The sequence below is a fragment of the Ictidomys tridecemlineatus genome, chromosome 1 (assembly GCF_052094955.1).
Source record: "Ictidomys tridecemlineatus isolate mIctTri1 chromosome 1, mIctTri1.hap1, whole genome shotgun sequence".
Taxonomy (NCBI): domain Eukaryota; kingdom Metazoa; phylum Chordata; class Mammalia; order Rodentia; family Sciuridae; genus Ictidomys; species Ictidomys tridecemlineatus.
In genome coordinates, this window is record NC_135477.1 from 130407667 (window position 1) to 130479755 (window position 72089).

Consider the following 72089-nt stretch of genomic DNA (forward strand, 5'->3'; position numbering starts at 1 on the left):
GAATCTAATGGTTTCATTCCAAGTTTTTGAGGAATCTCCATACTGCTTTCCATATGGTTGAACCAATTTGCAGTCCCACCAGCAATATATGAGTGAGGGTAGCTTTCCTCTCACATCCTCACCAACATTTATTGTTGCTTGTATTCTTCATAAATTGCCATTTTGAGTAAAATGAGATAAAATCTTTGAGTAGTTTTGATTTGAATTTGTCTAATTGCTAGATGTTGAACATTTTTTCATATATTTGCTCATCCATTATATTTCTTCTTCTGTGAAGTATCTGTTGAGTTCCTCAGCCCATTTATTGATTGGGTTATTTGTGTTTTGGATTTACATTTTTTTCCCAATGTCGCCATCTAGAGGCAATTCAAGAGTTTCCTGCAGCCAAAGCTAACCTCTTTTTTTTTTTTTTATTGTTGGTTGTTCAAAACATTACGTCGTAGTTCTTGATATATCATATTTCACACTTTGATTCAAGTGGGTTATGAACTCCCATTTTTACCCCGTATACAGGTTGCAGAATCACATCAGTTACCCTTCCATTGATTTACATATTGCCATACTCGTGTCTGTTGTATTCTGCTGCCTTTCCTATCCTCTACTATCCCCCCTCCCCTCCCCTCCCCTCTTCTCTCTCTACCCCATCTACTGTAATTCATTCCTCCCCCTTGTATTATTTTTCCCTTTCCCCTCATTTCCTCTTGTATGTAATTTTGTATAATCCTGAGGGTCTCCTTCCATTTCCATGCAATTTCCCTTCTCTCTCCCTTTCCCTCCCACCTCTCATCCCTGTTTAATGTTAATCTTCTTCTCGTGGTCTTCATCCCTACTCTGTTCTTAGTTACTCTCCTTATATCAAAGAAGACATTTGGCATTTGTTTTTTAGGGATTGGCTGGCTTCACTTAGCATAATCTGCTCTAATGCCATCCATTTCCCTCCAAATTCTATGATTTTGTCATTTTTTAATGCAGAGTAATATTCCATTGTGTATAAATGCCACATTTTTTTAATCCATTCTTCTATTGAAGGGCATCTAGGTTGGTTCCACAGTCTTGCTATTGTGAATTGTGCTGCTATGAACATCGATGTAGCAGTGTCCCTGTAGCATGCTCTTTTTAGGTCTTTAGGGAATAGACCGAGAAGGGGAATAGCTGGGTCAAATGGTGGTTCCATTCCCAGCTTTCCAAGAAATCTCTATACTGCTTTCCAAATTGGCTGCACCAATTTGCAGTCCCACCAACAATGAACAAGTGTACCCTTTTCCCTACATCCTCAACAGCACTTGTTGTTGTTTGACTTCATAGTGGCTGCCAATCTTACTGGAGTGAGATGGTATCTTAGGGTGGTTTTGATTTGCATTTCTCTGACTGCTAGCGATGGTGAGCATTTTTTCATGTACTTGTTGATTGATTGTATGTCCTCCTCTGAGAAGTGTCTGTTCAGGTCCTTGGCCCATTTGTTGATTGGGTGATTTGTTATCTTATTTTCTAATTTTTTGAGTTCTTAGTATACTCTGGATATTAGGGCTCTATCTGAAGTGTGAGGAGTAAAGATTTGTTCCCAGGATGTAGGCTCCCTATTTACCTCTCTTATTGTTTCTTTTGCTGAGAAAAAACTTTTTAGTTTGAGTAAGTCCCATTTGTTGATTCTAGTTATTAACTCTTGTCCTATGGGTGTCCTATTGAGGAATTTGGAGCCCAACCCCACAGTATGTAGATCGTAGCCAACTTTTTTTCTATCAGATGCCGTGTCTCTGATTTGACATCAAGCTCCTTGATCCATTTTGAGTTAACTTTTGTGCATGGCGAAAGATAGGGATTCAGTTTCATTTTGTTGCATATGGATTTCCAGTTTTCCCAGCGCCATTTGGTGAAGATGCTATCCTTCCTCCGTTGCATGCTTTTAGCCCCTTTATCAAATATAAGATAGTTGTAGTTTTGTGGATTGGTTTCTGTGTCCTCTATTCTGTACCATTGGTCCATCCGCCTGTTTTGGTACCAGTACCATGCTGTTTTTATTACCATTGCTCTGTAGTGTAGTTTGAAGTCTGGTATCGCTATACCACCTGATTCACACTTCCTGCTTAGCATTATTTTTGCTATTCTGGGTCTTTTATTTTTCCATATGAATTTCATGATTGCTTTATCTATTCCTACAAGAAATGCAGTTGGGATTTTGATTGGCATTGCATTAAACCTATAGAGAACTTTTGGTAATATCACCATTTTGATGATGTTAGTTCTGCCTATCCATGAACAGGGTATATTTTTCCATCTTCTAAGAACTTCTTCTATTTCTATCTTTAGGGTTCTGTAGTTTTCATTGTATAAGTCTTTCACCTCTTTCGTTAGGTTGATTCCCAAGTATTTTATTTTTTTTGAGGATATTGTGAATGGAGTGGTTGTCCTCATTTCCATTTCAGAGGATTTGTCGCTGACATACAGGAACGCCTTTGATTTATGCGTGTTGATTTTATATCCTGCCACTTTGCTGAATTCATTTATTAGCTCTAATAGTTTTTTTGTAGACCCTTTTGGGTCTGCTAGGTATAGAATCATGTCATCTGCAAATAGTGATAATTTAAGTTCTTCTTTTCCTATTTTTATGCCTTTAATTTCTTTTGTCTGTCTAATTGCTCTGGCCAGTGTTTCGAGAACTATGTTGAACAGAAGTGGTGAGAGAGGGCATCCCTGTCTTGTTCCAGATTTTAGAGGGAATGTCTTCAATTTTTCTCCATTCAGAATGATGCTAGCCTGAGGCTTAGCATAGATTGCTTTTACAATGTTGAGGTATGTTCCTGTTATCCCTAGTTTTTCTAGAGTTTTGAACATAAAGGGATGCTGTACTTTGTCGAATGCTTTTTCTGCATCTATCAAGATGATCACATGGTTCTTATTTTTAAGTCTATTGATGTAGTGAATAACATTTATTGATTTCCGTATATTGAACCAGCCTTGCATCCCAGGGATGAATCCTACTTGATCATGGTGCACAATTTTTTTGATATGTTTTTGAATCCGATTCTCCAGAATTTTATTGAGGATTTTTACATCTCTGTTCATTAGAGATATTGGTCTGTAGTTTTCTTTCGTTGAAGTGTCTTTGTCTGGTTTAGGAATCAGGGTGATGCTGGCCTTGTAGAATGAATTTGGAAGTTCTCCCTCTTTTTCTATTTCCTGAAATAGCTTGAAAAGTATTGGTATTAGTTCCTCTTCAAAGGTTTTGTAAAACTCTGCTGTATACCCATCCGGTCCTGGGCTTTTCTTAGATGGTAATCTTTTGATGGTTTCTTCTATTTACTCAATTGATATTGGTCTGTTTAGGTTGTCTATCTCCTCCTGACTCAATCTGGGCAGATCATATGACTTAAGAAATTTATCGATGCCTTCACTATCTTCTATTTTATTGGAGTATAAGGATTCAAAATAATTTCTGATTATCTTCTGTATTTCTGAAGTGTCTGTTGTGATGTTGCCTTTTTCATCCCGTATGCTAGTAATTTGAGTTCTCTCTCTTCTTCTCTTCATTAGCATGGCTAAGGGTCTGTCGATTTTATTTATTTTTTTCAAAGAACCAACTTTTAGTTCTGTCAATTTTTTCAATTGTTTCTTTTGTTTCTATTTCATTAATTTCAGCTCTGATTTTAATTATTTCTTGCCTTCTACTTCTTTTGCTGTTGTTTTGCTCTTCTTTTTCTAGGATTTTGAGATGAAGTATAAGATCATTAATTTGTTGGTTTTTTCTTTTTTTAAGGAATGAACTCCAAGCAATGAATTTTCCTCTTAGAACTGCTTTCAATGTGTCCCATAGATTTCGATATGTTGTGTCTGTATTTTCATTTATCTCTAAGAATTTTTTAATTTCCTCCTTGATGTCTTCTATAACCCATTGATCATTCAGTAACCTATTGTTCATTTTCCAAGTGATGCATGATTTTTTCTTCTTTCTTTTATTGTTGATTTTCAGTTTCATTCCATTATGATCAGATAAGATGCATGGTATTATCTCTACTCCTTTATATTGTCTAAGAGTTGCCCTGTGACATAATATATGGTCTATTTTTGAGAAGGATCCATGTGCTGCTGAGAAAAAAGTGTAACTACTTGATGTTGGGTGGTATATTCTATATATGTCAATTAAGTCTAGGTTATTAATTTTGTTATTGAGTTCTATAGTTTTCTTATTCAACTTTTGTTTGGAAGATCTGTCCAGTGGTGAGAGAGGTGTGTTGAAGTCTCCCATGATTATTGTATGGTGGTCTACTTTTTGTATTTGCTAAGAGTTGCTTTGTGGTGTAGTATATGGTCTATTTTAGAGAAGGATCCATGTGCTGCTGAGAAGAGAGTGTATCTGCTTGATGCAGGTTGAAATATTGTATATATGTCAGTTAAGTCTAAGTTATTGATTGTGTTATTGAGTCCTATAGTTTCTTTCTTCACTGTTTGATTGGAAGATCTATCCAGTGGAGAGAGAGGTGTGTTAAAGTCACCCAAGATTATTGTGCTGTGATTCTTGAACTTGAGAAGAGTTTGTTTGATGAACATAGCTGCACCATTGTTTGGGGCATATATATTTATGATTGTTATGTCTTATTGGTGTATGATTCCCTTGAGCAGTATGTATTGTCCCTCTTTATCCCTTTTGATTAACTTTGGCTTGAAATCTATTTTATTTGATATGAGTATGGACACTCCTGCTTGTTTCCGAAGTCCATATGAGTGATATGATTTTTCCAACCTTTCACCTTCAATCTATGTATATCTTTTCCTATCAAATGCGTCTCCTGTAGGCAGCATATTGTTGGGTCTTGTTTTGTGATCCATTCTACTAGCCTGTGTCTCTTAATTGGTGAGTTTAAGCCATTAACATTTAGGGTTATAATTGAGATATGGTTTGTTTTTCCAGCCATATTTGTTTATTTATGTTACTAAACATGGTTTGTTTTTCTCTTTGATTATTTCCCCCCTTTACTGTCCTACCTCTCACTGTTGGTTTTCATTGTTATTTTCCATTTCCTCTTCCTGTAATGTTTTGCCAAGGATGTTTTGAAGAGATGGTTTTCTAGCTGCAATTTCTTTTAACTTTTGTTTATCGTGGAAGGTTTTAATTTCATCTTCCATCCTGAAGCTTAATTTCGCTGGATACACGATTCTTGGTTGGAACCCATTTTCTTTCAGGGTTTGAAATATGTTATTCCAGGATCTTCTAGCTTTCAGAGTCTGTGTTGAAAGATCAGCTGTTATCCTGATTGGTTTATCCCTAAATGTAATCTGCTTCCTTTCTCTTGTAGCTTTTAAAATTCTCTCTTTATTCTGTATGTTGGGCATCTTCATTATAATGTGTATAGGTGTGGATCTCTTATGATTTTGCACATTCGGCATCCTGTAGGCTTCTAAGATTTGGGATTCTGTCTCATTCTGTCTGGGAAGTTTTCTTGTATTATTTCATTGAATAGATTGCTCATTCCTTTGGTTTGGACCTCTGTGCCTTCTTGTATCCCAATGACTCTTAAGTTTGGTCTCTTTATGTTATCCCATATTTCTTGGATGTTCTGCTCATGGTTTCTTAGCAGTCTTGCTGAGCTGTCTATTCTTTTCAAGTTGAAATACTTTGTCTTCATTGTCTGATGTTCTATCTTCTAAGTGTTCTACTCTGCTGGTAGTATTCTCAAATGAGTTTTTAAGTTGGTTTATTGCTTCCTGCATTTCTAGGATTTCTGTTTGTTTGTTTTTTATTACCTCTATCTCCCTGTATAGTTAATCTTTTGCTTCTTGGATTTGTTTATGTAATTCCTTGTCAAAGTGATCTTTCATTGTCCGATTTTGCTGTCTAATGTCTTCCTTGAGACTCCAGATCATCTGAAGCATGTATATCCTGAATTCTTTATCTGACATTCCATCTGCTGCAGCTATTACCTCTTCTAAAGTTGAGTTGACCTGCATTGCTTGTGGTCCTTTCTTTCCTTGTCTTTTCATACTGCTCGCATTGCTTTCTGCTTGGTGAAACTGTTGTGTTTTTGAAATTTTCCCCATATATTTATAATGCTCTTGTATAGTTGAAAAGTCTCCCTTGCAGGGCGGGCAGCGGCTGTGCTCCTCTCCAATTGGGGTGATCTGTCTACCATGCTGGCGGGCCGCTGGGTCTGTTCTGCCGGTCGGTCGCAGGTCTGCCTACCTTGCAGGTGCAGGCGACTGCTCTGCTTTGCCCCTACTCCAATTGGGGTGACGTGACTACCACGCCGGCCGGCCTCTGGGCCTGTTCTGGGCGCGGACGGCGGTTCTGCTCTGCCCCTACTCCAATTGGGGTGATGTGACTACCACGCTGTCGGGCTGCTGGGCCTGTTCTGCCGGTCGGTTGCAGGTCTGCCTACCTTGCAGGCGCAGGCTGCTGCTCTGTTCTGCCCTTACTGCAATTGGGGTGATGTGTCTACCACACCGGCAGGTCGCTGGGCCTGTTCCGGGCATGGGAGTCGGCTCTGCTCTGCACCTACTCCAATTGGGGTGATGTGAGTTCCATGCCTGAGGGTCGCTGGGCCTGTTCTGGGTGTGGGCAGCGGCTCTGCTCTACCCCTACTCCAATTGGGGTGACGTGACTACCACGCTGTCGGGCCGCTGGGCCTGTTACTCAGGTCGGTCGCAGGTCTGGCTACCTTGTGGGCACGGGCGGCGGCTCTGCTCTGCCCCTACTCCAAATGGGGTGACGTGTCTGCCGCGTTGGCACTCCACTGGGCCTGTTCTGCGGGTCGGTCACAAGCCTGCCTAACTTGCGGGTGCAGGTGGTGGCTCTGCTCTGACCCTACTCCAATTGGGGTGACGTGACTACCACGCCAGCGGGCCTCTGGGCCTGTTCTGGGCGCGGACGGCGGTTCTGCTCTGCCCCTACTCCAATTGGGGTGATGTGACTACCACGCTGTCGGGCCGCTGGGCCTGTTCTGCCAGTCGGTTGCAGGTCTGCCTACCTTGCGGGCGAGGGTTGCGGCTCTGCTCTGCCCCCACTCCAATTGGGGTGACGTGACTACCATGCCGGCAGGCCGCTGGGCCTGTTCCGCCGGTCGGTTGCAGGTCTGCCTACCTGCGGGCTCGGAAGGCGGCTCTGCTCGGCCCCTACTCCAAATGGCGTGACGTGACTGGATTTACATTTTTGATTCTTTATATGCTATAGAGATTAGGGCTGTCTCTGAGGTGTGTATGGTAAAGATTTTCTCCCATTCTGTAGGCTCTCTCTTCAAGTTATTGATTGTTTTCTTTCCGGAAAAGAAGCTTTTTCATTTAAATCCGTCCCATTTATTAATTCTTGATTTTACTTTTTACATTTTAGGTGTCTTGTTAAGGAAGTCAGATCCTATGCCAACATGGTGAAGATTTGGACCTACTTTTTCTTCTATTAGGCACAGGGTCTCTGTTCTAGTTCCTATGTTTTTGGTCTAAATTTGAGTTTTGTGTAGGATGAGAGATAGGGTTTTAATTTCATTTTGTTACAAGTGGATTTCCAATTTTGCTAGCATTATTTGTTGAATAGGCTATCTATTGTCCAGTGAATGTTTTGGGTGCCTTTGTCTAGTAAGAGATAACTGCATTTATGTGGGTTTGTCTCTGTGTCTTCTATTCTGTACCACTGCGCTATGTGTCTATTTTGGTGCCAATACCATGCTGTTTTTGTTAAGGTCTGGTATTTTGATACTTCCTGCTTTACTCTTCTTGCTAAGATTTGCTTTGGCTATTCTAAGTCTCTATTTTTTTCCAAATAAATTTTATGATTGCTTTTTAAATTTCTATAAAGAATGTCGTTGTGGTTTCAATAGGAATTGCATTAAATCTGTATAACAATTCTGGTAGTATGGCCATTTTGACCTATTAATTCTGTCTATTCAAGAGCAAGGGAGGTACTTATATCTTCTAAGGTCTTCTTTAATTTCTTTCTTTAGTGTTCTGTAGTTTTCATTGTAGAAGTCTTACACCTCTTTTTTAGATTGAGTCCCAATATTTTTTTTTGAGGCTATTGTGAATAGGGTAATTTTCCTTGCAGTAGATTCATTACTGATATAAAAGAATGCATTTGATTTATGGGTATTGATTTTTATGTCCTACAGCTTTGTCAAATTCATTTATTAGTTCTAGAAGTTTTTGGTGAAGATTTTTGGATTTGTTTTTAAATATGTTCTTTAGTTGTAGATGGACACAATACCTTTGTTTTATTTTTTATGTGGTGCTGAGGATTGAACCCAGTGCTTTCCACATTCAAGGTGAGCACTCTACCACTGAGCTACAACCCTAGCCTGATTTTTTGATCTTCTAAATATAGAATCATGTAATTGGCAAATAGTGATAGTTTGAGTTCTTCTTTTCCTATTCATATTCTTTTAATTTCTTTCTCCCATCTACTTGCTCTAACTTTCAAGGGTGATGTTCAATAGAAGTGGTAAAAGAGGGCATCCTAGTCTTGTTTCAGTTTTTAGAGGGAATTCTTTCAATTTTTATCCATTTAGAATGATGCTGGCCTTGAGTTTAGCATACATAGCTTTTACACTGTTGAGGTATGTTCATACTAACCTGAGTTTTTCTAGTGTTATGAAAATGAAGAGGTGCGATATTTTTTTTCAAATGCTTTTACTGCATGTTTTGAGATGATCATATATTTCTTGTTTTTAAGTCTATTGATGTGATAAATTATATTTATTGATTTCTCTCCTTTTCTATTTCAGGTACATTTGAGGAGTATTGGTGTTAATTCTTCTTTGAATATCTTGAAGAACTTGGCTGAGAATCTTTCTGGTCCTGGGCTTTTCTTGATTGGTAGAATTTTGATGGCATCTTCTATTCCATTGCTTGAAATTAATCTGTTTAAATCTTGTATGTCCTCCTGGTTCAGATTGGGTAGGTCATATGTCTCTAGAAATTTGTCTATGTCTTCAAGATTTTCTATTTTATTATAGTATAAATTTTCTGTTTTTTTAGTTTTAAAAATGTCTTCATTAATTATTATTTTAAAGTACATATTTATGGTGTAGAGTATGATAATTCAATACATGAATACAATAGGTAATGATCAAATCAGGGTAGTTAGCACTTCCATTTCCTTAAAAAAATTTTAAAAATTTATTTTGATTAGTGTATAATAGTTACATTATTTATGAGGCATATAAATATGTAACCCAATTACATATTGAGTTACAAATATATAACTCAATTACATATGTGATGTTTCAATACATGTTTACAATGTATACTGATCCAATCAGGGCAATTAACATTCCCATTTTTTATCATTACACTGTGTTTGGAGCCTTCAAGCTCCTCTCTTCTGGTTATTCACAAAATATGTAATAGGTTATCACGAGTTTTAGTCATCCCATTATGATGTAGAACACTAGAATTTATGACTTCTAATTGTGTTTAGGTACCCATTAACCAGCCTCCCTCTATTATCACTCCCTTTTCTCTTTTCTAACCTCTAGTAATCACTATCTAATGTTCAGCTAAACATTTTTTAGCATCTACATATGAGAGAGAACATGCAGCATTTGTCTTTTTGTGTCTTGCTTATTTCATTTAACATAATGTCCTTTAGTTTCCATCCGTTGTGCTGCAAAATGATATTAATCATTCTTGGAGTATAAATTTTCAAAAATAGTTTCTAATTTACTTCTGCATTTCAGTACTATCTGTTGTGATATTTCATTTTTCATCACAAATTTTAGTAATTTAAATTTTCTTTCTCTTCATTTGCCTGGCTAGGGATTTATCAATTTTTTTTATTTTTTTAAGGAACCAACTTTTTAAAAAAATCAGCTTTTTGAATTGTTTCTTTTGTCTTAATTTTATTGATTTCAGCTCTGATTTTAATTATTTCCTGTCTTCTACTGCTTTTGCTATTGATTTGCTATTCTTTTTCTAGGGCTTTGAGATGTAATGTTAGGTCATTTCTATTCTTTTAATGAATGAGCTCATTATAATGAATGAGCAATGAACTTTCCTCTTAGAAGTGCCTTCATAGCATCCTAGAGGTCTGGATATGGTGTATCAGTGTTCTCATTTACCTCTAAGTATTTTTAAATTTCACCCAGATTTCTTCTGCCCTCCATTCATCATTCAATAGTGTACTATATAGTTTTCAAATGTTGGAGTTTCATCAATTTTTTATTTTATGGTTGATTTCTAAATCCATTTCATTATGATCTGATAGAGTGCAGGATATTATCTCCATTTATTTTTGAATTTACTAAGAGTGAGGTGAGTCTCTTGGAGACAGCATATTGTTGGGTCTTGTTTTTAATCTGATCTGCCAGTCCACATCTTTTGATTGATGAGGTTAGGCCATTAACATTCAAGATTATTATTGAGATGTTATTTGTATTCCAGACATTTTTGTTAATTTATTTTTTTAATTTGACTTATTTTTTCTTAAATTGACTATTCTTTTAGTGTACTTTCTCTCTTTGCTGGTGTCCACGTTTTTTTTTTTTTTTTTTTTTTTTTTTTTTAAATTTTATCTTCATGGAATATTTTGTTGAGAATGTTCTTCAGTGCAGGCTTTGTAGTTGTGAATTCTTTTAACTTTTAATTATTATGAAAAATTTTTATTTATTCTTCAAATATGAAGCTTAATTTTGCTGGATATAAGATTCTTGGCTGGTAGCTATTTCTTCCAGAGCTTTATTCCATGACCTCCTAGCTTTGAGGGTCTGTGTTGAGAAATCAGCTGAGATCCAAATTGATTTTCTTGTATACATAATTTGATTTTTTCTCAAGTGGCATTTATGATTCTATTGTTATATTAGTCATTCTCATTATAATGTGCTTTGATATGGGTCTGCTGTAATTTTGTAGATTTGAGGCCCTGTAAGCCTCTTGTATTTGATTTTCCATTTCATTCTTTAGGCTTGGGATTTTAAAAAAATATTATGCCATTAAAATATTGTGCAGGACTGTGGTTGTGGCTCATTGGTAGAGCTCTTGTCTAGCATGTGCGAGGCACTAGGTTTAATCTTTAACACCAGATGAAAATAAATAAATAAATGTCCAAATACAACTGAAAAAAAAAAAGAGATTGTACATTCCTTTGGTTTGTATCTCTGTTTCTTCGTCTATCCCAATAAATCTTAAATTTGGTATTTTTATGTTATCTTCCAATTTTGGGAAGTTCTGTTCATGGATTTTTTACTATCTTCTCTGTATGATCAATATTATTTTAAAAGATTATATATTTTGTTTTCATTGCTTGAGGTTTCAAGGGGTCTAGTTTGTTGATGCTTTCCATTGACTTTTTAATTTAGTGTATTAATTCCTTCATTTTGAGGATTTCTACTTGTTTTTGTTTTCTTCTAAATTTCTGCCTCTTTATTGTAGTGGTCTTTCATTTCCTGCATTTTCTCTCTGACTTCCCTCCTTATACCATTCTTTACTTTGCAGATAAATTTTCTTATGTACATTAAAAACTTCTTCTTTGACATTTTTTTTTCTATTGTTGTTGATGGCTTCTATTATTGGAGCATCTTTTTGCTTGGGGACTTTTGTTCTCTTGTTTTTTCATGTTGTTTCTGTGTTTTCCCATCTAGCCATATGGGTCTGAGGCAGTACATGTTTTTCCCTTAGTGTATAAATTCTCTGAATGTTTCCAGTACCTCACCTTAAAGGAAGTGATAAGGGGAGATCAATATTAATATCACCCAATATAAACAATATACAACATTAACCCTTATATCTCCTATTAAGACATCTACCATTTTGTTTTAATAAACAGAAATAAAGTGTTCAATTATTGTCTACAATATCAATAGGTATGCAAAAGGGTTTAAAATTTCAAATGGTGGACAAAGAGAACAGAAATGGTGTCAAATGTGATGTTTATGAAGGAGGACAGAAGATAGAAGTAAAAATTTATAGAAAGAGTGAAAAAGAAATTGATAGAGATTGGGTGTTAGCAGGAGAAAAGAGAGAAAGAGAATCCAGGGAAATAGATAAGAGAGAGGAAAAATATATACAAAGTTTATATATATTTATATTTATATTTATGTATATGTATATTATGTATATCACACACATATATATATATATATACATATATATATATATATATACGTATATCACAACAAAACTATAAAATACTATTCATATATCCTAGTTCTCAATAAACTGATGCATAAAAAATACTTAATTTCAAATACGGTAGAGATATTAGGGAAAAAAAAAGAATGTTGATGGAAAATTGAATGACTGTTTCCTTTGGCATCCAAAGGTTTCTCAGCTTCCCTTCTCTGCTGATAGGTGGGGTTGTCTGGAGTTTGATGGTAGCTCCCATCCATTGGTGCTGAGCTGGCTGGCTAGGTGAGCTGATAGCAAGATGCTGTCTCACCTTCTTCCAACTTTTGGACCCAATGTAGTCATATCCATTCATCCCCATATCAGGGACTCATGGAGCTGGGGATAGCATGAGTCTTCAGCCTCTACAACTTGTGCTTTTCCAATCCTTGGAAAAATGCCCCCAGTCTCCAAGTTTTCATGGGACTTCTAGGCCCAGACCAACCCATGTAGACCCATTTACTATCAGATGGCTCTGTGCTTCAGATACACCAGGCTCAGGTATGTTGCAGTCCTAAGATCTCAACACCATTCCAACTTGCCAAGAGACAACCATGGATGTGCACACATAGAGGAGTGACCTTGTGAAGAAGCAGAGGATGGCAGCCACCAGCATTTCCAGCAGGAAGATTCAGGTAAAGCAAAATTCACAGGCACTCTGACAATGGACCTCTAGGACCTGGATGGAAGTGGTCATGTGTAATTAAACCTGCAGGCATATGTGCAGCAAGCCTCTGGGTGGCAGCCTTATCATTGACTCTATTTATATGCTGTATTACATTTATTGATTTTTATATGTGGAGCCACCTTTGCAACCCTGGAATGAAATCAAATTGTTCATGGAGTATGATCTTTTAAATATGCTGTTGAACTTGATTTTCAAATTTTTATTGAGAAATTTTGCATCTGTGTCTCTCAAGGATATTGATATCTAGCTTTCTTTTCTTTCCTCCTACTACTCTTTCTCCTCCTCCTCCTCTTTCTCCTCCTCCTCCTCTTTCTCTTCCTCCTCCTCTTTCTCCTCCACCTCCTCCTCCTCCTCCTCCTCCTCCTCCTCCTCCTCCTCCTCCTCCTCCTCCTCCTCCTTCTTCTTCCTTTTTATGGGGAGGCCTTACCTGGTTTTACTAGCCATCTAATACTAGCTTTGTAGAATGAGTTTGGAAGGATTCCTTCCCTTTCTATTTTATGGAATAGTTTGAGGAGCATTGGTATATGATTTTCTTTAAAAGTCTGGTAAAATTCAGCAATTAATCCATGCAGTCCTGGACTTTTCTTTGTTGGAAAGATTTTAGGTTAAAATATTACATTGTAAACCATTAATATATATAATTGTCAATTAAGATAAATTTTCAATATTTGTCAATCCATCAATATACTTATTTGTCAATTAAGAAAAATTAATAAAAAAGAAAACTGGAAATATTCTACTCCAGTATTATTACAAATTGTTATGTTTCATTGTTAGGGTCTTTATCTCTTGACTCAGTTGGATAAAAATTTAAGTATTTTCTAATTTTAATCCACCTTATAGGTATGTAATAGCTCATTGTCATCCTTTATGATCCCGTGTATTACTGTGTTATCAATTATAATGTCTCTCCCTTTATTTCTGATTTTATTTACATTGTCTGCATTTTTCTTTGTTAATCTTGCTGAAATTTTGTTGCTTATTTTTTCAAAAAGTGAACTTCAATTTTGTTGATCTTGTGTATTATTCCTCTGTTTTCTATTTTCGTCATTCTAATGTTTGTTATTTTCTTTCTTTTGTTATGTTCATGACTTGGTTTCTTATTTTTCTGTTTTTCTTTTTGAGGCATGATGTTAGGTTGTTTATTTAGAATCTTTCTTTTTTAACACATAGATATTAATATAAATGTCCCTTTGATAATGTTGCAGTCCGGCCGCAGCAAAATAACTGGGGGGTGACAAGCAACTTGTGTACTTTGATACAGCAGGAGTGGGAGCTGTTTATTGTAGGACAGGAGGGGTATATACACATTCCACACAGCTTATCTTAATTAACATAAACTAGATATAGCAGTCAACCAATAAGGAATCTCCACACTTAATGGCTCGCTGGCGTTACTTCACAAACCACTCCCTCTGGAAAATGCCAGGTGCCATCTTGATTTGTTTACAGACTCTAACAGATAACAGTTTTGTTGTGTTATAGTTAAAGCTTTATCCTAGGGTTTCATAAACTGACTTCCAGACCACTCACATATAATCGAATCAAGCCTTTATTGAAGCACACCAGTGGCGACTGACCAGAACATAAAGCTATTCCCCTGATCAGCCCTGAACAATTGCAAAGGTGCTCCTTATAAGCCTGAAAACCACAAAAGGGATGTTTGGTGGCGGGGGGGTCTAGCCAATGCAAGCAAGCCAGGTTACAGAAGCGGGACAGGGCCGTCAAGTGGAGGGAAACCTAACCAATCACAGTTAGCCAAGTCACCTCAGTTACAGAAACAGAGCCCCATTACCCTAGTTATAGAAACAATACCCCATAAATAACACAAAAACATAAATACCCCTTTAAGAACACAAAACTACCATTAGGTAGTTTTGTGTTCTTAAAGGTTTCTATAGCAAAAGGAAAAGAACATTTTGCCCCAGTCATGACTCTTCTACTTGGCAGGGTTGTTATGATGAAGTCATAAAACAAAATGGAGTCACATTTGCTCCTACTATGACAGTTGTATCCCACAACCTTAGTTATATTGTTCTTCCAATTTTGCCAGTCTCAATATATTTTTTGACTCTTTTCCCCATCTTTTTGCTTGAGTTCAGTTGTTGCTCAGGAATATTGCTTAATGTTCGCATATTTCTGACTGTTCCAAATTTACTTCTGTTTCATTTCTAGTTTCTTTTCACTGTAGTCAGGAAAGTACTTGATATGATTCTCTTCTTCTTAAATTACCTAAGATATATTCTCTCATCTAATGTATGATCCTGGAGAATGTTCTTCATGCACTTGAGAAGAAAGTGTGTTTCTGTGCCTATTAGAGAGAATATTATGGATGTCTGTTAGGTCCATTTGGTCTAAGTGTTCTTTAAGCTCAGTGCTTCTTTGTCGATTTTCTATCTAGATGAACTACCCATTGCTGAAAGTAGAGTATTGATATCTATTTGTTCCTTCAGATATTTTATTATTTTCTTTATATATTTTGGTGCTCTGATGTTAAATGCCTATATGTTTATAATTATTATTTTATTAATTAATTAAGCATTTTGTCATTATATTATGACCCTGTTTGTTTTAACTGCTTTTGACTTAATAGCCATTCTTTTTCTGATATAAATATAATTACCTTTGCTCTCTTTTGGTTTGATGTGTGTGGAATTTCTTTTTCCTCCCTTTGTTTTCAGTGTCCATACGCTGAAAATATCTTTCAATGTGAAGCAAGTCACTTGTAGGGAACATAATATTGGGTCTTTTAAAAATACTCATTCAGACACTGTGTGGTTTTGATTGAAGAACTTAATCTGTTTTAAAGTGATTATTAATAACTATGCATTTACTACTGTCATATAAGAAAATTGTTCTAGAGGCTGAGGCAGGAGGATTACAAGTTTGAGACTGGCCTCAGCAATTTAGCAAGGCCTAAGCAACTTGGCAAGTCTGTCTCAAAATAAAAATAAAAAGGGCTGGGGATGTGGCTCAGTGGTAAAGCCTGGGTTCAAATCTCCGTACCAAAAAAAAAAAAAAAAAAAGAAAAGAAAATTCATTTTCCTGCTGATTCATAAGTCCTTCATTCCTTGTTTCCTTTCTAGCAGTCTTCCTTTTAATGATTTTCTGCAGTGATATGCTTTGAATTCTTTCTTTTAATCTTCTGTGTGTCTGTCAAGGATCTCTTTTTTGTGGTTATCTTTAGGCATCTTATCATAGCGCCTATTAATTATCTTCATATCTTTTATTACCCCCCCCCCATTTCATGTCACATTGTTGGAATAACTTTCAGTTTACAGCTAGCAGCTATGAGCAACTCGGAGTGCTGGAAGAATCTACGCTCATTCAGGCCTGACAGGAACTCCTGCAGGATGGGGTGCTCCACTCTAGCAAGCCGTTTGTGAAACCACATCCTCAGCACTTGTGGTTAGCATTGCCAAACTACCAGGCCAGGAAACTGATAGCCAGGAGCTTCAGGGAATGAAACCCCTGACTTAAGAAGGCCTCTTCTCCTAGGAACAAAGACCCTTCCAGACTTCTTTCTACCACAACAGCAATATTTAGAGCTTCCTCATAGTGTGGTTACATTAGGCATAAGATGATTGACTTATGGATATTATCTTGTTTGTGTATGATTGGCAGGCATGCCCCACCCAAACTCTATAATAGTTGTATGCATTCCAAAAATAAATGGGCTGCTGGACATCAACTGCTGTTGTCACCAGCCAGCTTCTCACCAGCTCCTAGTGTCTGTGTGTTGACTCCGCATCTCTACCACCCACAACTAACCAAGTAACTAATTGACCACATCAGTAACCAGAATGACCACATCACATTTTACATGTTTTAATAATTTATATTCCTTAACACATTATTTGAGCTGTAGTTGTTTTAAATATTTTTTCTTTTAACCTTCAAATTCAAGATAAATTGGATTTTCATATCATGAGTAATAGATTATTTCTCCTGTTGAGTGTCCTTTGAGTTTTCCAGACCACAATTTCAGTTTTCCTCCCCAGACTTACCAGGAAGTTTTCTATTATTTCTTTGAAACTACTTTTGGTCCCTTTCTGTGTCTCTTAGGCTAGAACTCCAGTCAGACATCTTTTCTTCTTCTTGATGATATTCCACAAGTCCCTTTTTCTTTTTCATTTTCTTTTCTTCTTTTCCTCAGATTTTTGACTTTCAATGAACCATCTTCAAGTTCCCTAATCCCATCTTCTGTTGATCTCACCTGTTGTTGATCCCTTCTGGTGAATATTTGAGTTCTTCAGCTCTTTGATTTGTATTTGGTACTTTTAAATATTTCTATCTCCTTGGTAAAAATCTTGGTTTGTGTTTACATTGCTCTCCTTTTGGGAAACATCTTTATGATTGTATTACTTTTCATCACTAAAACAAAATGCCTGAAGTGGGCCATTTTAAATAGTTGTCTAATAAATAGACATCCTCGATAAGCTATAGACTAGATGACAGTGATTTGAAAGTCTGAGAAGTCTTCGAGAAGGTTTAATTTAAAATGTTTGAGAAGTCTTCCATCTCTTTTCTGTCTGATTTTGGGCAAATAACTTAATTAGTTATTAGAGTGTCTCAATTGCTTTAACTGCAAATGTGTGGAAAAGCACTATGCCCTCCTGGAGTTACTGAGAACCAAAGGTCATTGTTAGGAATGAGGGTTTGCATGTGCACTATGGGCTGAGCTGTATGCTTTAATCAATACTGATTTCCCTGTCAATTTTAGTCAGCTTCTTCATTCCTTCATTACTGTAACCAAAAGACTAGATGAAAATAATGTAGGGGAGGGAAAGTTTATTTTGGTTCATAGTTTCAGAGGCTCAGTCCATGATCAGTAGAGTTCTTTGCTTTGGATCCAAGACGAGGCAGAACATCATGGAGGAGAGGAGAAAAACAGCTCAGGCCATGGCAACCAGGAAACAGAGATAGCTCCACTCATCCAGGACAAAATACAAACCCTAAAGGTACATCTCCAGTGACTTACTCCTCCAGCCACACCCTACATGCCTACAGCTACCATCCAGTTAATGCATATCAGTGGAATAATACTGATTAGGTTCAAACTCTCATAATATAATCCTTATATCTCTGAGCATTTTTGCACTCTCACCCAAGAGCTCTTGGGAGATACCTCACATCCAAACCACAATACCATCCTTTCTATCTTCTGACTGCCTCACCCCAAACTCTCACATCCATTTTACAGCACTCCCTAATGTTTATAAAATAGGGATGAGGTCTGAGTGAAATAAACTCACATTAATCAGGAACAGGGTTACTGTCACAGAGGCTGGGAGTGGGGGGTGTCTCTGGTGAGACAGCTGATGTGACTCTCAGTTCAGGCTGCATTTGTGGAGTCAGGGATCAGAAAAAATGATCAGGGACCATGGAAGGTATTCTAGCCTTGTTATTAAGTTGCTTCTCTGTGCTCTCCTCTCTTGTCAAGCCTTAAATTTCTGACAGCCTACTTGTGATCTCAAGACCGTTCAACTTTCTCTTCCCAGAACTGACTGAATTTCTGGAAAGACAAATTTTGGTTTCACTTTTGTGTTCTGGGAAATACGGTTGATTCAGAAATGGGACTTTCCCAACTTCCTCCATGATTGGTCAGCATCACACAGAAAGGAGGGAGAGAAGCCAAGTGAGTATATAAGCCCTGTTCAGCCACCTTGTGTGTGTTACTTTGCACAGACTGAGAAGAGGTAGATTTCAGAAGAAGAGCCTATCAGAGCTACAGAGCCTTAAACAACAGTAAGCCATCAACCAGACACAGGATTTTCTACTAATCCAGCAAGGCCATTCAGGTGACTTCCGACCCAAAAGATTTCTTTTCTCTAAGAAAATTTTGGTTACCAAAACATTTAGGAGCACGGGCTGGAGGAATGAGATGCTCAACTTGGAAGCTAAGGAGCCTTGATGGAAGGGAGGTAGGATGGGCTAATGAACAGTCATAGTTAATCACTGAAGTTCAGGCAAATTTAAAGCAAATGTTTCAGATATTTTTTTACTTGGTGAAATGTTTTTTTTTTTTCTTTAGTCTTGTTCTGTCTCTAGCACCTCCCTCTAGAATAGTTGAAAATATATGTGTCAGAATATATTAGGGAATATCACCACAGAATATGTGAGGTTGGTTCTGTCTCAGTTCTTTTATTCCCTGTTCTTATATCATTAACTCTAATTCAGCACTTTTTATTCCTCCCATTGCAGCATAAGCTAGACTTGAAGCAGGGGCAACTCTGCATGCCACCTCTGCTATAACTAACTGTAGAACATTTATGACTGGGGAGTCTTTCATTTTTAAAATGTAGAGTAGGAAATCTAATGATCTCTTGTGAAGAAAAGTCAGGCAAGTCAGGAAAAAAAAATGGCAAAATAATGTCATTGCGACATGTATCCTTTAAAATGATTGATAGTGCAAATCCTTGTCCCTTGTGTTCATAGTGGACAAGACATTTAAAGCAGACTATGGAGTGTCATTGAAACAGGGAATTGGTAGAGGATAAAAGAGAGGAAGACTGAAAAAATAATGAAGTCTGCTCATAACACAATGTGCTCTTAGTGACTTTCTGGACATGCCAGAGGATTCTTATTTCCTTCCTTAGTGAATCTGGCTATGGTTCTTTTTTTTTTTCTCTGTTACTTGCTGGTTTATCATTTCTTCTATTCTATTCTCTTTATCCCCATCTTTCTGGTCAACAGTCAGAATGACCTCACCCTGGGGCTTTGTTCATGAGTCAGCAACTGATTCTTCCCACTCCAGTTTGGCTATTTCTAGATGCTCTGAGACTGCTCCCATGGCCTCCAGGGTGGCTGTGGGCCCATCCACCCTGAGTTGCAGAGCTCACTGGATACTTTTCAGTGGGCTTCACAAACACCACTCAGGGGCCATGTTGCAAGGCTGCTTGCTTGATGCACCTGCGGTTCATCATGTTCTTTATTATCCTCCTTTTCTTCCAATCTTCTCTGGGGATTAGTATGAGGAGAAAATTCATGATTGGCCATGTGAGGTCTGCACAGTTCCCAGTAGATCCTTGCATCACTGTCCAGCCCCACAGTCCAACAGATTGGATAGATTCCTTCACATTTCTGGGTGTTTTCCTTGGTTTCAAGAAAAAAAATTGGCACCACTATTAAGGAGTTCCCTGACTAGACTTCATATAAATGTGAAAGTAATTTCTTCCTAAATCATGACTCTACCCTGCACAGCCCACCCCAGGACTGTGCTATGCTATAAGGTCCCTGAAGGAGGAAAGGAAGGATTTCCACTCATCCCAATATGGAAATCTGGGGCCTGATAATACTTCAGAGTATGTTGTGGGACAGTAAGCTACATCCCTGATCTCTGCACAAGAGATGTCAGTAGCATCTCACCTTCCAGCTGTGACAACCAGAGATTTCTATAGATTGCCAAGCGTCTCCAGGGGTTCAAGATTATCCTGACAGGGAACCATTGCCAGAGGCACATTCCTGTCTTTATCTTGACCATGTTCTTTAACATTGGTTCTGTCATGGTGTCCTGGTACCTTCTCCTGAAGATCTGTTGTCTCATTCTGTATTGAAGAGTTCCCAGGGAGCATCTTCCTTGTTTATTCATGTTCCCAATATCCAGGCCTCAATGTCCTAATTTAACTGTAAGGCTGACCCAGTGAGCACTTATTCTTCCTCTTGTAATATTTTGCATATGCTCTCCTGATGTTTATGTACTTGTGGGCCTCTGGCCACTGGAAAGTTTTTTTTTTAGACATCATTTAAGATTTCACAGAAGTCATTGAGATGCATGTGGATGCCACCAACCAAACTTAATTTGGTTCAAAACATCCACAGAGGTTTTGCATATCATGTATCTGCTTTTTTCCCCATTTTGTCTCATTTTGGTTTTTAAGCAAACATTTAGTGTTGATTTTGGGCAGGTGTGTGGCAGCCCTTCCTTTGAAACACAAGCACCTTGTGTCTGCCATCAGAATGAAGTGTTCTGTGGCTTTCATTTCCTGTATAGCTTTATCCATTTCCCACTGTAGAACAGAGAGGGTAAAGGGGGTGCCTGTGGACTGAATCTCTTTGTCTGTGTGTTGGCTCATTTGCATGGTACTTGTTGATTCTAAGGAGAGGCCCTGTTTTGTAGTAGGATGTTGTTTGTTTCTCCTAAGAAGCCTGGCACTCACTCTCTATAGGAACTTCATGGCCATGGACCAGTTAGAGCCAGAGAATAGGCCTAACAGTTCATGAGAGCATTTTAGTGATTTCCTCATTTAGTCTATTAATTCAATAAATAGTAAGTCATCATATTTCTGTGGATATTGGCGATGGAGGAGTGAGAAAAGCAAAAACACATCTTGCCACCCTGATGTTTAATTGTACTGTAATTAAGTAAGTACATAAAAATATCAAGTCATTTGGTGATGTGTGTTATGGAGAAAAGGGATATATAAAAAAGAATGATGAATGATGGGGACAGGTGCAAGGTCAGATCTCAATAAGAATATAAAATTCAACAAACCTCATATAAGTCAAAAAGAGCTTAGAGGATGGTGAAGGATTAATGACCCATGGGACAGACAATGGAAGGGCATTCTAGGAAATGGGAACAGTAAATCACTGCAAAAGTCCTGGGATAGAAACATGGGCCAGGAAAGACAGGGTGGCTGGAATGCAGCAAACAAGGGGCCCAGATGTCCTACCACTATTCAAAGCTATGGTGTGTACGGCAGGTGTGCTATGTATGTGAAATGAGAATCCCTGTGGTGGCTTTAAGGAGAGGAGTGATATGATCTAACTTATACATTTAATGAATAACTCTGGCTATGTTTGAAAATAAATGTTGCTGGTAAGAACAAGGGGATAAAAAATAGTAAAGTGTCAAATGACGTATTCCAAGCTGGAAATGATAGTGCCTTGGACCAGGTCGCGTGGCTGCTTTATGATAAATGATCTAAGTGAATAAACTTGGAGAAATAATCAAAAAGGTTGTTTACAAATTTAATGGAGGATTAGATAGGAATATGAGGATGAAAATTTACTGAAGGGTTTCAATGTGTTTCCCTAATTAATGATGGGGGTCCATGTGCTGACATGGAAAGTCTTAGAAGATTCAGTTTTAGGGAGAAGAGAATGTAAAGATACCAAACCTAAGCTAGCTAAATATTGTTTAGAAAACCACCTTGCTTTCTTCTTTTTCTAAAATGTCACACTAATATCAGTAGACTATATATGTATTTCTACTGGACTTACATGTATGTATAATATGTATACATGTACGTATGTATCTTTCAGGTAGCTAGTGCTATTATTTAGAAAGATTTTTCAGAAAAAATTAGAGGCAATATGATCTATTATTTTCTTTTATTTATTCAATTTAACCCTCAGTGTTATATCAGATTTAAAATGAATTAAGTAGCATCGTTCTTAGATTTTTTCCTTTCTTTTAAATCTATACACACACACACACACACTGACACATACACACACTGACACATACACACACACATTTACAATTTATATCCTCTGATGTTAATTTCTTATGAAACTTTTAAAAGCATTTGGATCTGACCTTTTACTTTTCAATGGGAATTTGAAAAAAATTTAAACTTCTATCATGGTAATTTTTTTAGTTTTACTGATTTTTAAAAAACACACGAAAGCAGAATGCATTACAATTCTTATTACACATATAGTGTACAATTTTTCATGTCTTTGTATATACAGTATATTCACATCAATTCATGCCTTTATACATGTACTTTGATTTTTTTTGCATTACAACTCTTATTACACATATATACCACAATTTTTCATTTCTCTGTTTCTATATAAAGTGTGTTACACCCAAATCAAGTCTTCATACATGTACTTTGGATAATGATGTCCATCACATTCCACTGCCATTGCTAATCTCCTGCTCTCTTCCTTTCCCTCCTACCCCTCTTCCCTATCTAGAACTCATCTAATCCTCCCATGCTCCCCCCTCTGTACCCCATTATGAGTCATCCTCCTTATATCAGAGAAAACAATTGGCATTTGTTTTTTGGGGATTGGCTAACTTCGCTTAGCATTATCTTCTCCAACACAATCATGTATCTGCAAATGCCATGATTTTGTTCTCTTTTAATGCTGTGTAAAATTCCATCATGTCTATATGCCACATTTTTTAATCCATTCATCCACTGAAGGTCATCTAGGTTGGCTCCACAGTTTAGCTATTGTGAATTGTGCTGCTATAAACATTGATGTGGCTGTGTTCCTGTAGTATGCTGTTTTTAAGTCCTTTGTGTATAGTCTGAGAAGAGGGATAGCTGGGTGAAATGGTGGTTCCATTCCCAGATTTCCAAGGAATCTCCATAAAGCTTTCCATATTGGCTGTACCAATTTTCAGTCCCAGGACCAATGTCTGAGTGTACCTTTTCCCCCACATCCTCTCCAACACTTATTGATGTTTGTCTTCATAATAGCTGCCATTCTGACTGGAGTGAGATGATAGCTTAGAGTAGTCTTGATGTTCATTTCTCTGATTGCTAGAGATGATGAGCATTTTTTTCATATATTTGTTGATTGATTGTATATCCTCTTCTGAGAAGTGTCTGTTCAGATCCTTGGCCCATTTGTTGATTGCATTATTATTATTATTATTATTATTTAGTGCTTAACTTTTTGAGTTCCTTATGTATCCTAGAGAATAATGCTCTATCTGATGTGTGAGGGGTAAAAGTTTGCTCCCAGGATGAGGGCTCTCTGTTCACCTCACAGATTGTTTCTTTTGCTGAGAAGAAACCTTTTAGTTTTATTCCATCTCATGAATTGATTCTTGGTTTTAATTCTTGTGCTCTAGGAGTCTTATTAAGGAATTTGGGTCCTACTCCCACATGATGAAGATTAGGGCCTACTTTTTCTTCTATTAGATGCAGAGTCTCTGGTCTAATTCCTAGGTTCTTGATCCATTTTGAGTTAAGTTTTGTGCATGGTGAGAGATAGGTGCTTAATTTCATTCTGTTGCATATGGATTTCCAGTTTTCCCAGCACCATTTGTTGAAGAGGCTATCTTTTCTCCAGTGCATGTTTTTGACACCTTTGTCTAGTATAAGATGAGTGTAATTTTTGTGGGTTAGTCTCTGTGTCCTCTATTCTGTATCATTAATCTACCAGTCTGTTTTGGTTCTAATACCATGCTGCTTTTGTTCCTATTGCTCTGGAGTATAGTTCAAGGTCTGGTGTAGCGATGCCACCTGCTTCACTCTTCCTGCTTAGAAATGCTTTAGCTATTCTGGGTCTCTTATTTTTCCAGATGAATTTTATAATTGCTTTTTCTATTTCTATGAGGAATGCCATTGGTATTTTGACTGGAGTTGCATTAAATCTGTATAGTGAGTTTGGAAGTATGGTCATTTTGATAATATTAATTCTGCCTATCCAAGAGCAAGGTAGATCTTTCCATCTTCTAAGGTCTTGTTAGATTTCTCTCTTTAGGGTTCTGTAGTTTTCATTGTATAGATCTTTCACCTCTTTTGTTAAGTTGATTCCCAAGTATCTTTTTTTTTGAGGCTATTGTGAATGGGGTAGTTCTCCTCATTTCCTTCTCAGAGGCTTTGTCACTGATATACAGAAATGCCTTTGATTTATGGGTGTTGATTTTATATCCTGCTATTTTGCTGAATTCATTTACTAGTTCTTGAAATTTTGTGATGGGGTTTTTTGGGTCTTCTAGGTGTAGAATCATATCATCAGCAAATAGTGCTAATTTAAGTTCTTCTTTTCCTATATATATCCCATTGATTTCTTTAATCTGTCTAATTGCTCTGGCCAGTGTTTCATGAACTGTGTTGAACAGAAGTGGTGAAAGAGGGCATCCCTGTCTTGTTCCAGTTTTTTCTTGCTTCAATATTTTCTCCATTTAAAATGATGTTGGCCTGAGGCTTAGCATAGATAGCTTTTATGATGTTGAGATTTGTTCCTGTTATCCCTAGTTTTTCTAGTGTTTTGAACATAAAGGAGTGCTGTATTTTGTCAAATGCTTTTACTGCATCTATTGAGATGATCATATGATTCTTATCTTTAAGTCTATTGATGTGTTGAATTACATTTATTGATTTCCATATGTTGAACCAACCTTGCATCCCTGGGATGAATCCCACTTGATCATGGTGCACAATCTTTTTGATATGTTTTTGTGTTTGATTTGCCAGAATTTTATTGAGAATTTTTGCATCTGTGTTCATTAGAGATATTGGCCTGAAATTTTCTTTCTTTGATGAGTCTCTGTCTGGTTTTGGGATCAGGGTGATATTGGTCTCATAAAATGATTTTGGAATTACTGTCTCTTATTCTATTTCCTGAAATAAATTGAAGAGTACTGGTAATAGTTCTTCTTTAAAGGATTTGTAGAACTCAGCTGTGTATCCATCCAGTCCTGAACTTTTCTTGGTTGGTAAGCTTTTCATGGCTTCTTCTATTTCCCCACTTGATATTGATGTGTTTAAATTGTGTATATCTTCCTGACTCAATCTGGGCAAATCGTATGACTTAAGAAATTTGTCAATGCCTTCAATGTCTTGTATTTTATTGGAGTATAAGATTTCAAAATAATTTCTAATTATCCTCTGTATTTCTGTAGTGTCTGTTGTGATATTACCTTTTCCATCATGTATGCTGGTTATTTGAGTTCTCTCTCTCCTTCTTTTTGTTAGCATGGCTAGGGGTCTGTCAATTTCATTTATTTTTTCAAAGAACCAACTTTTAGTTTGTCAATATTTTCAATTGTTTCTTTTGTTTTGATTTTTTTGATTTCAGCTCTGATTTTAATTAGTTCTTGCCTTCTACTGCTTTTGCTGCTGATTTGTTCTTCTTTTTCTAGAGCTTTGAGATGTAGTGTGAGTTCATTTATTTGTTGACTTTTGCTTCTTTTAAGGTATGAACTCCATGCAATGAATTTTCTTCTTAGTACTGCCTTCATAGTGTCCCAGAGATTTCCATATGTTGTGTCTATGTTCTCAGTTACCTCTAAGAATTTTTTAATCTCCTCCTGGATGTCTTCTGTGACCCATTGTTCATTCAGTAGCATATTGTATAGTCTCCAGGTGATGGAGAAATTTTTATTTTGTCATTGATTTCCAATTTCATTCCATTGTGAATGATAAAATGCATGGTAGTATCTCTACCTTCTTGTATTTGCTAAGAGTTGCTTTGTGGTGTAGTATATGGTCTATTTTAGAGAAGGATCCATGTGCTGCTGAGAAGAGAGTGTATCTGCTTGATGCAGGTTGAAATATTGTATATATGTCAGTTAAGTCTAAGTTATTGATTGTGTTATTGAGTCCTATAGTTTCTTTCTTCACTGTTTGATTGGAAGATCTATCCAGTGGAGAGAGAGGTGTGTTAAAGTCACCCAAGATTATTGTGCTGTGGTTAATTTGATTCTTGAACTTGAGAAGAGTTTGTTTGATGAACATAGCTGCACCATTGTTTGGGGCATATATATTTATGATTGTTATGTCTTGTTGGTGTATGGTTCCCTTGAGCAGTATGTAGTGTCCCTCTTTATCCCTTTTGATTAACTTTGGCTTGAAATCTATTTTATTTGATATGAGTATGGACACTCCTGCTTGTTTCCGAAGTCCATGTGAGTTGTATGACTTTTCCCAAGCTTTCACCTTCAGTCTGTATATGTCTTTTCCTATATGATCTGGGTCTCCTGGTGGTAGCATATTGTTGGGTCTTGTTTTAATCCAATCTGCTAGCCTATGTCCTTTGATTGGTGAGCTTAAGTCAGTAACATTTAGGGTTACTATTGATGCCTGGTTTGTATTTCCAGCCATAGTTGTTTATTTTGGTTATTTTACTTGAATTGGTTTTCCTCTTTGATTAGTTTTTCCTTTAGTGTAATACCTCCCTCTGCTGATTTTCATTGCTGTTTTTCATTTCCTCTCCATGAAATATCTTGCCAAGGATGTTTTGTAGTGCCAGTTTTCTAGCTATAAACTCTTTTAACTTTTGCTTACTGTGGAAGGTTTTTATTCTATCTTCATATATAAAGCTTAATTTGGCTAGATACAAGATTGGTTGGCACCCACTATCTTTCTGAACTTGAAATATGTTGTTCCAGGATCTTCTAGCTTTCAGGGTCTGTGTTGAAAAATCTGCCGTTATCCCAATTGGTTTTCCCCTATATGTAATCTGATTCCTTTCTCTTGTGGCTTTTAAAATTCTCTCTTTATTCTGTATGTTGGGCATTTTCATTATAATGTGCCTTGGTATGGGTCTGTTGTTATTTTGTACATTCAGCATACTGTAGGCTTCTTGAATTTGGATTTCTAATTCATTCTTCATGTTTGGAAAGTTTTCTGATATTATTTCAGTGAATAGATTGTTCATTCCTTGGGTTTGGATCTCTATGCCTCCCTCTATCCAAATAACTCTGAAATTTGGTCTTTTAATGCTATCCCATATTTCTTGAATATTCTGCTCATGGTTTCTTATCATTTTTGCTGTGTGGTCTATGTTCTTTTCAAGATGATTTATTTGATCTTCATTGTCTGATGTCCTATCTTCTAAGTGGTCTATTCTGTTGGTGATGCTTTCATTTGAGTTTTTAATTTGGTTTATTATTTCTTTCATTTCAAGATTTCTGTTGGTTTGTTTTTAGAACCTCTATCTCCCTGCTGAGGTGATCTTTCGCTTCTTGAATTTTTTTATGTAGCTCATTGTGGAAGTGATCTTTCACTGCCTTTATTTGTTCTCTTATGTCTTCTTTGAGATCCCAAAACATTTTAACCATGTATATGCTGAAATCTTTCTCTGTGCTTTTTTTCTGTTCTAGCTGCCAATCCTTCTAATGATGTGTTGTTTTGGTTTGTTTGTGGTACTTGCTTCCCTTGTCTTTTCATGTTGCTCATGTCTTTCTTTCTAGCTCTGTGGATCTGGTTTGTTATTGTTTTTACCCTATAGATTTGTAGTGCTCTTGTAGGGATCTTTTTGGGGAAGGACAATGTTAACAGTTCCCAATATCAAGAATACCTCACCCTTGAACATATTGTTGTTATTAAGACATTTACAGTTTAGTTTCAATGTCCAGAAATGTTTGATTCAATTATTATTTAAAATATAATCAGTAGTTCCATAAAAATATTTATAGGTTATGGTGGTGGACAATGAATTGGGGGTCAAATGAAGGATGATATGCTGCTCAAATGGTGATTTGATCTGATAGCCACACCCACAAAAAATGGTGAAGAAGGTTTTCCTAGATGGAGTTGGACTTCTTCCAGCAGGTTGGTCAAGTGGTACTTTACAGTTAGAAGGGAACAATAATTTCTGGTGTTCTATTGCACAATCAGGACAGATAGTGTTAATGTACCATATAATGCAAAAAGCATTTGTACCGCTTTACTCACAAAGAAATGACAAATGTTTGAGGAGATAGATATGCTTACCCTGATTTGATCATTTCATAGTGTGTACATTTATCAAAATGTCACAGAGTATCCAAGAAATTATGTCCAATTTTAACACATCAATTCACAATTGTAAACTCATCTTCCTATTAGGGACCCAGGTCTACTTCTACCCTCATATTTCCATGCTTATATGGAGGAAGAGGAACTGGAAGACCATCCCATAAAGACATTCACTGAAGAGAAATTTGAAACTATGGAGATTTGTAATCTCATTCTCACCTTCAGTGTCTCAAAAGAGCCTTTCTCCCATCTTCTAACAGTTTTTCTCCAATCTTTTAACAACACACCAGGAGGAACCCCAATTCTCACTGTGTCTGAGAATGAATTCTAAGACCATGTAATAAATTTTGCTGGAGAGCTGAACCCAAGTCTTGTGATTACCTCTTCATCATCATATGTGGAAACTTTCCTTGAAGTTGAAATACCTTTTACACTTGGGTGACTTTGCTTCTTTCTAAAGCCAAAGAGGTGAGACTAGAATTCCAAGAGACTAAGAGTTTTATATTTGCTTCATTTGTTAAAAATTGTAAATAATGCCTATATCTTTCTTGTACTGCTTCTTCCCAGAGCATTCAGGAAGTCCAAGCAATAATCAGAATTGAAAGGTACCAGAACTGGCTTAATTAAACCTGTTTGCCAGTTCTATAAAAGAATAAGTGCTCATCTTTTCCTGTTTTTATTCTGTCAAGGGACAAAGAATCTGTATCATTATGTCAAGAAAGATGTTGTCAAGAAATGCTTGTTTTGTTATCCTCAAGTCAGGAAATGTGATCTAGGCAAATAACTAAGCACAATCTTCTTTCACCATTCAAAATTTCAATAGGTAGGGTTTTTCCTCAGGAAAATATCTCAAAGAAAGATTGCCAGTTTGTTGAACAAGTTAGATGCAGCATGCTACAAACTAGGAAGAAATTTTTAATTTCATTCTTATCCTTTAAGCCTCTTCTATTAGGTTTCTTTTCCCCAATCCAAATATTATTTTTGGCCATTATACTGTTTGTGTTCCTATTTGTGTGTTTAAACAGAAGTCTGATACATATCCATAAATCAATGTATCAAAGTACTGAGTAAACTGTACTTCCCTGCATAAACATTTGATCTGCAGTGGACAAGGAGAGTATATTTAGATGTTTTACTCTTGCTTCACAATTTTTTCCATTCTTCCTTCCCAAAATATTATTTTATGTTTTTCCACGGGTCTTAACTGTGATGTTTGAAATCAATGCTGGTGACCTTTAGGACCAGTTTCCAAAATCTGTGTCTTTTTGTAATGACAAGCAGGTTGAGACTTTTTACAATGGCTCTGTTCTCGAAAGCAGTTGATGAATTACCAATGGATTCCAATGGTTCACTCTCCTGTCCTTTCCTGTGGCCTCATTTTAGCAGAAAGTTTGCTTAGGCATAGTTAATTGAGATGGCTTAGTCCCAACCACATATATAAGATTCACTTTGGCTCTTGCAAAATATTATGAACTTCTGGAATTATATGTTCCTTAAATACTTTTTTTTAATGCATACTGAGCAATATCAAGAGGCTTTAGTGTTAGTTCAGTAATGCAAAAGTCACAAAGGTCACATTAGAAGCTCTGGTCTGTTCTGCTAACCACATAGAAAATGATCTTCCTGATCTCACTTACATGTGGAATCTTGAATAGTCAAACACATAGAAACAAAGAATGGTTGCAAGGAGCTGGGAGGAAGGAAAATGTTGGGCAAAGGATACACAGTTTTAGTTACACAAGATGAACAAAGTTCTAGAGATCTAATGTACAGCGTGATTATGATAATAAAAATACTGTATTGTACACATGAAATTTGCTAAGAGAATAGATACTAGGCATTCTTTCTATACAAAACAATAACACAAAAAATACACACATAGAGACACACTCACAAATGGTAACAACATACAGGTGATGGCTGTGCTAGGTGGACTGTGATTATCAGGTCATCATGTATTCATATATCAGAACATGAAGCTGTACAACTTAACATGTAGTTGTTATATGCAAGTGGTATCTCAATAAACTTGAAAGAAATGACCTTCATATCATTAAGTTAGAAAGTATAGCGGCTTGTGAGTTTTTCTGAAGCTCTTCCCAAATTCTAATTTTCCAAAAAGACTTTGTACAATTAAATTACTTTTGTAAAATAAGACATTTAAAAGAAAACAGGGTACTAAAATAAAAGCTCAAAATGCTGAAACATTGAGTTAATGGGCTTAAAACTTGGACCTGAAGGATGAAGAAGCCTCATATTATTGCAAGTTAATAATGATTCATGAACAAAGACAAGAAAAGGACCCATGAAAAGTAAACCAATGCAACTTTAAAATTATATCAACCCAATATAGCATCTGGCCTTTACTGACATTTTAAGTCAATGGTGTAAAACAATGAACACTAAAAAATTCTACATGGTTATTGAGGAATTTGAAACTGGTTGTGTTCTGATGATGATTATGTGGTAATGTGTGGTAATGTTATGAAATTTGATAATCAAAATTCTTTATAGTTTGAAGAAATGTACTGAAGTATTTATGCATGGAATGATGTGATGTCTTGGATTAGGTTGCATCCTCTAGTAGGATTAGATGAATGATGATTAGCCATGTTTTGGCAAATTGATTCTAAAAGACACTTGCAGTTTTTTTGTATTATATTTCTTAACTTTAAGTTTAAATATTTCCATAGTAAAGAGTTCAAATAAGAAAAAACCAGAAAGATATGAAAAATTGATCTGTTTCAGGGCATAATTGAGGGAAATGGCAAAGTCTGCAGCACTTTGGGTAAGACCAAAGCTCAAAGACATTCTTCTGGCATAGTAACCCTTTCAACTTTCCTCTTTCTTTCAGTTACTTTACTTGTGCACAGTCATGGGTCAACAGTTCTCTGGTACTCCTGCTCATGATCAGCACCACGATTTGGCCTCCAGCTTTACTGCACATTTGAAGAACTTGGAGGTAGAAAACAAAATCATTTCTCAGGAAACCATCAGTTTGATAGAGTTGCAACTGAAAAAAGGAAACATTGAGGAGGCAACCTTTGCAATCAACAGTGTAGTGGAAAAAAATAGTAATGCCCAACTCAACATTGCTGTAATAGGGGAGTCTGGGGCAGGGAAGTCAAGTTTCATCAATGCCCTGAGAGGGATTGGTCATGAAGAAAAAGATGCAGCTCCTATTGGGGTGGTGGAGATGACCATGAAGAGAACTCCATACATACACCCAGATTTTCCCAATGTGATAATCTGGGACCTGCCTGGGATTGGAATCACTAAGTTCCAGCCAAAACATTATCTGGAGAATGTAAAATTTAGGGAGTATGACTTCTTCATTATTGTTTCTGCTACACGCTTCAAGAAAAATGATTTGGACCTGGTCAAGACAATCAAAATTAAGAAGAAGGATTTTTACTTTGTGAGAACCAAGGTAGACTGTGATTTAAAAAATGCACAGATATCTAAGCCAACTACCTTTGACAGAGAAAAAGTCCTGCAGCAGATCCGAGAGGACTGTGTGATTAATTTTAAGAGTAATAACATTGATAAACCACAAATATTTTTGATATCCAACTGTGATCCTTCTAAGTATGATTTCCCGATCTTGAAAGACAAGCTACTAAAGGATCTGCTTGTTCAAAAGCACCATGATTTTATGCTTTCCCTGCTTAAGATTATTGATAGGGCTATTTTAAGAAACCGGTGTTTTCTGAAGCAGTTTACCTGGCTAGAAGAACTGAAGTCTAAAATATTGGCCACCTTGCCTGTGGAGGGCATCATCAGTGACAAATAATGTGTAGAAGCTGAAGGCAGGCTTCAACTACTATTGAGACCTTTTGGTTTGGGATGATGCATCCTTGCAGATTGTGGCTGAGAATTTGCATGTTCCTTTGGAACAATTCCAAAATTTGTTGAAAATCTCCAAAAATACTTTTGAAATATTTGAAGATGTTCTGTTCAACTAATGGGTGTGTGGGTGTGTTCTTGCTCTGGTCTTTACATTAGACTATGACTTTTTTTTTTTTTTTGCATTACTAGGAGTAGAACCCAGGGCCTTTTACAAGCACTTTACCACTGAGTTACACTATGACATTTTTTTTTTACCTTAAAACAGTGTCTGATGATGCTGAAGTTCTCCTCAAAGAGATATATTCAAGAAACAGGTGGATTTCCAATTAGACTAAGGGCACATCCTCCTGTTTATCCATTCAAAGAAATAATAATAGGCTTACTCCACCAATGAGGTTATAGCTCTCATGTAATCATTTCATCTCTGAATATTCCCACATTGCCTAACACATGATATTTTCTGGGGACACCCAAGATTCAAACTATAATACCAGCACAGATTCACAACTATATGCCACGTTGCACAGGCACCTCAGTCACACTGTCACATAAGCTAAATCATACCTCTCCATGGTCTCCTGGAGTATCCATGCCATGTTGTCCTGGAGACTCAGTGGTACTTCTTGTTACTAAATGTGTGTGCTACATCACCACACCTACCCAGGGATGCAGGAGTGACCCCCAACTTATGTGGCATACAGAAACTGACAGGCTCAGTCCTGCCACCATGCATGCATACTTCACTGCCTCTGCCTGATTCCACTGGAGTTGTCACAAAGCAAGTGCCCAACCTCACTTCTGTGGGCACCACACCTTCTTAAGCTGGAGTGCCCCTTCCCATATGTCATGCAAAGACACCCAGGTTTTCTGACCTGGTTGTCACATTCAATAAGCCTAAAAAATCCTTAATTATAGCAGAAGAAAATACATGGAATCTATACTATGCCATGCAATCAGAACCAAAGTCATTGTAGCCTACAAACCAATATACCCTGTGACTTTTTCAGTAGAAAGCAATTTTACTACTAACAGCACCCTATAAAATTGGTAGAAACAACTGATCTATGAGATAAACAAATATCAAAGTAGGGACACAAAATTATGAAATATCAGGTGAAATGAAACAAAATAATACTCTAGCAACAGGCCCCAAAGAAAAGGAAATGGACAAAATTCCTGAAAAAGAATTGAAAAGAATAATCCTAAGGAAGTTCAATGAGAATCAAGAGAATTACACAATCAGGAACACAATTTATGTTATGAATGAGAAATTTTAAAAGGAAATAGAGATCATAAAAAACCCAAAAATCTGGAAAGTAAAAAACTCAATAAGGCAAATAAAAAAAAAACATAATCAAGAGCCTCAACCACAGGACTAAATGGAGTGGAAGAAAGTATTTCTGAACTTGAAAACAAGTCTTCTGAAATTACTTGATCAGACAAAGGGAAAAAGAAAATATGCATCTAATGCCAGAGCATCCAAGTTCATAAGGCAAACATTGGAGCTAAAGGAGAGATAGGCTGCAATATAATAACAGCTGAGGATTTCAAGACCCCTCTTTCACTAATGAACAGGTCATATAAACAATGATTCATCAAAAGCATGAGAGTTAAACTATACTATTAACAAATGGACTGACAAAACATTTACAGAATATTTCATCTAACAGTTAAAAAATATACATCCCTCTTGTCTGCATATGGAACACTTTCTAAGACAGACCACTAAGCCACAAACTAAATCTTGGCAACTTAATATATCTTCTTTGACCACAAATGAGTAAAACTAGAAATCAATAATGAAAGAAATTTTTGTACTAATTCATGAAGGCTAAACAACATAATATCAAATCAACAACGGGTCATTGAAAAAGGAAGATTTATAAATTTTTAGAAACAAATAAAATGGCAACACAACACACTAAACCTCAGAAGATACAGAAAAATCATCACTAGGAGAGTTTTATAGCAATATGTGCTTACATAAAAAGAGACTTCAAAGAAATAACCTAACATAAACCTCCAGAAACTAGAAAAACAAGAACAAACTAAACTGCAACATAGAAGAGAGAAATTACAAATATCAAAGCAGAAATAAATGAAATAGAGGCTAATAAAAATGCAAAAGATCAATAAAGTGAAGGACTGTGTTTTTGATTGGAATAGACAAACAAAATCAACAAATCTTTATAGTTAGATTAATAAAGAAAGAAAGAATATCCAAATAAATAAAATCATAGATGAAGAAGGAGAAATTACAACTGACAGACAGAAATGCAAAGGATCATTCAGGACTATTTTGAAAAACTATATGCTAACAAATTAGAAAACTAGAAGAACTAGATGGATTTAAAAACACATATAAACTACAAACACTGAATCCTGAAGACATAGAAAATCACTGAGTAGACCAATAACAATGGTATTGAATCAATAATAAAAAGTTTCACATCGAAGAAAAGTCCAGGGATCTGGGGCTGTGGCTCAGTGGCAGAGCACTTGCCTGGCATGCGTGAGGCACTGGGTGTGATCCTCAGCACAACACAAAAATAAATAAACAAAATAGAGGTATTGTGTTCATCTACAACTAAAAAATAAATATTTACAAAAAAAAGAAAAAAGAAGAAAAGTCCAGGACCATATGGCTTCACTGCAGATTCAACTAAACTTTAAGAACAAGTACTAGTTCTTCTCAAATTATTATAAATAACTGAAAGGCAAAGTGCTCTCCCAAATTCATTGTATGAGGCCAGAATTACCTTGTTATTAAAATTGGGACACAAAAACAAAAAGAAAGCTATTGAATAGTATCTGTGATGAATATGCAAAAATGAATACTACTAGCAAATGAATCCAACAGGATATTAAAAAGATCATTCACCATAATCAAGCAGGATTTGTCCTGGAGATGTATGAATGGTTCAACATAGAAAAATCAAACAATAAACACAATACATATCACACCAGCAGAACGAAAGACAAAAGTCAGATGATTATCTCTTAGAAGCATAAAAATTATTTGATAAAATTCAATATATCTTTGTAACAAAAATTCTGAACAATTCAGGTATATAAGAAGCATACCAGAACATAGCAAAGAATATGAACAACAATACCACAGCCAGCAGCACACCAAATAAAGGAAAAGCTGAGATCATTTTCTCTACTATCTTTAACAAGAGAGAGATAACCACTTTCACAATTTCTATTTAATATAGTACTTGAAGTCTTACCTAGAACAATTAGACAAGAGAAGCAAATAACAAGCCTACAAATAAGCAGGGACAAAGTCAATTTGATTTTGTTCACAGACAACATAATTGTATGTATAAAGAAATCTACACACTCCTTCAAATACTGTTAGAACTGATAAAGTAAGTCAGCAAAGTTTCAGGATATGAATTGACACACAAAAATCAATTACATTTTGAACACCAATAATGAACTTGCTGAGAAAGAAATCACAAAAAATTTATTCACAATAGTTGTAAAAAAAAGTACCTAGGAATAAACTTAAAGAAGTGAATGACAACTGGGCATGGTGTTGCATGCCTGTAAACCCAGTGATTTAGGAGGCTGACCAGGATGATAGCAAGTGCAAGCATAGAATGGGCAATTTCATGAGAACCTGACTCAAATAAAAAATAAAAGTAGGCTGAAAATGTAGCTCAGTGGCAAAGTACCCCTGGGTTTAAGTCCCAGTAACAAGAGAAAGCAGGAGAAAAAAAAATAGAAGAAGAAAAATGAAGAAAAATGAATTACCTCTATAATGAATTACAAAACACCAATGGAAAAAGTTGAAGAAAGTACGTGAGGGCTGGGGTTGTAGCTCAGTGGTAGAGTGCTTGCCTCTCATGCATGAGACCCTGGGTTTGATCCCCAGCACCACATAAAAATAAATAAATAAAAATAAATATATTGTGTCTATCTACAACTAAAAAATATTCAACAAAGAAAGTACATGAAAAAATATGACCGATGAATATGGATAAGAAGAATTAGGGTTGTTAAAAATCCACATTACACAAAGATATTTACAGGTTCAGTAGAATCCAGACCAAAATATCAGTTACATTTTCCATAAAACTAGAAAAAATATCCTAAAATTCATATGGTAGCACAAAAGACCCCAAACAGCCAAAGTAATCTTGAGCAAAGAGAACAAAGCTGAAGAACAAGATCCAATGTTAGGATATACTAAAGGATGATAGTAACCAAGACATCATGGTATTGGCATAAAAAGTGAAACAAGACCAGTGAAACAGAATAGACATCAGGAATAAATCCACACATCAACAGCCATTCTCAGCAAAGAAACCAAAAACATACATGGCAGAGAGGACAGCTTCTTCAATAAGTGGTACTGGGAAAATTGGATAGTGATAGGCAACGATGAAACTTGACCCTATTGCATCATATAAAAATAATCCCAAAATGAATCAAAGACCTAAATATAAGACCTGACATCATGCAACAACTAAAATAAAACACAGGACAAACATTTCAGAACATAAGTATAGGCAATGATTTTTTTTGAGTAATAACCTAAAAGCATAGACAGTGAAATGAAATTAAAACCAAGAAGCTTCTTTGCAGCAGAGAACACAATCAACCTAACCATGAAGAGACAACCTGAAGAAGGGGAGAAAACATTTGGAAATTATTATACTGACAAGGGATTAAAATCCAGAATATATAAGATACTAAAAAAAAGAAGAAAGAAAACCAGTTTAGATTGAAAATTGGTTTTGATTATTTAAAAACATTCAGTTTTGGGCTCTGTTCCCATACATGTCACTCAGATGCTGCCTATCCACAGCACAAGGCCATCGCCCACAACACCCGACCTCACCAGACACCCAGTGATGGAAGCAGATCAATTCCATCTTGGGAAAAGCTTCCTCATCATTTTTGGTGAGTGTGGCTATCATATCAGATCAGATCACTATTTGGGCATCTTATTGCCCTACACTTGACCAGCAGTTCATTGTCCAGCACCAGAACCTATAAACATTTTTATGAAACTACTGATTATATTTTAAATAATAATTGAATCAAACATTTCTGGACATTGAAACTAAACTGTAAATGTCTTAATAACAACAATTTGTTCATAGATGATGTATTGTTGATATTGGGATCTATTAACATTGTCTTTCCCCACAAAGGAGAAATCTAAGATCCCTACAAGAGCACTACAAATCTATAGGGTAAAAACAATAACAAACCAGATCCACAGAGCTAGAAAGAAAGACACATGAGCAATATGAAAAGACAAGGGAAGAAAGTACCACAAACAAACCAAAACAACACATCATTAGAAGGATTGGCAGCTAGAACAGAAAAAAGCACAGAGAAAGATTTCAGCATATACATGGTTAAAATGTTTTGGGATCTCAAAGAAGACATAAGAGAACAAATAAAGGCAGTGAAAGATCACTTCCACAATGAGCTACATAAAAAAATTCAAGAAGCAAAAGATCACCTCAACAGGGAGATAGAGGTTCTAAAAACAAACCAACAGAAATCTTGAAATGAAAGAAATAATAAACCAAATTAAAAACTCAAATGAAAGCATCACCAACAGAATAGACCACTTAAAAGATAGGATATCAGACAATGAAGATCAAATAAATCATCTTGAAAAGAACATAGACCACACAGCAAAAATGATAAGAAACCATGAGCAGAATATTCAAGAAATATGAGATAGCATTAAAAGACCAAATTTCAGAGTTATTTGGATAGAGGGAGGCATAGAGATCCAAACCCAAGGAATGAACAATCTATTCACTGAAATAATATCAGAAAACTTTCCAAACATGAAGAATGAATTAGAAATCCAAATTCAAGAAGCCTACAGTATGCTGAATGTACAAAATAACAACACACCCACACCAAGGCACATCATAATGAAAATGCCCAACATACAGAATAAAGAGAGAATTTTAAAAGCCACAAGAGAAAGGAATCAGATTACATATAGGGGAAAACCAATTGGGATAACGGCAGATTTTTCAACACAGACCCTGAAAGCTAGAAGATCCTGGAACAACATATTTCAAGTTCTGAAAGATAATGGGTGCCAACCAAGAATCTTGTATCTAGCCAAATTAAGCTATATATTTGAAGATAGAATAAAAACCTTCCACAGTAAGCAAAAATTAAAAGAGTTTATAGCTAGAAAACTGGCACTACAAAACATCCTTGGCAAGATATTTCATGGAGAGGAAATGAAAACAGCAATGAAAATCAGCAGAGGGAGGTAGTACACTAAAGGAAAAACTAATCAAAGAGGAAAACCAATTCAAGTAAAATAACCAAAATAAACAACTATGGCTGGAAATACAAACCAGGCATCAATAGTAACCCTAAATGTTACTGACTTAAGCTGACCAATCAAAGGACATAGGCTAGCAGATTGGATTAAAACAAGACCCAACAATATGCTACCACCAGGAGACTCAGATCTGATAGGAAAAGACATATACAGACTGAAGGTGAAAGCTTGGGAAAAGTCATACAACTCACATGGACTGTGGAAGCAAGCAGGGGTTTCCATACTCATATCAAATAAAGTAGACTTCAAGCCAAGGTTAATCAAAAGGAATAAAGATGGACATTACATACTGCTCAAGGGAACCATACACCCACAAGACATAACAATCATAAATATATATGCCCCAAACAATGGTGCAGCTACATTCATCAAACAAACTCTTCTCAATTTCAAGAATCAAATTAACCACAACACAATAATCTTGGGGGATTTTAACACACCTCTCTCTCCACTGGATAGCTCTTCCAATCAAACGGTGAAGAAAGAAACTATAGGACTCAATAACACAATCAATAACTTAGACTTAACTGACATATATACAATATTTCAACCTGCATCAAGCAGATACACTCTCTTCTCAGCAGCACATGGATCCTTCTCTAAAATAGACCATATACTACACCACAAAGCAACTCTTAGCAAATACAAGAAGGTAGAGATACTACCATGCATTTTATCATTCACAATGGAATGAAATTAGAAATCAATGACAAAATAAAAATTTCTCCATCACCTGGAGACTATACAATATGCTACTGAATGAACAATGGGTCACAGAAGACATCCAGGAGGAGATTAAAAAATTCTTAGAGGTAACTGAGAACATAGACACAACATATGGAAATCTCTGGGACACTATGAAGGCAGTACTAAGAAGAAAATTCATTGCATGGAGTTCATACCTTAAAAGAAGCAAAAGTCAACAAATAAATGAACTCACACTACATCTCAAAGCTCTAGAAAAAGAAGAACAAATCAGCAGCAAAAGCAGTAGAAGGCAAGAACTAATTAAAATCAGAGCTGAAATCAAAGAAATCAAAACAAAAGAAACAATTGAAAAAAATTGGCAAACTAAAAGTTGGTTCTTTGAAAAAATAAATGAAATTGACAGACCCCTAGCCATGCTAACAAAAAGAAGGAGAGAGAGAACTCAAATAACCAGCATACATGATGGAAAAGGTAAGATCACAACAAACACTACAGAAATACAGAGGATAATTAGAAATTATTTTGAAATCTTATACTCCAATAAAATACAAGACATTGAAGGCATTGACAAATTTCTTAAGTCATACGATTTGCCCAGATTGAGTCAGGAAGACATACACAATTTAAACACATCAATATCAAGTGAGGAAATAGAAGAAGCCATGAAAAGCTTACCAACCAAGAAAAGTACAGGACTGGATGGATACACAGCTGAGTTCTACAAATCCTTTAAAGAAGAACTATTACCAGTACTCTTCAATTTATTTCAGGAAATAGAATAAGAGACAGTAATTCCAAAATCATTTTATGAGACCAATATCACCCTGATCCCAAAACCAGACAGAGACTCATCAAGGAAAGAAAACTTCAGGCCAATATCTCTAATGAACACAGATGCAAAAATTCTCAATAAAATTCTGGCAAATCAAATACAAAAACATATCAAAAAGACTGTGTACCATGATCAAGTGGGATTCATCCCAGGGATGCAAGTTTGGTTCAACATATGGAAATCAATAAATGTAATTCAACACATCAATAGACTTAAAGAATCATATGATCATCTCAATAGACGCAGTAAAAGCATTTGACAAAATACAGCACTCCTTTATGTTCAAAACACTAGAAAAACTAGGGATAACGGGAACATATCTCAACATCATAAAAGCTATCTATGCTAAGCCTCAGGCCAACATCATTTTAAATGGAGAAAAAATTGAAGCAAGAAAAAACTGGAACAAGACAGGGATGCCCTCTTTCACCACTTCTGTTCAACATAGTTCATGAAACACTGGCCAGAGCAATTAGACAGATTAAAGAAATCAATGGGATATATATAGGAAAAGAAGAACTTAAATTAGCACTATTTGCTGATGATATGATTCTACACCTAGAAGACCCAAAAAACCCCACCACAAAATTTCAAGAACTAGTAAATGAATTCAGCAAAATAGCAGGATATAAAATCAACACCCATAAATCAAAGGCATTTCTGTATATCAGTGACAAAGCCTCTGAGAAGGAAATGAGGAGAACTACCCCATTCACAATAGCCTCAAAAAAAAAAGAGATACTTGGGAATCAACTTAACAAAAGAGGTGAAAGATCTATACAATGAAAACTACAGAACCCTAAAGAGAGAAATCTAACAAGACCTTAGAAGATGGAAAGATCTACCTCGCTCTTGGATAGGCAGAATTAATATTATCAAAATGACCATACTTCCAAACTCACTATACAGATTTAATGCAACTCCAGTCAAAATACCAATGGCATTCCTCATAGAAATAGAAAAAGCAATTATAAAATTCATCTGGAAAAATAAGAGACCCAGAATAGCTAAAGCAATTCTATCCAGGAAGAGTGAAGCAGGTGGCATCACTACACCAGACCTTAAACTATACTCCAGAGCAATAGGAACAAAAGCAGCATGGTATTGGCACCAAAACAGACTGGTAGACCAATGGTGCAGAGTAGAGGACACAGAGACTAACCCACAAAAATTACACTCATCTTATACTAGACAAAGGTGCCAAAAACATGCACTGGAGAAAAGATAGCCTCTTCAACAAATGGTGCTGGGAAAACTGGAAATCCATATGCAACAGAATGAATTTAAGCACCTATCTCTCACCATGCACAAAACTTAACTCAAAATGGATCAAGAACCTAGGAATTAGACCAGAGACTCTGCATCTAATAGAAGAAAAAGTAGGCCCTAATCTTCATCATGTGGGAGTAGGACCCAAATTCCTTAATAAGACTCCTAGAGCACAAGAATTAAAACCAAGAATCAATTCATGAGATGGAATAAAACTAAAAGGTTTCTTCTCAGCAAAAGAAACAATCTGTGAGGTGAACAGAGAGCCCTCATCCTGGGAGCAAACTTTTACCTTTCACACATCAGATAGAGCATTAATCTCTAGGATACATAAGGAACTCAAAAAGTTAAGCACCAAAAATAATAATAATAGTAATGCAATCAACAAATGAGCCAAGGATCTGAACAGACACTTCTCAGAAGAGGATATATAATCAATCAACAAATATATTAAAAAAAATGCTCATCATCTCTAGCAATCAGAGAAATGAACATCAAGACTACTCTAAGCTATCATCTCACTCCAGTCAGAATGGCAGCTATTATGAAGACAAACATCAATAAGTGTTGGAGAGGATGTGGGGGAAAAGGTACACTCAGACATTGGTCCTGGGACTGAAAATTGGTACAGCCAATATGGAAAGCTTTATGGAGATTCCTTGGAAATCTGGGAATGGAACCACCATTTCACCCAGCTATCCCTCTTCTCAGACTATACACAAAGGACTTAAAAACAGCATACTACAGGAACACAGCCACATCAATGTTTATAGCAGCATAATTCACAATAGCTATACTTTGGAGCCAACCTAGATGACCTTCAGTGGATGAATGGATTAAAAAAATGTGGCATATAGACACGATGGAATTTTACACAGCATTAAAAGAGAACAAAATCATGGCATTTGCAGGTAAATGGATGGAGTTGGAGAAGATAATGCTAAGTGAAGTTAGCCAATCCCCAAAAAACAAATGCCAATTGTTTTTTCTGATATGAGGAGGGTGACTCATGGTGGGGTACATCGGGGGAGCATGGGAGGATTAGATGAATTCTAGATAGGGAAGAGGGGTAGGAGTGAAAGGAAGAGAGCAGGAGATTAGCAATGGCAGTGGAATGTGATGGACATCATTATCCAAAGTACATGTATGAAGACTTGATTTGGGTGTCAACACACTTTATATTGAGACAGAGATATGAAAAATTGTGGTATATATGTGTAATAAGATTTGTAATGCAAAAAATCAAAGTACATGTATAAAGGCATGAATTGATGTGAATATTCTCTATATACAAAGATATGAAAACTTGTACGCTATATGTGTAATAAGAATTGTAATGCATTCTGCTGTCGTGTATTTACAAAAGTCAATAAAACTTAAAAAAAACATTGAATTTGTTATCATCCTTATCCTTCCATTTTCCTTTACATATTTTTTCTTTTATTTTCCTGAATTCCTTTTTAATCATTGATTTTAAACAATTTGATATGATATCCTTCATTGTAATGTTTCTCATAATTGTTATGCTTGGGGTTCATTGAGCTTCTTAGATTTATGGGTTTGTTGTTTATCAAATATAGATAATTTTTTTGTGTATATGTGTGTGGTGCAAGGTATATCCAGAAGACAATAACAGTAGAGGCAGGAGGGCAAAGAAAGGGAAAGCATTGTTGACTGAATTGCTCTGTCAAAATGAATTCTAATGTTGGGCATAACTAAAAGAACCAAAAAAATGTTTAAAGAATTTGAATAATTTTTTAAAAGATAATTTCAAATATGTTTTCTAGAACTATATTGATGCAAAATAATCACAGGAAAAGTTGGATGAATGGGTAAAGCTCACAACTTCAATGCATTTAATTTGCATACTTTAATCATATCACCTGAAATGATACAGTAACAGAGTACTCATTATTCAACTAAAAATCATGATTACTAACATTAATGGTCAGAGGAAAACAGTAACAATTTATATAAGAATTAATTATATGCATAAAAGCTTATATAATGTATGCATCCATTTAAGATTTTTAAAAGTATTGTCATTATACTATGGCAGTTTTATACTTTTCTCCAAAATTTCTATACCTGTCACTGAAAACTGGAACCTTTTGTATCATGGGAGGGGCTTTCTGGGACACAAAACTTTCATTAGTAGAATGGGGATGGTCCCAAACAAAGAAATAATACTGTCCACCCTATTAAGAACTATCGGAATGCCTTTTTGATCATTTCTCTAAGCCTGACCTCATCCAGCTAAAGTAAACATGTGAATTTTGGCAATAAAGTACTCTGCCAATAAGGAGAGGAGTTCAGTAAAATAATCTATATGGGAGTGTGTGTGTGTGTGTGTGTGTGTGTGTGTGTGTGTGTGTGTGTGTGTGAGAGAGAGAGAGAGAGAGAGAGAGAGAGAGAGAGAGAGAGAGAGAGGAGAGAGAAGTAGGGGAGGGTGAGGGAGAGTTGTGTGTATGTGTAGATATAGAAGCCCATGTACCACCCACCAATTGAAATCAATAGTTATAAAAATACTCATCATGTACTTTTCAATTAGATTTCTGACTTTGAAAATCATCTATGATTATTTTCTCAATGGAATTAATTACTACACTTACTAGAAAGCTAGCAATATGAATTTAACTCTCAAATAGCCTTTCAGGTTTAACAGACTTCTCACAAAAACATCAAAACAAGAGTGAAGGTGTGAGGTGGCCAGCACCCTGCCAGGATAGGTTCCTGCCCAGGAGGTGTGAGCCTCCTTGGAAACAAAAACTCTGAAATAATTAATAAGAAATAGAGACAGAGCCAAAAATTAAATATAAAACAGGGAGTGCCTGATAGGTGTTCCACTTCTGATAGGAGCTGGAACTGAACAACTAAAGAAGGGCACCAATTCTTTGTCAGGGATAATGTTTCAGCAGGAAGAGTCTTGGGGGCTTGCTTCTTGATGTGGCAGCGGTCTTGCAGTAAATAGGTTAATTGGCATTTTAGCTAGCCACACCCATCTCTAAGAGATTGTGTGGCTCCAGTGGGTCACCCCATCTCTGGTACTGTGCTGAACTTGTGATGGAGCCCCATTTGTGTAGGAAGCCACACGAACCAGGCATTCTCAAACCAGCAGGATTGCTGCTGGGAGTTCCCCATACCAGGCTTTTCTGTCCAATTGATTCAACATTATTTTAGTTCATGCACAGTTCAAGAATGGCTTCCCACACATCCATCTTCTTTATTTTTTAAATGCAAGTAATGGGCTGTTATTTTGAGTTCCCAGATCCTTTTTCTGAGGGTATGACAACCTATTATCATTATATAAAAAATAATTAGTGCAAAACATATTATTCCAGTAATGTACCATGCAGAATGTTTCAATATGTTTCCATGATCAAAGCCAATTAATTCACAAAGTATTTTATCAGCCAAAGATGCAGGGTCCATGAGATAGATGGTGCTTTTCTGAATATCCTGGATGCTATGATGGATCTCCATTAAGTTGAAGATATTATTATCATTATACCACATGCCCATTAGATGATTTTAATTTTTTTCCCAATCCCACTGGGAAGCATGATATTTGGCTACAGTAACACAAACATACTATAGTCAGCATGGCATTTAAGCCTTTGCTCAAATTAGAGGGCAAAAAATTCATTACCAATATTTGTAACAGTAGCTCTTAAAACATTTCATTTAGTTTCAATCTTTTTATTAATATTTACATAACTGTATAGGGCTTTGGAAATATTTTGAGCCAAATTATTAAGACATGAGCTTAGTTAGATTACATTTCTTACAATTTACACAATATCTATCATTTTTTTCTTACACTTACATTTCCAGTAATTAAAGCATAAGAGGATTGAATGTTTCAGGCTACAGCAGGAACCCTTCTTGTAGTTCCTGCCTATAAAGTTAAGTAAGGGGCCATCTGTGAGATGGAGAAAATCTGAGGCAACAATTAAATGCCAGAAATCTTTTTGAATATCATCCTCCCTGAAAGTTAGAATATTACCAACAAAACTTCCAGGGGTCATAGCATCGAGAAAGAATGGATTATATCCATAGATATAGTGAATATGGGAATAGATACAAGCCTAAAAGAATACATTAAGATATATAGAATCTGAATTATTGTCAAATAAGAAATAGCTGCTATAAATCCAAAGATAAATTACCAACATTTCTAGTTTGCATGGCTCTAATTTGGTCTCCTTTACATGGTTATTAGTAGGGCAAAGTAATAGCCAAACAATAGGGAATAGTCTGAATCACATGGAGTTTCAAAAAATTAGAATGAAACTATTTTTCCAAAAGTATTTTCAAAATGGTTCTAGATAACTCAATTATTTTCCTAGCTTCTTAGATCCTCTACTATATTAAAAATTCAAATTAAACATGGTTGCCTGCAAATTCTTTTCAAGAAAAAGTAAAAGCAAAACACATTTAGTGGCAGTGCTACCATGTTAAGCCCTCCTGGCTTTGGACTTTCTGTAGGAAGCAATATCTTGATATAATTGTGTTTTACCAATTTTTGAAGATCAATCCAAATCTTATCCACCACTTCTAGAGATTTTATGTGGCACAGGCAAGGTGTTTGCACATTTCATCCATTCGGGAAAGGTGCCAAATTCTATTGCAGAATGATTAGGGTAGTAACATATTGGTGGATATTCCATGGAAATGACTGGCTTAATATGGGAAAATTTTATTTTAATAACTGTCTGGACATATAATCTCAGTATGATTGGCTGGCTTAGATCCTCCCTATGCTGTTTTTTCCTCAAAAGTTACCTTTAAATAGCCAACATGTTTAAAATGGGACCAATATATAGGTTACATTTCCCCTGTAGCTAGTATAATTAAATCTGACAGCATAAATAAACGTAATATGTTTACCTATGAAACATCTCATCATGTAAGTATCATTAATACTGGGATGGATTCCCCAGTCAGCAGTGCTGGGTGCATTAAAGGTGGATCTGGGAAATGGGTCAAATGAGTCTCTTCATGGCCTCTACTTACCTGACAGCTCAAAGTCAGCATGTCTGTAAACATCATAGTTGGAGTCTTATTATCTCCCTGTTGTTGAGCTATCTCTTCAGTCTGAAGTGTTAGGTTCTTCAGTTGTCTCCACAATGATAGATTGGTTTTTCTGAAAATATATAAATATAGCCTCTACTCTGTAGTATTATGGAATCTGGTTTACTTATTGTTCCATGTGTTGCTCAGCAGCAGTGAGACTTTTTTTTAAAGTTTTTAAAGTTGTATATGGACACTGTACTTTTATTAATATATTTTTGTGTGGTTCTGAGGATCAAACCCAGTGCCTCATACACACAAGGCAAGCTCTCCACCACTGAGCTACAGCTTCAGTCCAGCAGTGAAACTTTTAATATCACAATGTAAAAAATTCTTCAAAAATAATTTTGTGATATTTAATTGAAATAATTTTGTGAAAAGTATTGGGGATATGTATGGTTCTGTTTTATTATTATTATCATTTAAAATTGAAGAAAAAAAGATATAAGCAAGTGTTGAGTGCCACAGCCAAAGGGGCCCCAGCAAACTTCCAGCTGCCAGCAAACTTCCAGATGCCAGCTGATGATTGGCTCACAGCGGCCCCAGCAACATCTAGCTGATTGGCTCCTCTGCGGTGATGTTCATTGGGCTGTTTCCCTGCCCTTCAGACTGCCAGCTGATGATTAGCTCACAGTGGCCCCATCAACATCTAGCTGATTGGCTCCTCCATGGAGCTGCTCATTGGACTGTTTCCCTGCCCTTTCAGACACGGAGCTGCTCATTGGGCTGTTTCCCTGCCCTTTCAGACACGGAGCTGCTCATTGGGGGACTTCTTTGGCTCCGCCCACGCGACCCAGCCAATCGGCCTCAAGAGCAGGAGGATTGTGGGAGGTGGTGAGGCTTGGGTGGGTGAGAGGCTTGTGGAAGCCGGTGGTGGCAGTTGGGCTCTGAGGGTTTTTTCCTGAGGAGCTGTTTTGTTTGGCGATTGTAGTTCTAAAAATAAAGTTAGTTTCTTTTGACAAGTGGCTCCTGAATTGTGCCCAGACAGACTGCAGCATTTGGTGGCCCGTATGGGGAGCGACTGAGGGTAAGTAAACTGCTTGCCCCTGAGGGCAGGGTGAGAGGATGGGTAGCCATTCTAAGTTTCCTCTTTTGGTTTGCTTCATTTTTGTTTTAACTTGCCTGTCCCTGGAGATGAGTGAGATGGAAGAAAAACCGCTCACATCTGAGGAAAAACTATGCGTCTGAGGAACAGATAGGGAGAAAGGACGGATGCACACGTCAGGAGGATAGAAAGGCTATAATGAATTTTTGTTGTTCCATTTTTATTGGATTCTGTCTTGGTGTTGTTTGGTGTTATCTTGTTGGGTTGTATTATAGTAGAAATACGGGATCAGCAATTAGTAAAAAACAAACCGAAAGACTGTTGTGTAAATTGTTAGAGGAAGGAGGCATCTCAGTAAAATCAAGAACAGTCAGGGCATACGTTGATACAATACAAAAATATAGCCCATGGCTTTTTAAGGAAGAGTTGTTAGATATATCACAGTGGAACCATCATGGTGAAGATTTAAAAAGAATAGAAAAGAAGAACCCAGGGACTCTGCCAGTTGGCACATTGCCATTGTGGACGTTGGTATCTGGTTTGCTTAGTCCAAAGCCTTCAGTTCAGACAAAGGTAGAGGAAGGAGAAGACATATTGATTCAAGTAAAAGAGAAGGTCTCTCAAGTTAGTCAGAAAGAGGAAAAGATTCAAGTAAAAGAGAAGGTCTCTCGAGCTAGTGAGACAGAGGAAGAAAGTTTAGAGAAGAAAAAGCCATCAGGGGAAAAGTTACAACAGGAGACTGCTAATAACACCTTTCTATCAGAGAGCGTAAGTGTCCAACCAACAGCACCACCTCTACAGGAGACTACTACTAACAGCATTCTATCACCAGAGGGCATAAGTGTCCAATCAACAGCACGACTTCCATATGCTAGGAGACTCCCAACCCCCGCAGTTGATAGTTGGGATTCTGAGACAGGATCTCAAGTATGCCCTGTATTTGAGGTAGGAGGGCAGCCAATTTACCAGGGTTTAAATTTCAAATCAGTGAAGGAGATAAAAGAGGCTGTAACAACCTATGGTCCTCAAGCACCCTTCACTGTAAGCTTGGTCGAATCCATTACCAACTTAAACATGACGCCAGCAGATTGGGCTAATATTTGTAAAGCTGTGCTAAATGGAGGACAATACCTGTTATGAAAGGTTGCCAATGAGGAATTTTGCAAGGAGATGGCTAGGCGAAATGCAGCAGCTGGTTATCCTCAGGGAAATCTAGATATGTTGTTAGGGACCTTATGAGGATCGGCAGCAACAAATTGCATATGATCCTGGTGTATATTTATAAATTGCTGTAGATGCAGTTAAGGCATGGAAGACTTTACAAGGACATGGAGGTTTACAAGGTCAATTATCTAAGATAATACAAGGAGCCAATGAACCTTATGCTGAATTTGTAGATAGGCTTATTCAAACAGCTACCAGAGTTTTTGGGAATACAGAACAAGCAATGCCATTAATAAAACAACTGGCTTATGACCAAGCAAATCGTTGGTGCAGAGATATCATTAGGCCATGGAAACAGGAAGATTTAAACACATATATTAAACTATGTAGAGACATTAATGAACAAGAGCAAGTCATGGCAGCTGCAGTAAAACAGGCTTTAGATGCCAGAGACATTAATGAACAAGGGCAAATTGTGGCAGCTGCAGTAAAACAGGCTTTATATGCCAGGCCAAGAACATGCTACAATTGTCAACAAACAGGACATTTTAAAAGGAATTGCCCCATAGGAGGAGGGTTTAACAAAACTAGGTATCAAAGGAGTAGAATACCGGGTATTTGCCCACGATGCCATAGAGGGAGACATTGGGCTAATGAATGCCATTCTCAAACCACCATAGAGGGTACTCCATTATCAAAAAATGAACAAGGACAAGGTGTTTATCCACAGTATCATGGACAAAGGCATCGGGCTCCGTTGCCAAAAAATGGACAGAGGGCCCCAATGCTCCGGGACCCCAAACCACAAATATATGGAGCACTGGAGGAACCCAGCAACCCCAGCAACCCCATCAGGGTAGTGCCCAGGACATCAGATCCCTCATCAGACAAAGCAGAGGGAGCGCAGGGTTGGACATCTGCGCCTCCGCCAGATCAGTACTAACTCCAGAGATGGGAGTTCAAATCATTCCCACAGGGGTGAAAGGACCTCTTCCCAAAGGAACAGTAGGCTTATTATTGGGATGCAGCTCTTCTACTCTAAAAGGACTTTTGATAAGTCCTGGGGTAATTGATCCCAATTATGAAGGTGAAATAAAAATTATAGCCAGTTCTCCAAAGGGTAGATCAGTAATTTCACCAGGAGATAGAATAGCACAGTTACTAATAATACCAAGCCTACATGATAAATTTTCCAGTCATGCTGTAGAAAGAGGTTCCAAGGGATTAGGCTCCACATGTGTAGATTGGGCTATGCTTTGTTTAAATTTAGATTCTCGCCCCATGCTAAAACTAAATATTCAAGGACATGAATTTAATGGGCTACTGGATACAGGTGCAGACCTTAGCATCATATCTCATCAAGAATGGCCAAAACATTGGCCATTACAACAAGCCACTCAAACGCTTCGAGGCCTAGGAGTGGCGACTAATCCCGATAGAAGTGCAATGGTATTAGATTGGAAGGATCCTGAAGGATGTGAAGGAACTATACAGCCATATGTATTGGATCATCTTCCCGTAAATTTATGGGGATGAGATGTCTTAGATCAATTAGGTTTGACATTAACAAATAATATCAATCAAAATGCACCCACTATTATGGCTAGACAAGGTTTTAGGAAAGGAAAAAGATTAGAAAAACAAGAACAAGGTATAGCAGCACCAATACAAATAGATCAAGGAACAGACAGACATGGGTTGGATTTTCACAAAGAGCCACTGAGACAATAAAAATTACATGGAAATCAGAAAGACCAGTATGGGTTCCTCAGTGGCCCTTGACTAAAGAAAAGATACAAGTAGCCCATGATCTGGTCAAACAACAATTAGCAGAGGGACATATACAACCTTCTGTATCTCCCCATAATACTCCCATTTTTGTCATCAAAAAGAAATCTGGTAAATGGAGATTATTGCAAGATTTAAGAGCCATTATTAATGAAATGGTCATTATGGGACCTGCTCAATTGGGGATTCCTCAATTGTCTGCTTTGCCAAAAACTTGGTATGTTTTAGTTATAGATATTAAAGATTTTTTTTCAATTCCAATTCATCCTGAGGATAGTCCACGTTTTGCATTTACTATCCCTGCACTAAATCATGAAGGTCCTGATCAGAGATATGAATGGAAAGTACTCCCTCAAGGGATGGCTAACAGCCCAACTATTGTGTCAAATTTATGTTAACAAAATAATCCAGCCACTTAGAAATCAAAATCCTGAAGTACAAATATTTCACTATATGGATGATTTATTATTAGCACACAAAGCTAAAAACACATTGCTAGAATGTTATGCCACACTTACAAACTTATTAAAAAATAATTATAATCTAGATATAGCAATAGATAAAGTACAATTAAATCTTCCAATTAATTATTTAGGAGTTCTATTATCCTCAACCATGGTCTGTCCACCAAAAATTCAAATACGAGTAGATCAACTCAAATCACTTAATGACTTTCAAAAGTTATTAGGAGACATAAATTGGATAAGGCCTTATCTAGGTATTCCAACAGGAGAATTGGGACCTTTATTTGATATCCTAAAAGGTCCATCAGATCCAAATTCACCCCGAATGTTAACGCCTGAAGCAAGAAAGGCATTAAAAATCATTGAAACATATATGGAAAATATGCATTTGGATAGAATTGATATAAGTTTGCCTTTATTATTTATTGTACTACCAACAAAATATATTCCTACAGGAGTATTTTGGCAAGAAGGTCCATTATTATGGATACATTTATCTTATTCTCCTAACACTATTTTTACTAGGTATCCTGAGGCTGTAGGACAATTAATACTCAAAGGAATAAAAACAGCAAAGGCAGTGTTTGGAATTTCTCCCAATAAAATTATTACTCCATATACTATGAATCAAATTGATGAATTAGCTAGTGAGTTAAATACTTGGGCAATAATCATGTGCAAATCTAATGTTTCATTTGATAACCACTTACCTTTATTGTCTTTTTGGTCATTGCATCCTGTAATTTTTCCAAAAATGACAAGAAAAATACCTATCATGAATACTCCAAATATATTCACTGATGGGTCAAATAATGGTACAGCAGCAATAGTTACACCTGATCAAACTTTTACATTTTTAGTACCCAAACAATCAGCTCAAAAGGTAGAGCTTAATGCAGTATTACAAACTTTTGTGATGTTTAAAGATTCTATATTTAATTTATTTTCTGATAGTCAGTATATAGTTAATGCTATAGTATCCCTTGAAGATGCTGGTAGGATTTCCCCTTCTTCTACTATTTTCTCTTTGTTTTCCACTATACAAAGTTTAATCTGGAACAGAAAAGATCCATTCTTTATAGGACATATCAGGGCACATACAGGATTGCCTGGAGCCCTTAGTTTGGGCAATGATTTAGCAGATAAAACTACACATGACATACATATTTTCTCTACACTAGAAGAAGCTATAAATTTTCATAAAAGGTTCCATGTCAATGCTAATACTTTACAAAAGCGTTTTAAAATAACTAAGGAACAAGCTAGACAAATGAAACAATGTCAAAATTGTGTGACCTTTTTACCACAAGTTAAACTTGGAGTCAATCCTAGAGGATTGATACCTAACCATATTTGGCAGATGGATGTCACACACTTGCCAGAATTTGGAAAATTAAAATATTTGCATGTTACAGTTGATACTTCTTCTGGATTTTTGATGGGGTCCCTTCATGCCGGAGAAAAAACTAAAGATGTTATAGCTCATTGCTTACAAAATTTTGCCACTATGGGCATTCCAAAACAGTTAAAAACAGATAATGCCCCTGGTTATACTTCTACCTCTTTTAAACAATTTTACTCATCATTTGGCATTACTCATATAACAGGAATCCCATACAATCCACAGGGACAAGGCATAGTTGAAAGAGCTCATCAAACTATTAAAATGTACTTATTAAAGCAAAAAGATGGAATTGGGAAGGGGTATATATTCCCCAAAGATAAACTTAAAATAACCCTTTTTACTCTAAACTTTTTAAATTTGGATTCATCAGGACTTAGTGCTACAGAAAGGCATATGTGTCCAAAAAATGTACATAAGCCCAAGGTACTTTGGAAAGATATTCTAACAGGACAATGGAAAGGTCCTGACCCAGTGATTTTCTGGAGTTGGGGGTCTGTTTGTGTGTTTCCACAGGAAGAACAGCAGCCGATTTGGATTCCAGAGAGATTAACTAAAGCGATTTCTACAGACCAAAAAGAAGATGATTTGGCTCAAATCCATAACACCTGATATCCAAAACTCCAATTTGGCTATCCTTACATCTGTGACAGAACCAGGATGCTTTTTTCAATATCTGTTTTATTATTGCCCTTTCCCATATCATGAAGTTCTATTTTGTTTTTTGAGCTCATACAGACCTAGGTTAATGTTTTGCTGATCAGTTCTACTTTTTTTTTGACTATAGAGTTTTTAAACATTGCAATGGAGATTTAACCTGTAAAGTTATAAGGCCTTTACTATTATGTTATGTGTTGTATGTATTATATTATGTGTGCACACTTGTGTTTTGTGTTATATGTTTGAATGTACGTATGTCCATATATCATATATGATGAGCGCTCATGAAAAAATGGATCCAATTTTTTTTTATTCACATGATTTAAATGGTTTAATTTAAATTGGGTAAATAACTGTTAAGAATTGTTTTAATATGTAAACAAAAAGGAGGTTAACAGATCTGTTTGTTTACTTTCACCTTTCCTTTTCATTATATTTAATAATTCTCTTCAAGATAATGTAAATTGTTAAGAAAATTGTTTTCTTTTAGTGCCTTCTGGAATGTTACACAATTTTTTCTTTAGCCATTATTGCCAGAATTCCTATCTTCATCCCTGTGCTGGTGAAGACAAAGATAAAACTAATCTACAGTTTCTGCAATAGCCATCACTGAACCGCTTACAGAACTTGCCTAAACTATGTGTCACTTGTATGCATTGTGAACTCACTTGTAAGCATTGTGAACTATCTGTTGGTGCAGCGACTTGTGGTAGTGTTGGGGTATTTTTGCTGATGATGTCATCAGTGGTACAATTTTTCCAACAAGAGCCGTCAATTGGCTTGGTGTATCTTCCTCCCTTCCTCCCATCATTAGCCTGAAATTCCTAATTAACCTAATATTCTACAAGTATTTAAACAATAAGAAGTGACTTAGTAAATATTTTTATTTGGACAAAAAATTAGTAAAATTACTTGGTAAGCATGTGAGATCATTAAAGTCAATGTTATTAAGCCAAAGAGGGCATTACAGTAAAAGAAAGCCTAGTTTTTACCAAATGTATGATTTAATTTTGTCTGTAGTAATAGGCTGAGCAACAGAATTATAAAATGGGGTCATTATAGATATTGAAAGTCAGTTTTACAACTTGTTTGTCTTATTGGTAATAGCCTTATTATCTTATATTAACTTGTTATATTAGAATTGGTACTTGTGTAAGGCATTAACAAACAATAGATAGTTGTAAGGTTTGTAAGGAAAATATAAAATTAACAAGAGTAAAATATATTTAATTATTATAATAGCTGTGTATTAAGGAATATAAATTTGTATAATTTTAAATCTTTAATTAGTTATATATAGTATTTTTTAATATGAGGAATATAGCAAGTTGTGTAATAAAAATTTATCTTTTGAACTCAACTTTAAATTAACTTGAATGATTATCTCAACCTGGAATGAGATCAGAGGCAGACTTTAAAGAGGGGTGATTTTTATAGGGAACACAGAAGATATGAATGGATACCTTGAAAAAAAAATGAGAAGTACATATGTTTAGGGAGCACAGGAAAAAAATCTTCCATCTATTAGTAATAATAATAAAATGAAATAAAAGAATAAGTAGCTTTTTACCTACCATTTAGGTAAAATTTTCATTATCACCAAATATAGTGTTGATCCAAGTATGGGAAATGAGCAACTTCAAATATTCAAATATAGGACAGCAATTAGTAAATTATTTAAAAAGTTTTAGAACTTTATATGCCATTGATTTAGCAATGATATTTTAAGAAGTTTATGCTAAGATTTTTTTTATGTATAGAGATAAAGCTGTATGAATATTATTAATAGCTGTTTTTAGGTAGGAAAAATAATTTAAATACTCATCATAGGGTTTTGGACAAATGAACTATATGATAAAAAATCTGGCATTAACAATGATATTGTAAAATAATATTAATTATGTGTAATTTAAATAATTTTATGAGTTTTGAAAATAATATTAATATGATTCTATATTCATAAAATATGCTTATCTATAAATACATGCATAGAAAACAAATACATGCGTAGAAAAGGCTATATGCTAGATATTAATAGTAGTTATCTAAGCATAGTAGAATTTTAAGAGATTCTATGTATACTTCTTAATCTTTCTAAATGGGTCTCTTGACAAAAGTTAGGTAAGGTGTTTTAATTTTGAAACTAATCTTAGTTTCTTATTTGAATATTATTCTATACATTTTTTATATATAATTAATTTTTTGATCAATATAAATTAGTTAATAGAATTTAATATTATATTTGAAACATTAAACAGACAAGTTAAAGAGAACTTTTAACCCTTTCTTGAGGGAAGGTGTCAAAACATTTTTATATTTTATATTGCTAACCTTTAAATAAGTTAGTGTCTCTTAATTGCCTTTTAGAAATATAGTTAAGTTTACTTCTCAGAGTATAGAGCAACATAAAATTTTATAACATATTTATTTAATTATAAAGTATTAAATGACACTTAAATTTCCAATTAATTTGTTATTATTATATAAGTTGGTAAAAGATCATTGTTGTAAAAACTTTAGTTTGGAGAGCATCAGCTTAGTAAAATGTTCTTTTAAGTCTTATACTTTAAAGACATATATTTGGGAAATAGGAGATACAATTGATATATAACAACTTAATAATTATTGTAATTACATAGATATTTTCATATTAATCAAGTTTAGCTTTTATTATTTTTTTATTTTTAATATTTATTTTTTAGTTCTCAGCGGACACAACATCTTTGCTTGTATGTGGTGCTGAGGATCGAACCCGGGCCACTCGCATGCCAGGCGAGTGCGCTACCGCTTGAGCCATAACCCCAGCCCCTCAAGTTTAGCTTTTAAAGAAAAATTTAAAATCTGGAATGTTAAGGTGGTACTTTAAAATAATAGTTATTGTTTAATCAAATTTGTATGAGACTTAATGTCTTTAAGACTAATTGTTCTAAAGAATAAAACTTAACAGACAAAATGTTTTGAGTAGTTTAATGTTTTAAGAAGTCCTTTCATCTCAGTGCATAGATTCAACTTTGGTTCACATCAGCACATCAATATTTGATCTTAGAGAAAATAGCTTTAACTGATTGTTTATATATATAAAAGCAACTTAGTTCTTTATCTATACCATGTTGTTAGCACTCAAACTTTCTTGTATTTCACCACACTAAAAGTTTTAATCCATAAACACTGTCTTTTTCCTTCTACTAAATATAGTTTTATACCTAGAATCTTCTAATTCCTCTTTCCTATCTGTTGACCCCTCTTTTTGTTCACATTCTGAAACAACCCTTGTAAATTTCTGAATTTAGACACATTAATTCATTTCAATAAGATGAAATCTGTAATTGAAATGCAGTTAAAACTTTGGACCCCTTTGTATACAGAATTATACCTGTTGGGACTTAACTCTTACTAACCTTGTTTTCAGTGATGACATAATGCACATTAACAATTTATGAAAACACCAATAATGTTTAAGTATGTTACCCCACAGAATTCAAGGAGTTAAGAGTATTTAATGTTCTGTTTAACAGTATTTTAACTTTGTAGATCAATTAATGTCATGAGCCATCTGTGGGTTGCATGTGGGTCACTGTGCACTGAAGTCTAGTGGATAGAAACATCTGGTGTCTGGGAATTACCAGTGGACATTTTCTCTGGTCAATTGCCCAGGGACAGTGTGAATTTCTATCCCACTCTGTGGTGGCCAACACAGCACCTGAGATGGGTGTGACCTGCCAAGATGTCAATCAACCTGCTGAATGCAAGACATCAGGAAGCAAGACTCTGCCCTGGAAACCTTACCCCTGATTTTGATATACTCCCTTAAATAAACCACCAGAGCCATCTTTTCTGTGTCTAGTTCCAGCACCATGTGGACTAGATCTATCAGGGTCTTCGCTTATATAAATATATTTCTGAATATTTGTGTTTTGTTCTTCACTAATTATTTGAGACTCTAAGTTTTAGGGTGGCTTACTCCATTCTTGGCAGAAATAAGAACCCCCTACAATGAGATGCTGGCAATCGCTCCCGTTAAATAAGTATCTCCTGTAATATTTATATAATTAATTCCATTTACCTTAAATTTAATTTACTTATTCTTAACTGTAAAATTTAGGACATCAAGCAAATGTAGATAACAAATTAGTTATCTTTCCTGCTGAAGAAAATTGTTAGAAGTAAATAGACATAAGTTTTAAATATTAAAGAAATTAGCAACTATATTAAATATTTAACCAGCTGGAAAAATTTGCATTAATAATTTTAAAGGCATATTTATTTTCATATGATTATCCAGTTTAAATTAAACCTTATTAAATCACATGAATTAAAGGCATTTAGATCCATTTTTATTTTAATTTTAAATCATGAGTGCACTCATTAATTTATGCCGATTTTGATATCATGTAATGTAGTCATAATGTAAATATAACCATTGTATATACACATTTACAAATCAGACAAAAAGAAAAAAATTTAATAACTTTTGTAAGTGGAGCTCAAAATGTTGTAAGAAGGGGTACACATACTTATTAAAGCTTTTATTTGATTTAACTTGTTTAGGAATTTAAGGCACAGTTAATTAAATTTTTATTTGATTTAATTATAAGGCAGGTCTGCTTTAATAGCAAAGCCAGGTTTGTGATCTGACAATTACGAGAATACTGAAATAAAATATTTCAGATTGCCAGCTTCTTAACCTAAAAATTGCAAGATTTACCCCTGGTATCATTCCTAAAAGGCAAAAAATAATCCATTAAAAGGTATAACTAAACCTTCAAGTCCTTTGTTTAATTTTGGATAGATAATTTAATTATTGAAAGAGTGGGAGAGAATGAGAAAATTCCTTAATACAACCTGTTGGTAAGATAGTGAATCACACTTTGTCAACCCCAGCGGAGAATCAGATATCAAGAGGGAGTATTTGGCATAATGGTTATAGGCAGAAGGTTGCTGGTTCAAATTCAGCTTTTAATTGAGGAAGTAAAAAGAAAAAATGTAGCGGAGTGCTGCAGAATTAAAGGCTAGTTGTTTTCCTTCTTTGCCTGTTTGGGAGCATGGGGAGCTGGAGGGGGAGCGGGGAGCTTGAGGCTGCGGCACACCTGGAAGGGCATCAGGGAGGGATTAAAGGAAAACTCCGCCAAGTTGTGTCCTTGCTCTTCATCTGTGCAAAATCCCACCCGTGGCATCCTCACCTTTGATCCATGTATCATTTTTCCCTTTCATTTTGCTGACCTGGCCCTCTGGGGCTCCACCTGTGCAGGGAGTTGGCATGTCCCCTTGGGGCAGGTAATACTCTACTTTCTGGCTGCTGGCATTGGCTGCCATCCACGTTGCCTGGGGTTATAAACCTCTTGGCTTGGGGCCTCCCTGGGAGAGGCAGCACATTCCATGCCTTTCTAGTGCACACATTTGTCTGTGCATAAGTTTACAAATCATAATCCAATTGTTGCTCCAAATCAGTGACTTGCCCTGCCTCAGCTAGCGTTTTTAAGGTAATATTTACTCCATATAATTAGCTAGTTTTCACCTGTTTGGAGCAATATTTTACCTAATTTGATTCCCATAGCAAATAATCCCCACCGGAAAGGTAGGCTCTAGTTAGCCTAAGGTCAGTCATGAGACTGCAAGAGTAGGCAGGTCAGAGTCTACCTTGGTTTAGAAGGAAAAAAAATGAAGCTTTTACTGGTTCAAGACTCAATAAGGTGTGGGTGGGGTAGGGAGTGTGAAAGAAGGAAAATGTTTAAAACTTGGTTCATAAATGGTTTATTCGATGTAGACTATTAAAATTAATCTGTTGCATTTAAAATATAAAAGCAGTGATTGGAAAACGAAGGAAAAAAATTGAAACTCAGTGAACTTTCTAAAGACTTGACTCTGAAATCACTGATGGCAACAAGAGGAAAATGTTGGAGAAACTGGGTTGAATAAAGAGAGGATTGGGGAAACATGGAGATCAGGGTGGGCAAGAGCTCTCCAATCCAGCTGAAGATCTGCAAATACATTCCGGTCTTTAGGTGAGGCAATCCCACCATAGTGGAGGATTCTATAAAACTGAAGAAACAGGACAAAACCAGAGAAAGGATTGCCAAAATTTTGGGGAAATTAAACTTCAGGAAAGATAAATTTTTTTTTTTTACCATATGATTTATTTTTATTTTTTTTTAGTCATACATGACAGCAGAATGTATCTTGACATGTAATACATACATGGAATGTACATACATCAATCATATTGTCTATTCTATTCCGCTGCTCTTCCTATACCCCCTACTCCTCCCCTCCTCTCCCATCCTTTCTCTCTATCCAATCTAATGTGACACACTTTTTCAGAAAGATACATTTTTATTCAAGGAAAAAGAACAATTTCTGAATAAAAATTACATTTCAAATATTCGAAATGTTATGTTTTATTATTTTATTTTCTCTTGAAGTGTAAGTGCCGAAGGGAGATTACACCACAAATTGCTTCTGTCATTATTTCTTTATATGTGAGATATTTTGATAAGTAGTGAGTTATCTTGCTATATTGAACAATGAAGTCCAATGCTGTCTGGAAAACTTTTCCTAATGGGCAATGAGTGCCAAAGCCAAGTCATGCCCTCCCGGGTGACTATCAAGATGACCTCACCCGCTTCTTTGTTGTCACTCTGAACAAACAAGTCACAAGTAGAAGGGGATGGATGCACAGGAGATGTATTTAAATAGAGGAGGAAGAGAGATTAAGAAATAGCAGAATTTTGAAGGCTAATGTATGCAGGTCACAGATGGAACAGCATCTCAACTACAAGAAAAACATTGTCAACATTAAATAGGGAATACAGAAATATAAAAGAAATTTAAAAACCTCCCTTAGAGGGCTGGAGTTGTAGCTTAGTGGTAGAGCACTTGCCTGGCATGTGTGAGACACTGGGTTCAATTCTCAGCACTGTATATAAATAAATAAATAAAATAAAGGTCTATCAAAAGCCAAAAATATATTTTAAAAAATTTCCCTTAGAGAACAGAACTTTGACACATTTCTTTCTTCTTAGATATACATGACAGTAGAGTGTATTTTGACATATTATATGTACACAGAATATAGCTGTCTCTAATTAGGATCCCTTGTGGTTAAACATGATGTAGAGTTTCACTGGTCATGTATTTATATATGAACATACATTCCATTCATTCTAATGTCTTTCCTATTTCTATCCTCCTTCCTTCCCTTCATTCCCTTTGTCTAATCCACTGAACTTTTATTCTTCCCCTCCTCTCCTATGACTCTGTTAGCTTTGTGTATCAAAGAATATATTTAACCTTTGGTTTTTTGGATTGGCTCATTTCACTTAGCATGATGATCTCCACATCCATCCATTGACTGGCAAAAGTCATAAAGCAATTTTTTATGGCTGAGTAATATTCCATTGTGTACATATATCACATTTTTTTTACCCATTCATCTGTTGAAAGGTATCTAGGCTCATTCTATAGTTAAGCTATTATGAATTGAACTGCTATAAACATTGATGTGACTGTGTCCCTATCATATGCTTATTTTAAGTCCTTTGGGTATAAGCCAAGAAATGGGATAACTGAATCAAATGGTGGTTCTATTCCAACTCTTCTGAGGAATCTCTATACTGCTTTCCAGATTGTTGCACCAATTTGCGGTCCCTCCAGCAATGTATGAGTGTACCTTTCCCCCCACATCTTTGTGAACATTTACTGTTACTTGTATTCTTGATAATTGTCATTCTGATGAAATCTCAGTTCTCTAATTGCTAGAGATGTTTAATATTTTTATATATATATATATATTTGTTCACCATTTGTGTTTCTTCTTCTGTGAAGTGTCTGTTCATTTCCTTTAGTCATTTATTGAATGGATTTTTGTTTTATTGGTGTTAGGCTTTTGAGTTCTTTATATATTCTGGAGATTAATGGTGTATCTGAGGTGCAGGTGGAAGAGATTTTCTCTTGTTCTGTGGCACTCTCTTCACGTTCTTGATTGTTTCCTTATTGTGAAGAAGGTTTTTAGTTTGAATTCCTCCTATTTAATGATTCTTGATTTTCCTTCTTGTGCCTTAGGAGGTGTCTTGTTGAGGAATTTGGTTCCTAAGCTAACATGATGGAGATTTGGGCCTACTTTTTCTTCTAGTAGGCCCAGGGTCTCTTGTCAAATGCCTAGGTCCTTAACCCACTTTTGAGTTGATTTCATTTTGCTATGCATGGATTTCCAGTTTTCCCAGTACCGTTTGTTGAAGAGGCTATCTTTTCTTCAATGTAGAAACATTCCATTTTTATTTCATGCTTAATTTATGAAATCTGGACATGATGACAGCCAGCGGTATTAGAGATTCACAATTCATATTATAGTTTAAAATCTCTGTTGATTTTTACTTAAAAAATCCATTTATTTTAGTATGTAGTCAGATTTGGAATCCTTTAGTATGTAGTCTTTTCCTCCTGTTGTCAGATCTCAGTTAATAATAATAATAATATTACATTAATATTTTTAGTTGTAGGTAGACACGATATCTTTATTTATTTATTTCTATGTGGTGCTGAGGATCAAACACAGTGCCTCACATAGCTAGGCAAGCACTCTACCACCAAGCTACAGATCCAGGTCAGTTTATTAATTATTATTTAATGTTTTATTGGTTTATTTTAGTTATATATAACATTAGGATTCCTTTTGACATAATTATAAAAGCAGGAAATATAATTTGCTCTAACAGTCCCCAGTACTTCCCCTTTCCCATTCCTCCTCTTTCTGCCCATTCCCTTCCCTCAACTTTATTGATATTTCTGCTATTGACTTCTAGGGTTTTAAAAAATTAATAAATTTGTGTATATACATGATGGTGAGATTTACTGTGGTATATTCATATATGCACACAGAAGTGTTAGGTCAGATTTATTTTACTGTTCTTCCCTTATCCCATCCCTGTACCCTCCCCCTCCCCCTCCCCCACATCTATTCCACTGATTTTTCTTCTAACTTGATGGAATTCTTCTCCCTTTCCCTTTCTCTCTCTTTCTTTATTTTGGATTAACTTCCATATCAGAGAAAACATTTGACCTTTTACTTTTTGGGTCTGGCTTGTTTCTCGTAGCATGATAGTCTCCAGTTCCATCCATATAACAGCAAACGCCATAACTTCATTATTCAATGGCTGAGTAACACTCCATTGTGTATATATATCACATTTTCTTGTCCTTTTGTCTGTTGAAAGGCATCTAGTTTAGTTCCATAGTCTGGCTATCGTGAATTGTGCTGCTACAAGCATTGATGTAGCTGCATGTCTATAGTATGTTGAGTTTATATTTTTGGGATATATACTGAGGAGTGGGATAGCTGGGTCATATGGTCGTTCCATTCCCAGTTTTTTGAGGAACCTTCATACTGCTTTCCAGAGTGGTCACTGATTTGCAGTTCCACCAAAATTTATTATTTGTATTGATAATTGCCATTCTGACTGGAGTGAGATAAAAAAATCTCAATATAATTTTGATTTCCATTTACCTATTTGCTAGAGATGTTGAAGATTTTTTAATATATTTGTTGGCCATTTGTATTTTTCTTTGAGAAGTGTCTGTTTAGTTCTTTGGCCCATTTATTGATTGGGTTTTTTGGTTTTTTTTTTAGTGTTAAGTTTTTTTTTTTGTAGGTTCTGGATATTAATGCCCTCTTTGAAGAATAGATGGCAAAGATCTCTGCCAGTTCTGTAGGCTTTCTCCTTTTTTTTTTTTTTTTTTTAAAGAGAGAGTGAGAGGCAGTGAGAGAGAGGGAGAGAGAGAGAGAGAGAATTTTAATATTTATTTTTTAGTTCTCGGCGGACACAACATCTTTGTTGGTATGTGGTGCTGAGGATCGAACCCGGGCCGCACGCATGGCAGGCCAGCATGCTACCGCTTGAGCCACATCCCCAGCCCCCTGTAGGCTTTCTCTTCATGCTCTTGTTTCCTCTGCTGTGCAGAAGCCTTTTAATTTGATGTCATCCATCTCAGTTATTGATTTTTGGTTTTACTTCTTGCACTTTAGAATCTGGTTAAGGAATCAGTTCCTGTGATGACATGTAGGAGGTGTTGGGCCTACTTTTTCTTCTAGCTGTTACAAAGTTTCTGGTCTAATTCCTAGGTCCTTGATTCACATTGAGTTAACCTTTGTGCAGGGTGACTGATAGGGGTAAAGTTTCATTCTTCATTATGTGGTTTTCCAGCACCATTTATTGAAAGGCTATCTTTTCTTCAATGTGTGTTTTTGGCACCTTTTGTCTAGTATCACGGTAACTATTTATGTAGGGTTTTCTCTGTGTATTCTATTCTATTCTTTGTCTTTGTGTATGTTTTGGTACCAGTACCATGTGGTTTTTGTCACTATAGATCTAGTATAATTTGAGATCTGGTATTGTGATGCCTCTAGAATCACTCATTTTATTCAGGATTGCTTTGGCTAGTTTGGGTCTCTTATTTTTCCAAATGAATTTTAGAACTGCCTCTTTTGAGTTTTTTTGAGGAATGTCATTGATATGTTGATGGGGGATTTCATTGAATCTGTTTGACACTTTTGGTGGCATAGCCATTTTGATAATATCAATTCTGTCTATCCAAGAACATGGGAAGTCTTTTCAACTTCTAAGGTCTTCAATTTCTTTCTTCAACATTCTATAATTTTCATTGACAATGTCATTCACCTCTTTTTTAAGATTAATTTTCAAGTATTTTTTTTCAGGATATTTTGAATGGGATAGTTTCCCTAATTTCTTTTTCAGCAGTTTCATTATTGGAGTATAGGTAAGAGACTGATTTATGTTTGTTGCTCTTGTATCCTGCTACTTTACAAAATGTTTATCAGCTATAGAAGCCTTCTAGTGGAGCTTTTTCTTTTTTCTTGGAATTCTAAATGTAGGACCATGTCAGCAGACAACAGAAATAATTTGACTTCTTCATTTCCTATTTGTATTACTTTAATTTTCTTCTTTTGCCTGATTGCTCTGGTTAGAGTTTTAAGGACTATGTTGAATAGGAAAGGTGAGCATGGGCAACTTTGTCTTTTTTCTGTTTTTAGAGGAAATACTTTCAGTTTTTCTCTGTTGAGTATAATGCTGCTTTGTGTTTCTCATATATAGCCTCTACAATGTTCTGCTATGTTCCTTCTATTCCTAGTTTCTCTAGTGTTTGAATAGATGTTATATTTTGTCAAAGGCCTTTTCTGTACCTATTGAAATAATCATGCAATTCTTATCTTTAACTCTATTCATATGGTGATTTACGTTTATTGATTTCCATGTCCAACTAACCTTGTGTTTTGGGGATGAATCCCACTTGATCATGGTGCACTATCTTTTTAATGTATTTTTTTATGTTGCTTGTCAATATTTTATTAAGATTTTTTGTATTTATGTTCATCAAGAATATTAGCCTGAAGTTTCCTTTCCTTGATTTGCCTTTATCTGGTTTTGATATCTGGATGATTCTGGCTTAATAAAATGAATTTGGCAATGTGTCCTCCTTTTTTCCTTCTTGGAATAATTTGAAGGGAATTGGTAATAGTAATTCAACTGAGAATCCATCTAGTCCTGAAATTTTCTTTGTTGGAAAGCTTTTTCTATCTGCTTCAATTTCATTCCTTGATATTCACATGTTTAATTTTTCTATACCCTCATGATTCAATTTAGGCAAGTAATATGCCTCTAAGAATTTGTCAATATCTTGAAAATTTCTAGTTTGTTGCAGTATGGATTTTTAGAAAAGTTTCTGATGATCACCCAGATTTCACTGTTGTCTGTTGTAATATTTCCTTTTTCATCTCTAATTTCATTAATTTGAATCTTCTCTCTCTTTTAGTTGGTTTGGCTAAATGTTTATCAATCTTGTTTGTTCTTTCAAAAAGCCCAATTTTTTGTTTCATTGATTCTTTGTATTGTTCTTTAACTCTCAATTTCATTGATTTCAGTTCTGATTTTTTTTATTTCCTGTTTTCTACTGATACTGGTGTTGGCTTTTTTCCCCCCTAGGGCCTGGAGGTGTGTTGTTAAGATTATTTTTTTTAAATATACGAACTCAGTGCTATAAACTTTCCTCTTAGCACTGCTCTCACACTGTCCAAGAGATTTTGTATGTTGTATACTCATTTGTGTGTAAGAATTTTTTATTTCACCACTGATTTCTTCTGCTACCCATTGATCACCCAACACTGAATTATTTAATCTCTGGGTGTTAGAATGTTTTCTTTTTTTAGCTAGTCAGTGATTTCTTATTTAGTTTCATTATTTCGTTTCTTATAGGATTCAAAGAATTACCTCTGTTTTTTGTATTTGCTAATATTTGCTTTATGCCCTAAAATATGATCTATTTTAGAAAATGTTTCATGTGCTGCTGAGAGGAAAGTGTATTCAGTCATTGAGGGATGAAGTATTTTATAGATATCTGTTAGGTCTATTTTAATATTTTTTGGGGGGAGGGGTACTGGGGATTGAACTCAGGGACACTTGACCTCTAAGCCCTAGGTTCAAAAGAGTCTAAACTTTTCAATAAAAAAACATAGATTGGCAGATTAGATTAAGAAGCAAGACCCAATAATATGTTGTTTGAGGGTACTCACAAAGATATCCCCAGATTGAAGGGAAAAAATATACCATGAAAATGGTACCCATAAAAAAGTGGGGTAGCTATTATTTTAATAAATAAAGTGAACTTCAAGCCAAAATTAACTAGAAGAGATATTATTTGATTAATAGTATTTTTTAGTTCTGAACAATTGTTTAGTTCATGTCTGGATGACCTGTTTTGTTGTGAGAGAGAGGTGTTGAAGTCACCCATTATTATTATATTGTTGTCTATTTGATTCTTATTATTGAGAAAGGGTTTATTTTATATATGCAAGTTCACCAATATTCATATATATTAACATATACATATTGACTTTTTTAGTTGTAGATTTTTTATTTAGTTGTTGATGGATACAATACCTCATTTTATTTAATTATTTTATGTGGTGCTGAGGATCGAACCCAGTGCCTCACACATGCTAGGTGAGTGCTCTACCATTAAGCCACAACCTCAACCCTGGAGCATAAATATTTATAATCATTATATCTTGTTGTTGGATGACTTCCTTAACCAGTTTGTCTCTTCTAGTTAATTTTGGCTTGAAGTTCACTTTATTTATTAAAATAATAGCTACCCCACTTTTTTATGGGTACCATTTTCATGGTATATTTTTTTTTCCCTTCAATCTGGGGATATCTTTGTGAGTACCCTCAAACAACATATTATTGGGTCTTGCTTCTTAATCTAATCTGCCAATCTATGTTTTTTTATTGAAGAGTTTAGACTCTTTACATTCAATGTTATTATAGAGGTGATTTTTTATTTCCTGCCATTTTGCTTTATTTCTAACATTTATTTCATACTTTATTTTCCTTTAATTAACTATCTTCTAGTGTAATTTACTCCCATACTAATTTTCATTTCTTCTTAATTAAACATTTCATTGAGTATGTTTTGCAATAGAGGCTTTGTGGTTATGAATTCATTTAGTGTCTGTGTATCTTGGAAGGTTTTAATTTCATCTTCAATTCTGAAGCATAATTTTGCTGGGTATAGTAAACTTGGTTGGTCCCCATTTTATTCAAGAGCCTGGTATATATTATTCTAAGTTCTCCTGATTTTAGGGTCTGGGTCAAGAAATCAGTTGAAATCTAAATTGATTTATCTCTAACAGTGATCAGCCATTTTTCCCTTGCAGCTTTTAAAATTCTATTCTTATTCTTCATATTAGACATTTTCATTATAATGTGTCTTGAAGTAGATTCATTGTGATTCTATTTTAAATTCTATATGTTTCTTTATTTGGATTTCCATATAATTTCTAAGATTTGAAAAAAAATGTAATATTTTTCATGAAAAGATTGGGCATCTCTTTATTTTATATTTCCGAGCCTTTATCTACCTGAATGATTCTTAACTTTGGTTTCTTGATGTTGTCTGAGATTTCTTGAGTATTCTTGACATAGTTTCTTAACATCTTTTTTTCCTATGGTCAGTTTTAGTTTAAAGATTATAAATTTAGTCTTCAAGGCCTGAAAGTCTTTCCTAAAAGTCATCTAATTTGGGCTGGGGTTGTAGCTCAGTGGTAGAGCACTTACTTTACATGTATGAGGCACTGGGTTTGATTATCAGCACCATATAAAAATAAATAAATAAAATAAAGGTAATGTGTCCATCTACAACTAAAAATAAAAAAATTGCCTAATCTATTGGCAATGCTTTCCATTAATTTTTAAATTTGGTTCATTTAGTCATTTCTGACATTTCTGTTTGATTCTTTTTAAGATCTCTATCTCTTTATTGAAGTGATGTTTCATCTTCTGTAATCTCTTTGTAATTTCATTCCTTATGTCTTCCTAAAAATGAATTTTTAAAATTCTTTCTCTGACATTTCCTCCACTTTGGTGTTGGTAGAGTCAGTTGTTGAAGTGTTATGAGCTATTTGGCGTTGTTTGTTCCCTTGCTTATGTGTCTTCCCATTCATTGGAATGATTATTGCTTCTTCTTTTAAGCAGGGGACACTTTCATGAGATTCTTTCTCTTAAGAGCCCTAGGTTGGGAAAATATGCAAGTATTAGTATTTTAACACAATGCTGATTCCTGTATTAGCACCACTTTGAGAGAAGCCACTAAACTCTATTTACCAAATTATTTCAGAGCGGAGCCATGTACTATTCAACCTTGTAAAAAGTCAAAATTTTGTCGATATTTTCCTCCACAGTTCCTCTAAGTCAGATATAGACATATAGTACAATTCTGGAACAGGTAAAAATTTAGTTATTAAATATAGTATGATTGCTATGACTTTACATGTGGGCTAAAAGAGAGAAGATGAAATATTGGGCAAAAGATATAGGAAAAAAATAAAGAAAAGATAGAAAAGAAGAATATACTCCAGGGTAAAAGGAGAAAAAGATGGATGAGGAGGGTATTTGAGGTAATAGCTGATAAAATAAGAGGAAGAATTAGGGGATGGGTAGGAGAAATACATGTAAACTAGGGCTAGGAAAGCAAACATAGAATGATTCCAATTAATGCTTTAAACCATTAGAAGAAATATATTCAAATGTGTTGAAGCTACAGTGTTGGCTATTAAGGTAAAAACTATCAATCAAGATAAAGAATAATACATATAAATTAAGTTGTGATTAGAGTTATTTATAGTAAACAATGCCAAGTTGAAGAAAATTTCTTGTTGTATTTTGGTTTGAATATCATTAGGATTTGGAATGTAGAAAATGTCTGTCATTCTTTGGCCTTGGATCCCTTCAGATGTGCTGAGGCACAGGAGTCACTTTCCTTGTTGCTATGGACCTCCCACCAGCTAGTTTTGGTTAATCAGCTCAGGGGCCTTTGGCTGACTGTGTGGGAGGTACAGTCTTGTGTCTGTTGGTTGTTTTTATTGTGTGCTGGAGTTCAGGATGCAGGATTCTGGGCTACTGCTGTGATTTCTGTGGGTCACTGTGAACTACAGGATCGTTTTTCAAAGTGGCTTAGAGCCTGGTGACTGGCTATAGACACAGATCCTGTGGTTGTGAATTATTCATGGAAGATCTGTGGTGCAGAAACATTCCCCCTGTTTGACGCAGCTCATTGGAGTATCATTCTTACTAAAGAGATTCAGCTGGCTCAGCTGGGTTCTAGCTTCTAGTGCCCCAGGTTGTGAATGGCAGATGGTGATTGTAGCTATTCTGACTGTGGAAATAGACAGAGAAGCATTCCTCCAGTGAGCAAACTCCTGGGGGGTAACTGGTGCCTTGATTCCCACAACTGGAATGCCCAGCTATTCCCTGATGAGGCTATTAAGATAACTATGCAGATGCACTACCTGGTTTATATAGTGACACCCTTTGAAGGAGAGAGGCTCTGTGTTTGCATTAACTAGGACCTTATCTCAGTTAGCTAGCACTCAGGATTAAATGAATACTGGTCAAAGTGTAGTGAATAATATGTAACTTTTTGGGTTATTAAAGATGACGGCAGAGAGGGTAGGCATCATTTTGTCTGCACCTGCCCTATGTGTGTGTCTGTACTTTGTGCACCTCCTCCACAAGTCTCCCCTTACACATGTTCTTGACAGGTGATTTCTTTTGTTGACCATGATTGAGGCAGGGTCCAGCCAACAGTGTCCTAACACTCATCAATTTTGACAATGGGTCAGGCTAGTAGCTGGTTCAGGCCTCAGGCCATTGCTCTCTGCTGTCTTTGATCCAGGCAACTTTCAACTTGAATGACCTCCCACTGGCTATTGTAATAATCTGGGCACCTTCCCTTTAAAGCTTCCTGGGGACCCAGGCAATTCTCATTATGACATTCCACTGTCACAGTCTGGGAACCATCCCTCCCTCTATGCTGCTGGTTTTTCAGGGAGCTTCCCTCCAAGAATGGGACCCACTGAAGCTACAATCAAGGGGATAGTCCTTCTAAACTTCTTAAGACTTAAGAACTTCCCACTATTCTCCTTTCCAGTGTCAGTGATCATTGATGTTCATCCTCAGTGGTCCTAATGTTCCACTATCTTCTGCTTAGGGACAAAACTGCCTTGCAGCTCAGATTTGACCACTCGCTTCCTTCCTGTGAAGTGTGTACTGGTGAAGGCATTCCTGCACCCACTGTCTGACAGGGTCACAGCGTGGAGGATGCTGTGGCAGGGCCACACCATCTGGAAACCGGAACCATGAGGAATGTTAGGTGTTTTGTTTATGATACTCATGATATAGATAACAGGACATACGTCAATCAATAATAAAAGTACACATTGCCTGAGATTGCAGGAAAATTCCCAGAATGAGATTAAGGATACAATTAAGACATGCCCCAAGATGTGTTTCAATCTCTCTCAGGAAATAAACGATGGTGTTATTCCTGAAGCCTAAACAAAAAATGTTTATCCTATCTCCAATCAGCAGAGGAGAAACACTTTGGGAGTGGGTGTTAACCAATGGGAGTGGGCTACCCCTTGTAATATTACCCCTCTGCCTTATATGGATAGAATGTTCTTTGGTACACCCTCCTTCAATAAAACCAGGATTTGAGGCATGCTCTTTCTCTTCCAACAGACCCCTAAGGTGGAAAGCCATCACAGAACCCAAAGAAAAAGGTATTTTCTGTTTGTGTGTAAATATTTTGGGCCAACCCAAATTCACTTGGAATGACCCTGATTGATTTAGTTGTGTGTCGTGACAGGAAAGATTTTCTCCCATTCTGTAGACTCTTGTCTTGATTGTTTCTTTGCTGAGAAAACAGTTATTAGTTTGAATTCATCCCTTTTATTAATTTTTGATTTTATTTCTTGCCTTTTAGGAGTCTTGTTAAGGAAGTCAGTTCCTAAGCCGACATAGTGAAGATTTGGGACTACTTTTCTACAATTAGGCACAGAGTTTCTGTTCTAGTGTTTAAGTCTTTGAGTTAAGTTGAAATTTAAGTTGAAATTCAACTTCACTTTGAGTTGAATTTCATGCAGGTTTAACTTTATTCTATTACATATAGATTTCCAGTTTTTCTAGCACTATTTGTTGAAGAGGCTATCTTTTCTTTAATGTATGTTTTTGGTGCCTTTTTCTAGCTTCAGTTAATTGTATTAATGTGGGTTTTTCTCTGTGTCTTCTATTCTGTACCATTGTTCTCTGTGTCTGTTTTAGTGCCAATACCATGCCATTTTTGTTAAAGTGGCTCTGTAATATAGCTTAAGGGCTGGTATTATGATGCCTCCTGCTTCATTCTTCTTGCTAAGGATTGCTTTGATTATATTGTGTGAATTTCATGATTGTATTTTCTAGTTCTATGAATAATGTCATTGGGATCTTAATAGAATTGCATTAAGTTTGCATAGTTCTTTTGGTAGTATGGCCATTTTGATAATATTAATTCTGCCTAGCCAAGAATATGGGACAACTTTCCATCTTCTAAGATCATCTTCAATTTTTTTGTGTGTGGTGTTCTGTAGTTTTCATTGTAGAGGTCTTTTTTGAGACCTCTTTTGTTAGATTGATTTCCAAGTATTTTATTTTTGAAGCTATTGTGAGTGGGGTAGTTTTTCTAATTTCTCTTTTAGTGGATTCATCACTAATGTATAGAAACATGTTTGATTTATGGATGTTGATTTTATATCTTGCTACTTTGATGAATTCATTTATAAGTTCTAGAAGTTTTGTGTGGATTTTTTTTGAATCTTCTAAATATAAAATTATGTAATCATCAAATAGTGATGGTTTGATGCTGCAGTCTTGGCTGGGCACAGAATCACGAGCCACTCACAGCTTTGTAGATTCAAACAGCAATTCTTTATTCCCAAACTCATTTCCCGAACAGCAATTCTTTATTCCCGGCCCTCTACAAACACGTTCTGGGTAAATCCAAGTTCTGCTGCACAATTCACGTCCCAAATACTTACTCAATTCCACGAGAACTCAACAGGAACTCAGGCAGCAGGAACGCCCTATTCCCAGCAGGAATAACCTTCAACCTGGAACTGCCCTAAAACCCAGATTGTCTTAAACTGGGAACGCCTTAAACCCAAATTATCCTAAACCGGGATACTTCCTAAAACCTGCAGGATACACCCTAAACCTGGATCCACCCTGGTCCTTGAGCAGGTTACCTTTCTCAAAGACACATGCAATGTCACAGAAAATTTCCAAGGCAAGTCCATTTAACATGAGGTACGCTGGCAAGGATTTCGATGCCTCATTCCTACTTGGCAATGGCCCTCAGCAGTTTGAGTTCTTTTCCTATTTGTATCCCTTTAATTTCTTTCATTTGTCTAATTGTTCTGGCTGGAGTTTCAAGGGTGATGTTGAATAGAAGTGGTGAAAGGGGGCATCCTTGTCTTGTTCCAGGTTTTAGAGGGAATGCTTTCAATTTTTCTCCATTTGAAATGATGTTGGCCTTGGGTTTAGCATATATAGCTTTTACAATTTGAGGTATGTTCCTACTATCCCTAGTTTTTTCAGTATTTTGAACATGAAGAAGTGCTATCTTTTGTCAAATGCCTTTTCTGCATCTATTGAGATGATTATGGTATTTTTTTTCTATTGACGTGGTGAATTATATTTATTGATTTCTGCATATTGAACCAACCTTGCATACCTGGGATAAACACCACTTGATTGTCATACACTATCTTTTTAATATGTTTTTGTATCACCAATGACACTTAATGAGCTATCCTTTGTCAATAATAGAATGAGTGAGTGGGTTAGAGTTGCTAGAAGACTGATGGGAGCTGGGCACTGTGGCACATTTCCATGAACTCAGCAATTTGA

At 35.9% G+C, this 72089-nt stretch overlaps 1 protein-coding gene across 2 annotated transcripts; it reads left to right on the forward strand.

Annotated features, from left to right (window-relative positions):
• The first annotated feature begins 18443 nt into the window (after positions 1 to 18443).
• On the forward strand, positions 18444 to 32231 carry LOC101972667 (immunity related GTPase M). Of its 2 annotated transcripts, none has more exons than XR_013438212.1 (2): positions 18444 to 18567; positions 28494 to 28665. XR_013438212.1 is itself a non-coding variant. In XM_021725726.3 (2 exons), the coding sequence occupies exon 2, from the start codon at positions 31079 to 31081 to the stop codon at positions 31994 to 31996; it is 918 nt and encodes a 305-aa protein (XP_021581401.1). In that variant the 5' UTR covers positions 18444 to 18567; positions 31058 to 31078; the 3' UTR covers positions 31997 to 32231. The 2 variants fall into 2 exon arrangements, 1 of the variants encoding a protein (XP_021581401.1); XM_021725726.3 differs by lacking the exon at positions 28494 to 28665 and adding an exon at positions 31058 to 32231.
• Positions 32232 to 72089: the final 39858 nt, after the last annotated feature.

What these genes read in the sequence shown, in the direction of transcription:
- LOC101972667 (XM_021725726.3), top strand. Translation starts at nt 31,079, where the DNA reads ATGGGTCAACAGTTCTCTGGTACTCCTGCTCATGATCAGCACCACGAT.